Consider the following 72,089-nt stretch of genomic DNA (forward strand, 5'->3'; position numbering starts at 1 on the left):
AAATGAAACCTACCATAATATATGTAGGTCATATTGGTAGGTCATATCAATAGTCAAATCATGTTGATTTGCATCTCTTTAGTCATTTATATGAGATTGATTGTATGCCTATAAAGCATGACACTAATTCACAATATAGGCATGAGCATTCAAAATAAGCCCAATTTAAAGACAATTGTGAAATCAGATCCAAAAAGACTATTCTACCTACTGTTGAGGATTTGATATGATTTTACCGGCGAACATTATATATGTAAATGGTGTATCGTCAGAAGATGAGGCATGCATGTCTAATGAAATTTGTACTGATAGTCATTACCCTTGGATCACTATCAATAAAAGTTGAAAGAGTGTTTTGGATCTTTTTGACCGTATGAGTTTTTTACTCTCCTAAGTCTTTCTCTACAGATTTTCTGTAGCAAACTTCTTTCTCTTCATTCTCACAAAAGTTTTAGGCCACCCTTAGTAAAATTCACCTGCTAGTACGTAAGGTCGGGTGTGTGTGTGAATTTTGTCCTACATTGGACAAAACAAATGCTAATTCTTCTAAAACTAAGGAAATTATCTCAGTTTTAGCAAGGGAACAAATTGCTTTTGGGGATTTGTGCTCCTTCAATTCCAACACCTTCTTCCAGCTACAAAGCCTTAGATAATCACTCATTCCCCTCTTTATGCTACATTTTTATTATATTTTCATAACCTTGGAGATCATTACACAGTTTGCTAAGACAACCTTGAACGTATCCTTCACGTAATAATATTAAATAAATAAATAGAAAACCAACCCTTCTTGTTTTGAGATTGATGAAAATAATCACCATTTGCTTAGAAAGATTAATGGAGCACATGGGACAGCTTTGCGTATTCATGAATTCAGATTGTTTTACAGTAATGGCACGCTTTCCTTTATGCAGAGACTAAATTGATTACTAATAGTAATTTCTTTATTTATCAAATCATCAAAGTTTGAGGATTGTGTTCTCCATTAATCTCTGATATTTCAAACATAGAGAAATAATTATATTAAAAAGATAGTAATAGTAGTATTAATTGAATATGATAAACACTACAGAAAAATTGTCCATTATCAGCGGGTTTTTCCGACAGAAATTAAGTTTTCCGGCAGCTTTCTGGTGGATATTTTTCGCCGGTAATTAAAAGCTACATAGAAAACGAGAACCGTCTACTTATATCTAGACCAAAGGTAAATTAAACAACATTAATATTGACAGAAATTGTAGGAAAAAAAGGGATAACATAGATGTAAAATTTATGTAATGCTGAATATGAATGTGTGAAGAATGAGAATTTATGTGCGGGTATATACAAATATATCATAAATATCATTACAATTAGATATACTAGATCCATATGTTAAGACTCATGAGAATATTAAGTTTAGTTTCATAATCTATGATTAAAAAATTTATATACTGGCATGAAATAACTAGTTGGCTTGCAATATATGTCTAAACTCGTGCATTAAAATGATGATGATGACAAATTAGAGATGTGGGTGAGTCACACTATCAAGGTGATTGCGGGATTCATTAAGTAAATAATTTAAAAATTTCTTGGTTCATTTTAGTCAATTGATCCGCTACGTCTTTAAGTTTCTTTGATGTAACATAATCATTATGTTAGACCTTAGGGTTATTAGTGTGCAACAATCATTCTTCGAGTTATTTCATGTAGGGCTGTCAAAAGTGGGTTTCTGGTCGGGTTCGAGTCGAACCCGAATCTAACCAGACACTTTAACCCAATCTTGATTTTGCAAACGGGTCTATTTTCTGGAGCTGAAACTGTCCCACTTCTTTTATGTTTTACTACAATGTTTTTGTTTAATTTTTTTCTTAATTTTTTTTTTCAATCAATTTAAAATAAACCAAGTTTAATTCAGTTTTGACAACATGATTTATTATTTTTTTGAAATAACATTCACTTATTTCATAACAATCTTCTTAAACCCTTCTAAATCAATTAAAAATGGGTCAAACTAGGTTGATATTGGATTTCTGGGTCAACATAAACCCGGCCCGGTTTTACAAAAGGGTCGAATTAATCCCTAACCCGAACCTGACCCGATTCGGGTGCGGGTACTTGAACCCGAAATTTTCAGGTCAGCTTAGGATCGGATTTTCGTGTCGTGTCAAATATTGACACCCCTAATTTCATCATCTATCTCTTTACCTTAGACATTGATTTACACTCATCACACCCTTTTAAGACATTATATCAAATATTGTCCATGGAACAACACTCAGACTCATAGAGGAATTTGGCCAAGCTATAATATAAGGAAGAAAGGGAAGTGACTGTGGTTTTAGCTAGAGTTTCTCATAATTGATTTAGGTTTGCAATGAGCCCCATGCAATTGACCCCCAAAGAAATGGTGAATCAAACCGGGCCTAGAGAAAATAAAGAGTGCATGAGAATCTAGGATTTTAGTTAGACAAAGTTTGAGCCTAATACAAAATAATATCATACCATTTTCATAATTGATTATTGGTGAGGGTCAAGATCAACAGTACATAAAGATTACATGATAAAATTAAAAGAAATGTTCATGATTGAGCCAAGAACTATTCTCCAATAATGAGATTTAAAAAAAAAAAAACTAAAATAGCTTATAAATGTTTTTTAAAATATTTATATATTTTCATTAACAAGTTTTTTCAAAAATATATTTTTTGTAGATCAATTTATCTTCCTTCTAATACCACAATTAAATCTAGATCTATAGTTCATATTTGTTTCTCAAAGCATAAAAAAAAAAACTTAACTTAAAAGGAGATTTCCATATGATCACTTTACGAAGAACTTCCCCATATAAATATAGTAACAAAATCCTATAAGAATATTGTCCATTATTTATAGCACGTGCCCATGCACATGATAATAAAGTTTTCTTCAAAGAAACGTTATAAGTAATGGTGCATATATAAGATATATATCCTTCATGACTTTAACCTCAGTACTCCTAAAGATGTCTTGCATGAGCTGCTCATCTCCTCACATTCCATTTCTTCTCTTCTTTCTCCTCCTAATCTCCTTCACTCTCTTAGGAAACTCTCCCACTCAACACAGTTTAAGAAACTTCTTCTCCTCTTTCAATGCTTCCATTCCAAAGCTTGAAGGGCTCTCTATTTCCAATATCTCAACCAGCTTCTCCTTCTCCTCCTTCTTCAATACTTCAATCGCAAAGCATCAAAGACAACAAATGGCCGCCATTATTCCAAGCACCAGACCAGCAGAAATTGATAAAGAAGTGAGTCTCTTGTGACCTTTTTGTAACCTTTCTCCTTAATATTACATGTTTTAAATGGTAGTCATCAGAAGTGATCTTTTTTAGTTGAAGCTCAGCCAGCTCGAGAAGGGACTTGAGAGAGCTCGAGCTGCCATTCGCAAAGCAATCCTTCATCGCAACTACACTTCAAACAAAGACGAGGACTTCGTCCCTAGAGGTTCTGTCTATCGAAATGCCAACGCTTTTCACCAGTTGAGTAATTCACTCTTCTTCGAGGCGAGGAGGCACTACAGGAAAATTATCAATTACCGATGGCTTTTTCCGGCGGTCTATTAACCGCCGATATAAATCATGTAGGAAACAAATTGGGGCAGTGAATTTCCAGCAGTTTATTATTAAAAACCGCCGTGATAAGCAGCTGGTAATTCCGGGGTTATTTGACCGCCGGTAAACGTTGATTTTCCTGTAGTGAGGCACTAAAAGTGAACATGTTCGATCTCACCATCTTTTTCTCTTGTGCTGTTTAGGAGCTATATAGAGATGGAGAAGAGATTCAAGGTGTGGACTTATGAGGAAGGAGAGCCACCTATTGTTCATGGAGGCCCTGAAGCAGACATATACGCTATTGAAGGGCACTTCATAAGTGAAATGGAGGACAGAAGAAACCCATTCAGGGCTCGCCATCCAAGCGAAGCTCATGTCTTCCTTCTCCCCTTTAGTGTGGTGAATATTGTAGAGTATGTTTACAAGCCAGAAGCCAAGGATTATTGGGGTCCTCTCAAGAGATTAATAGCTGATTATATTAATGTGATCTCGGATAAGTATCCTTACTGGAATCGGAGTCATGGAGCTGATCATTTTATGGTTTCTTGTCATGATTGGGTAACTATATTATGTCTCTTTTATGTAATTTAACTTAGATTAATAGTATTTCTTTATGTCTGCTGGAAGTAACTTTCTTAATTACTGAAGAATGTATTGTTAATAGAAATTGCATGATAGAGTCTATTATTATGATATTTAGTTCCTGAGATGGAATTCTTTAGAAACAAAGTGATTTTTTTTTTTTTTTGAAAGAATGAGAGGAAATAGTAACTGAGATAACAGAATTATAGTATGGTAATCAGTTCTTCACTGCTATAATATTGCAGTATATGTTCAGAGTATGAGATATATATAAAATTCAGTTTTCTCAAGATAAATAAATAGTAAAAAGTTTGTACAATTTTTTTTAGATATTAGTTTCTTACTAAATATTTTTTTCTATTACATAATAATAATATAATAACCGTTTCAAATAGGATCATAAGGGGCTATTTGGCTTGAAATAAAAGGGCATAAAGTATTCAGAATATATGAATTTTGAACATATATTAGTGTTTGATTTGAATTAAGAAAATGTAGAGTAAAATTTTAATGTATTTAAAAATCATTAAATTTGGTCCATTCTCAACTACACTATAAATTCTCTGTCATTGATGTCACAAGTCGTCGCCACCGCCACCGTCGCCACCTACCTTCACTAGTCACAGCTTGCCACTAGCTAGCACCCATTACTGATCACTGCCGTCTACATTGACCCGTAAAAAAGCTGCAGCTATTGTCAGTCGTCATTGACCATCATCATTATTGAGCTTCATACAACATTTATTTTGTTTTAAGATAAACAACAAAAAATCATGCGATGTTTATTTTACACTCATCCAAACATTTTCAAATATTCAAAATTCAATACATTATTTTCATATCTCATTCCTTTTGCATCCAACAAAACAGCCTAACTCGCAAATGGCTATCTTTTAGGTTGCTTTTCTCTATATTTATTACTTATGGCTACTTCTTTGATCTCACAGGAATCTCTTCTGTATTAATATAATATTCATTTTGCCAAAAACAAAAAACCAATGGAATGAATCTTAGTATGAAAATTACAATATGTTATAATACTGATAAAATATTCTTCTCATTTGATTTTATTTTTCACACAATTTAATAAATTTTTATTGTTCATGCAAATAGCTTAAATTTTTTTCCTTGTAAAAAACAAGGCATTAGCTAATTGATTAAACAGATATACTTGGCCGAAACTTTGCTAGGCACCGCACCTATCGGTCGCGAACGCGGATCTGCACCGCAATTCCATACGCGCCATCTGCAACGCCAACACATCGGAAGGCTTCAAGCTCGGCAAGGACGTCACCCTGCCGGAAGTCCACCTCCCCGATGGCGGCCTCTCCTCGCCGGCGCGGGAGCAAACTTCCGTCGACAGCCGAAAGTTGCTCGCCTTCTTCGCCGGCGGAGCCCACGGCTACATAAGGGAGGCCCTTCTTCGGCACTGGAAGGATAAAGACTCCGACGTGGTCGTCTATGAGTACCTCCCCAAGGGGATCAACTACGGCCAGATGATGAGCAAAGCCAGGTTTTTTATCTCAATCAACTATGCAAAATTCAATTTTTAATAAAAAATAAGAACCGTATGAATGATTAAAAAAAAATCTGACAGGTTCTGCTTATGCCCAAGCGGATTTGAAGTGGCGAGTCCGAGAATCGTTGAGGCCATCTTCAATGGTTGTGTGCCGGTGATTATCTCCATTGACTACCCGCCGCCGTTCGCCGACGTGCTCGACTGGAGCAAATTCTCGATAGAGATACCGGTGGAGCGAATACCGGAGATTAAAGATATACTGGGGAACATATCAGCAAGAAGATATGGGGTTCTGCAGAGAAGAGTGGTGCAGGTGCAGCGCCATTTTGTGCTGAATAGGCCGGCTAAGAGATTTGATGTGTTTCATATGGTTTTGCATTCTATATGGCTGAGGAGGGTTAATTTGAGGCTTAATTATTGAGGTAATTAATCAAATATTAGCGGTTGATTATGTATGTGTTTGTATTCATAAATTTGTTGGAATGTATATGGATAAAATAGTTCTTTTAAAAAAACATAATTTCAATGTAAATTATGACTCCGTTTTGGACGGCTTTTTTATTAATTCATAAAGCAGCTTTTTAATACAAAATTAAAATTTTTGTACTAGAAAGTTGTTTTAAGGAGTAAAAAAGTCTTTGTTTAGAACGGCTTTCTTATTACTTCTTAATGCAATCTTTTAGTACAAAAAATAAAATTTATATGCTAAAAAACTGCTTTAAGAAATAATAAAAAAGCCAGTCTCAAATGAAGCCTAAATCATAAAAAAAAAAAAAAAACTTGTGTTTTTTAATATTTTGATGTGAATGGAAAACAATGTGGTTGCAGGCTTGCAGCACACTAATGAGGAGCAACTTTGATAATAAAATTAAGGAAGAAGACTATGAGTGTCAGCAATAATAAAAAGTTGATGTGAAAAACATTTTAACACATAAATTTCTTGAAAATAACGAGTTGAACTAAGTCAGATTTGTTTAAAATTTGACTCAATTTGATCAAGGCATGGTTGATTAACTTTGATATGAGTTTTTCATCCAACATGCATACTTAGGTTTCATTTGAAACGGCTTTCTAAAGCAGCTTTTTAGTGCAAAAATTTCTTGTTCGTTCAAAAATTTTTTTACTAAAAAATTATTTTAGAAAACAATAAGAAAGCCCTCCCAAACAAAACCTTACACTCATATTTGTATATAATAACATAAATTCATATATTATGGCCGGAGCCAGGGAGGGTATTGATGAAGGAGTTTGTATGGTTATACATTATTTGTTGTAGAAGAGGATAGGCAATTGATGAAGCAAACAAACAATAGAATTGTATCCACTCAAAGGAAGTGTAGTAGAAAAATGATGGGGACATTAGATCGTGGAAAGTTTATCAGTGATGTGGCCGCCGATCTAAGGCCACGATCGAGTCATTGTATTTTTGAATCATGTTATTTCATTATTTATGTATGAGTTATTTGCTTATTGTTATTTTTGTCTTTCCGTTTGTACCCCCTTGATGGGATGTGTCATGTATGAGCCCAAAGGGCAATTGAGTCTTTTAGTCTTTGAGTCCATTGTACTTGGCTATATATAGCCATTTGCTTATTGTTTCAAGTAATGAATATTTGCTTATTAAAATGTCCTCTTGCATGAGCCTTGAGAGCTTGAGTGTTCTAATTGAGAGAGCTTCCTAGGAGAGGAAGAAGATTAGCAGGATACCCACCAACCTAGATAAGTCGGAATCGTGGTTTTCTTCGTTTATCCTGTTTCTTTCCCATCCGTTGTTTCTTCTCTCGTTCCCCTCCAATATCCCCATAGCCACCGGATTACCACCACTCCAAAACCCTTCCCCTCCCCCCAAACCCCACGGCCAAACCCATGCCCAAGCCCCCATGCCGCCGGCCTCCATCTCCCTAGCCGCCGATCCAATCCCCTCTTCTCCCATCCAAGCTTGTTTCCTATTTTAGATTGAGTTGAATGTGAATAGATTTGAAATTCAAAATTAATCAATGAGAATTTCAAAATCTTTCATAATTTAATAAATCTATTTTAGGAAAGTTCTTTAATTAACTCAATTTGAATTTCAAATTCAAATTGAATTTAATTAAGTATTTAATTAAGTAGTTTCCTAATTCTCTTAGCCTATTAAATTCACCCAAATCTCCCCCAAATCCCTTCCCTTGCTCTTATTGCCGCCGGCCCCCTTTAGTGGAGTCAATTGGATTTCTTTCCTAATCCACTAAACTCCTCTTGGAAATATTTCTAAATCCTATTCTCCTTATTTGGCCGAAAATTCCAGCTCCTCTATTTTCTCAAATTATTTCCTAATCTAAAACTTAAATTAGGAAATCAATTCCTCTCCTCCCCCATTAACCCGCCGGTCCCTCTTCCCCTCCCCTTACCCGTCTCTTCTCTCTCTCCAATCCACTCTCTCCTAACTTGAGGCCTTAATTCTCTCCCTCCAATTCCCTTAAATCTATTCATAAAATTTGAAATTCCTCTTCAGATTTTGGGATCACAATCTGAAATTGTTTTCAGATTTTTGGGAAAGAGGTTTGGAGTTTGTTTTCTCTTCAAGTGCAAGAGAAACTTCTTTCTCTTTGCCACCAATCAAGAGGCCTTCCAAGTGCCAAGAAGATTTTACACTCAAGCATCCATGAATGACGGAGCCGGAGGCTGAATACGAAATAACTTGGGACGACGACGGTTTCACCGACATCCTACGATCAACTTTCTTCGATATCAATCCAAGGATCGACCACACCGTTGAAGACTACTTGGAGAGGATCCTAGACACCTTGGTGGAGGCTATCGACAAACACTTCGAAGGCATCGAGTGTAGGATCTCCATCTCTCCCTAGCCCTAGCGAAGGTTTCTCTTTCCCCTTGCGTCTTATTCCTTTTCGTCTAAACTCTCTTTGGTTGATTGCAGTCACGACGGACTCTTCCACATTGCTCTTGCTTAAGCTTAGTAATCGTAAGGTTTGAGTACACCTCGATGCATCCTAATTCTCATTGTTAGATTAGAGATTATCTTGAAAGCTATTACTTTACGTTGTATTGTTTTCTTATTTATCTTGAAGTTTTCAAAGCTCGCACCATGTGATTTAGCCTAAGTGGATAACTCCTACTTGTTTTGATTCATCGCTTTGAATTGCTAGTAATCTTGTTCTAGTACTATTCTAATCACGAGTTGTGCAATATCCTAATGAACTCATAATCATTTCATCTACGTAGTCCTGCATCAATAAGCCTTTAAAAAAATAATAACAAAAAAAAAAAAATCAAACTTGCTTGACTCAACTTCGTCTATAACATCTAAAAAATCAAACAATTAACTTTATAAATTTTAAATTAGTACACTTCGGTTCATAAGAAAAGCTGTATGATGGCCATGAAACATAATATGGATTTCAAAAAATCCATTAATGAGCGTAACTAAATCCTAGTTTCTCAAGTCCTGTATTCTGACAAATTACAAACAAAACTAACAACCAGAAAACAGATCTGGATTTCAATAATTTGGTAAAAATAATATAGATCATGTGGTCTACTCACTAGCATATGCACCACTTTCTGAATTTTTCCTTTTTTCTTGGAGATAGATGGAAACCAACAGATTATTCACCCCTGTTTCCCGAGCTGCATTTTTTTCTTGATTGCCCGATGACTATGAAAAACAAAAGTATCAATGATCCCAGCAACTGTAAAAACACCTGCATCACAAACCAAAAATTATTAGATTAGATCAATTAAACATGCTTTCAATCCATTATCACCAGGGATTCATTTGGGACAGTTTTCTTCCTGTTTCTTAAAGCGATTTTTTAGTATAAAATAAATTTTTATTAAAAACTTGCTTTAAGAAGCAGCAAAGAAGCCATCCCAAACAAAGCCTAGATTGAGCAAGAATACTTCTCATAGGAACCATAAAGGATACAAACAGAAATCACCAGAGTGAATAATCTGGCAAGGTGCTGAAGGTTCGAGGTTCCATATAAATGACTATCTTATCAGTGTTATTAAGATGTTTTTATCATCTGCCAAATCCTATATTAGATTCATTATTATGAATTTAGAATCTTAGATGATGCTTGATTTGGGTAATAGGGATATCTGGATGTCAGTACAAAATAAATGAAATGGCATATAAACATTGGAAGCTGCTAAATTAGGCCGTGAGCACAGTCCAAATCCATGGCCAACTGGCATGGATTTAAGAAAATTAATAAACTGCTCACTTCTAACTCTGGAATTTTTATTTGGAAGGAAAGTTCCATAATTTTGTTCAATCCACATCATTGTAGTTGATGTATATTTATCAAGCCAAGGCCTTCCTCAAAGGAAGGGCCTCATTTGTAATCGACTGCAAATAATAGTGGATTCATTCAAACGGGATCAGGCCCCGTGATTTTTTCCCTTTTCAAGATTTTCCTCGTAAAAATCTTGGTGTCTCCTATGAATGTTGCACCCTTTCTTATATATGTATGCGTGCTGGATCTTCGTACAAAGCTAAGACGTTAAACTTTATATTTCTCTACCGCCGCGAATATTCCAGGACGCAACATTAATCAAGGTGGTTTTCATTAAATATTTGCTTTTTAAGATGCCAACAAATAAAATAACTGTCATCTGCTAACACCATAAAATTACATAGCAATTTCAAGAAGGCCCTGAGGTATAAGGCATGTATTTATCTGATGCTAGTGATGCAAGTTTCTATACTTTAGCAATTTCAAGGAAAAAATACTATACGGCAAGTATGAATCAATGTAGTTGGAATGGTCAATTCACAAACCTCCAAGTACAGCACAAATGCTTGTTAAAAAGTGTAGGAGAGATTTGTTCTCTTCCGTAAAGATCACCTGCAATAAAAATGAAACAATTCAAGGATTTACAAGCTATTCGAAATGCTTGGGAACTGTTAATTGCATTACAAAATTCACTTGCCAGAAAGCTGCAATTCATTTTCTAACCTTGATTGGTGAGAATTCATAAATGAAGAATATTCCTGGAAGAGGCCTAGGATAAACATTCCCTTCTCTGAAGTGCTGTGTCACTGAGAACTGCCAGTACGATGAGAAAATTCAGGGTAGCTTGAAAAACTTCAATTATTGAAGATAATGTTCCAAGCCTTACCTGATTTGAATGAATCTTGTGTCCTCTTATGTCAGCATAGATTGTAGGAACAACCTAGAGAGAAAAAAGTGTACAAGTTACTAAAGAGGAAATTACACTCGTAAATATAGAAGTTAATGTTGTGCATTAATAGACAGGAAGTCAAGCAAATGAAATCGGTATAATGCAAGCTATAAATTGTTCCATAACTACAATGATTGATTTGAGATTTTTAAGCCCATATCATTTGCTTTCATGTAAATTCGAGAATTCAAATACATCCTAAAGTATATTAGTGTCAACGGAAACAACAAATCTTGTCAATAACAAAAACTAGCTTCACGGAATCCTATTAGGCCAGCCCTAGGGCCAGCTGAACTGGTCCAACTTGGACTGGTTCTTTGTTACAGGAGGAGGGGGCGGAGAGAGAGAGGCCGGTTGGAAAGATGGGGCCCACAACTTAATTAAACGTTGCTTTGGGAGATAAAATTTGAATTAGGGATTGATTAGGGATTTAGTATTTGTCCACTTTGTTTTAATTAGTTTCCTTGGGAAGATTAGAGTTTCATCTGGAATTGGAAGAGAGATTTGAGATCTAGAGTTTGTTCTTTTGGGCTCTAGGCTTTGCTAGAGATTTGGAGAGTTGTTTCTTCCTCTCGAATTGAAGAAACGTGTATCTTGTATTGTTTTTCTTGTTTGTGAATTGAATAGAATTTTCCCCAAAAAAAAAAAAAGAATAGAACAAGTTTCCTCGTGTTTCCTCTCCAATTTTCTGAAATTTCTGCATCATGATTGCTGATTTCTCTCTGAAATCAGCAGATTTCTCGCTGTTTTCACCAATTATTGTTAGGTTTACTTGCGAACTCAAGTATTTCCTATCAAATCCCTTCCCTGCTAGCACTTTAGCTGGGTTAGAGTACCTTGCCGCTGCAGCCTTGTTTGCATTCTTTGGATACTGCCGCTGAATTGGAAGGTGCTTCATTTCTTTGTTCAGCGGCTTGATGATTCACATGCTTCTACTGTGCTAACTGTTTCCTTTTTCAGTTGCATCCTGCTCTGTTTCCTCATATTTTTTCTACTTTTTGCTATTGCAGTACCGTAGCAGACACCGGATTTTCCTTCTTCACGAAATCTAGATTTGGTTATTCTAGCAGGTACACTAGTGGGTTCAAAAATTGTTGTTTGAACATTGTTGCTGAAAAACAAATCTGCTGGTTTTGCTAAAATCTGAGAATGTAAAATCAGGAATTGCTGTTTTTACCATAAGTTGATATAAAGAATAATATTTATAATTCAAAGAATATAGGGGCCTGTTGCATGAAATATTTAAATATTGTTCATAAGGTGAATATTGTGTGTTTGAATGTTATGCAAGATTTATACATTTTGCAGCAAAACATCCTGTACATTTACGCTATTTTGTTATCATTAGTTGTTTCATTAAAAATCATAGGATATAGATTAAAAATAGATTAACCTACAATTTATCAGAAACAATCTATAAGTCTTTATCTAGATCTTTAAATATTAAGAAATATCGAAACCTTTTTATTACAACTAGCTTATATGCAATTAAAATCCCTAAAGAGAAACATTATCTTCTCATTTGAAGCCTATCGAGCATACACCAATACAAGAATCATGTATAATCATGTTTGATCTTGTCAAAGAAATTATGGTTCATGAATACTCCTTCGAGGATAGATTAGAAGCACAAGATCATTTGTAGTCAACACTATCAACCTACATCAAATGTTGTTGAAACTTAATCTTCATCTACATTACAATCTATTCATGACTTGAACAAGAGCCAAAATTGAGTTTAAAATTGAAAATGAGCAAGAGTTGCAATCCAAATTTGAGTGTAAACCACTATTAAAACTGATTTTGAAACTAAAACTGAACTTATGACAACATTTAAATCTACTCTATAATTAGAATATAAATATAATATTGATTATGAACTTGGACATGTAATATAAATTGAATATAGTCTTGAATATAAACAAAAAATTATAAGTGAAGTTGAATTTATTCATGAATGTCAAAGGAATCAAATAAAGTATGTTATAGTTGATGAAGAAATTCAACAAATTAATTTAAATTCTGATGAATTTTTTAACAAAGCTATTTCTATAAATTAAACTGAATTTGATTTTATTTTTTTTCTTAACTTCTTGATTCTCTATTTCTATGAATTAAACTGAAATTTATTTTATTTTTTTCTTGGCTTCTTGATTCCAAAACTCATAAAGAGAACATTCTGAAGAAAACTATTTTACATAAATACTTCAGAGAATTTATAACAATGATTACCTTGAAAAAACAATGAAATTCAAATATTCATTTATTTGGTCCACTATAGAAGAGCATTGTCCCTCACAAATGATTTTTATGGAACTTGGATTAATTTTCTTTGAAGAAATTGTTCATCCATAAAGATATAGTATCTTTATATGATTTGTCAACATACGTTTTTCTTTGTAATCTCATCTTCTAGAAATTGATTAATTAAAGATCTTTATTAGTATCCCCTAAGACATTATTATACTACAACTTTCTTACTTCATAACATGATAAAATCATTTGCATAATTTACCTAATTCGATTGATTAACATGAAATTTGTAATTAGGACAATTATAAGTTTATTATTGATGTAAATAAAAAAAATATATGAAATTCAAACCAAGTGATAAGAAAATGGTATAACTGATCCTAAAATATTTCCTATTGAAAGTTTTAAGAAATTAATTGCAAGAAAGATGAGGCCATATACAATTAAAGAATGCATTGGGACAATGCTTATAAATTGAAAATTCAACGAAGCTCGGGTATTAGTCCAGTCTTCAATATATCTGATTTGATTTTATTTCATGAACCTGTTATGCCTTGTATTCTTCCCACTTTTCATCAACTAGTGAATTCACATCCAACACTTTACTAGGTAGTTCTACTTATCTTGCTCCTAAAACTACTTTGAAAAATCAAATTGTGCGCCCTATTGATAGTTGATATTAGAACTTGTTTATATATAGTGATAGCAAACCTACGTTACAAGAAATATAAAACTCATGCCCAAATTAGCATGATGAATAAAAATGCTTAGTTTGCCTAAGTTGAAAATTTACAGGCCAGACAGATCGATTTGGAAGCCCTTCTCTATTGACAATATAACTAGGCTCAATGCTTTGATTTTCATTGATTTGGGAGATGCTTCATGTTAAATTCAGAGAATTAGAAGGGGAAAGGGTTGATTTTATTGCACAAAATTATCCCTATATAAATAGATCTATATAAAATATCTAAATAAAAAAATAAATAATTAGAAAATCATGCATAATTTCCCCAATAAAATCATTCCTAAATCAACCACCCAAATATGGAAGGAGATTGGCGTAATCCAAGTGAGCAAATACCCATCCAGGCCATGGGATCAAGTGTCAAGGGACAGCTGGGATTTAACAAAGATCAGCGTGATCCATGTGAGCTTCCCACGGATTTCCATCCTGGTTGTGGGATCAAGTGTCAAGGGACAGATAGAATTTAACACCCCCTTCAAGCTGGGGAATACAAATATGTAATTCCCAGCTTGGTAATTAGTTCCAGGAAGGTGGAGTTATCAAGTCCCTTAGTAAGAAATGTCTGCAAGATGATCTTTTGATAAGACATGATAAATACATATAAAACCACTATCTAATTTCTCCTTTATGAAATGTCTGTCCACTTCTATGTACTTGGTTATTATGTCATGTCAAACTAGATTGTGCGCTATGCCGATTGCTGATTTGTTGTCAGTGTAGCTTCATGGTTTATTCTCACTTGATCCTTAGGTCTTCTAGAATCATCTTGATCCATAGTAGCTCACATATTTCCAAGGTCATAGCTTTATACTATGTTTCTGCACTAGGCATTGCCACCACATTTTATTTCTTGCTCCTCCATGTAATAAGGTTTCCTCCAAGGAATGTGTAGTATCCTGAGGTAGGTTGTCTATCTACTAGTGATCGTGCATAATCTGCATCAGTATATGCTTCTGAGGTTATTACATAGTCTCTTCTAAAGAGAACCCCTTTATTTCGATTCCATTTAAGGTAGTGTGGCATTCTGTCTATAACTTGCATTTTAGTTTGCTTTGGAATTTGTATGAACTAGCTGACCATGCTTACAACAAAGTTTATATCTGGTCTGGTGTGAGAAATGTAGATCAATTTCCCCACAAGTCTCTGGTAAGCTCCCTTATCTACATTTGGATCTTCTTTAGCTTCTTCACCCAATTTGAGATTTGATTATATTAGTATTGGTGCCAATTTAAAAGCTAGTTTACCTATTTCTTTAAGAAGATTATTACTATATTTATGTTGAGAAATGAAGATGCCTCTGTTGGAGTGGGCCATTTAAATTCCAAGGAAATATTTTAATTTACCAAGTTCTTTGATCTCAAATTCCTTGGAAAGACGTTTTCTTAGAATCACTTTCTCATTTTCATCATTTCCAGTCAGGATGATATCATCCACATAAAATAATAAAACTATGACTCCCCCTGAGTTTGAGTGCCTGAAGAATAATGTATGGTCCTCTTGGATTTGCCGATATCCATTGAGTAGTGTAACTTATGAGAATCTTTCAAACCAAGCTCTATGTGACTGTTTTAACCCATATAGAGCCTTTTTTAACCTACACACTTTATCACCTCTAGATTTTTTCTTGAATCCTGGTTGAATCTCCATAAATATTTCATCCTTCAAGTTCCAGTATAGAAATGCATTTTTGACATCCAACTATTCAAGATGCCAGTTATAATTAGCTGCTAGTGAGAGTAAGATCCTCACAGTGTTCATCTTGTCCATATGTGCAAAAACAATTTTGGTAGCCAATGTCGAACGTCTAAGTGTACCATTTCACTACCAATCTTACCTTATGTCTTTCCAGTGTACCATCAGCTTTATATTTCACGGAGAACACCCATTTATAGCCGACTAGTCGTCTTCCTACTGGTATGTCGATGATCTCCCAAGTATTGTTCTTCTTCAGGGCCTGCATTTCATCTTTCATGGCACTTTTATAATTTTCATGAGATAACGCCTCAAAAATATTATTAGGAATATGAATATCATTTACTATGACCAAAAATTTTTGTGTGAAGGTGAGAAGTTATGGAATGATACAAAGTTGGTTATGGGATACACAGGAGATTTTTTGGGTGAACTTGTGTTAACCTCAATTTCAAGAGACGATTCAAATTCTTGGATCTGCTCTGGAGTATAATTTGGAGTTGTACGTCTGGAATATACTATTTCAAACTTCATGTCATCATTCTACTTTGTCCTCATTCTACTTTGCTTTGATTTCAGGTTTACAATGATTAGTTTGAGGTGGAGCTCGAAAGTCAAGAGGGGCAAGCACACTTTCCTCATCTTCCTCATTTTCAATCTCCCCATAAAGATGAGGATTGGTGAAATAGGATTTTTGTCAAAAGTATCGTCAACAAATATAAAGGTTTTCTTGGTAGAGGTGTGATAACACTTATAACTTATCTAGGTGGATGAATATTCAACAAAGATACATTTAAGTGCTCTTGGATCTAATTTTTCTCTATTTTAACTGTGAATGTGAACATAGGCAGTGCATCCAAATATTCTGGGTGTGAGGTTGTTATGGGTTCGAAATTCAGTATAAAAAGAGGATAGAATATTCATTGATATTTTTAGCCCCAAGGTTGTTGAAAGTAATCGGTTTATGAGATATGTGGAGGTCAGAAGGGCTTCTCCCCAATAGGATTTGGGTATATTGTGGTGGAATAGAAATGCATGGGTGGAGGCAAGAAGGTGGCCATTTTTTTCTTTCTACAACTTCGTTTTGTTGTGAGGCATGAATGCAAGAAGACTCATGAATAATACATTCCTTTTAAAAGTAGGAGGATAGGATTTGATTAAAGTAATCTTTAATATTGTCAAAATGAAATTTTCTTATTTTTACCTCTGATACCATGTTAAATTCAGAGAATTGGAGAGGGAAAAGGCTTGATTTTATTGCACAAAGTTATCTCTATTTATAGATCTATAAAAGATATCTTAATAAAGAAACAAATAATTACATAATCATGCATAATTTTCCTAATATAATCCTTCCTAAATCAACCACCCAAATATGGAAGGAGATCGACGTGATCCAAGTGAGCCTCCCATGGATTCCCATCCTAGTCGTGGGATCAAGTGTCAAGAAACTGTTGAGATTTAACAAAGATCAGCGTGATCCAGGTGAGCCTCCTATGGATTCCCATCCTGGTTGTGGGATCAAATGTCAAGGGACAGCTGGGATTTAACACTTCACATTATTTTGTTTGACTATCTAGTGAAATGTTTTTCCAGTTCTATCTATTGCCTTGCCTCCTGCTATTTGTTTCCTTATATGTTTGACTTTCTATTGTATAAGTGATATAGAAAACTCTGGATCATCCTTTTTTTGCTAAATTCCAAGTTGGTCCTATAGCAATATTGCGGATGTTTTGGACACGATTGTTGAATCTAAAATTTGTTGATTTTGCTAGAATTAAGATTGTGAAGTCATGATTTGTTTCTTTTATCTTGATTCTAAGATTTTTAAGAATTTATCAATTATAGGCCTAGTTTTGATTATAAATAGAACTCAAGACAAGAAAAATTCAATCAATTGTTAAATAAACTTCAATAAAATTCTTCGAGTGCCATGTAAGTCTTGATAACAGACATTAAGAGAAACTTCTTATTATGCTGGCATGAGACTAAGATCTTCTTTGGACTTATATCCTTTTTATTATCTATGTGCATTATGATTGATTTTTCATGTGTGATTGGAATTTAGTTAAGTGGCTACAATTTAAATTTCCTTTTTTTGTGGTGTGAATTCTAATCATTATGTGACTTTATTTCATTCTTATATTTCTTGCTTTTTAAAGTTTAGGCAATCTTTAAATTATCAATAGAAATGAAACAAATATATTATCATATTTGCATCAAAATTAACAAAGATGTGCCTAAACTAAGAATTGGTGGACTGCAAATTTTGACTTTATGCCTTCAAATTTATATTAAGAAAATTCTAGACCTTGAGATATCCTATATCACCCGCTAATTCAAGAAATTAATATGGAGGAAATGATACATTATGCCTACACTAATTCCACACCAAAAATCTTTTAAACTTAAATAGCACGGTTTGACTTTTTAGAATTTTAAGTGAAAAGAATCGAGTCAACTACTCACCTTAATGAAATACTGATAGATTCCTGAGTAACTTGGTTGTATCCACCCTGTGCTGAAAATTGTTATCCATATTAAGTGTTAGTAAGAACTGATCATTAGAAATAAAAAAAGTTTATATTTGCCCAAAAATAAAGTAAATATGAATAATAACCAACGAAGCTCACCCATCAAGTGGGTTTATCACCCCAGGGAATTCTTTACCAAAAGAGAGTTTGTTAATCTTGTGGCTTACCTAGAAAGAAAATGAGGACAAACTTAGGTCGATCGCAGAAGAATACTCCTGAAGCTATACAAAAGAATCCTCATACCTAACTAACAAAGGCCGGCCCATGCTACTTACGTTATATTCAGCCTGAAAGGAAAATAGATCAAGGAAAGGAAAGCTTAAATGATGGAAACTTTTCCCGGGAGCAAAATGTATATTTCCAGCAACTTTCTTGACATCTAAAAATCCATGGATGTTACATCCTTCACCTTGTTCTTCCTGAATTTTCTGGAAAATGCCCTCTCTTTTGCACTGCAGTAATTAGGAAAGACAAAACTATATTTGACTAAACAAGGCATTGAAATATATAACTCCTCAAACTAAATAAATAATTTAAGGACTTCATCTTTCATCGCTACATCAAAGCATTAAATTCACACATAATTTAGCTGAAACATGCACACAAAAAAATTGTTGCAAGTTCATGAGCTTGTGCCTCACTCTAAAAAAAGTTGCCTTCAAAGTTCAAAAACACGAGACCCTAAAGTAAGTGTGAATTGATGTAACCTGATCAATCAAATCCATATTTGTAATACCCCATCCCTTGTTTCTGTATGCTTCTCGAACCTCTTCACACGTGTTACAGCAATGATCATCAGACTGATAGAGTACATTTTCAAAGTTAGACATTGTTAAGCAACCCTAGATTTTGCTATCAATTAGAAAGCACAGGAAAAAAAACAAGTAACAAATGCAGTCAAGCAAGCATGCATAAATTTTAAATAAGGCATCCAACAGAAAGGCATACCCCTTCGGCACCATAACAAGAACCGCAGTATTTCTCATTCTTATCAAGCCTTCCACCATGCTTCTGCAAGGGCCTTTCAATCTATACAACAAACAAGCATACCAAGAGTAAAAGCTTCGTGGCAGTTTTAAAAGTGATAATGAGCAAAAGATGCTAAAGAGAAAAGAAATGAAACAAGCATAAAAATTTCAAAACTAAGGAAAAAATAGATCTCGTGCACTACAAAGGACCCAAAAAAAGGTACGTTTAATCAAATCTAAATAAAATATGCTTAACATGCTTCAAGTTCTGAATTAATACAGAAGGATTTGACATTCATAAAAAGGAATGCCCAAGTTGGCAATATATGGGTCAAGCCAAAAAAAATTCCCTATCTTGGTGTTCTTATAATGTTCTTCTCTTTTATTTGCTATTTTTACGTCCAAGGCGCATAACTTGCATATTGCATTTCAACCAAAATCAATATATTACACAAAGATTCAACTATCTGTGTATGCCTATGTTACCATTTTCCTTCAACAAAAGCAAAAATCAAGAAGGATTATGATCAACAATCTCCTAAAACTAAAAATAATTTATTAATTTAGATGGGGATAGTATTAGTAGAATTCAAGTTGGATGGTTGAAGTCAATTCAGCTTGCTGAAATCAACTTCGTTGAGCTTGTTGAAATCAACTTCAACAACTAGCATCAAAACGCTAGGCAACAATTTTGACAACCAGCAGCATTCATGAGGATCTATAAAGTTGAAACTTATTGATGCACTTGACTTGACTTTGAGAAATGACATTAAGGGATAAGAATCAGGTAAAGGATCTTCTTTTGTTGCTCTGAATTTTGAAAGAAGTGTAGAAGTTCAAGGAAAGAACAATGGGGATAAATCCAAATCTGACAAGAGTCAATTAAAGATTGCTATTATGCTTTGGAGGATGTGGCGAGACTAGCCACGTCAAAATTCTGGCTATAGATGAATAGTGGCAGAGTTTAAATTGGATGGATGAATTTATGGATCTCAAAAGTGAAGAAATCTATAATTTCTATGAATGCGGATAGTCATATAAAGTTCTACTAACTAGACTAAATTCACTCCAGTTTGCATAAAAAAAATTATGCCTCACTATTCTATAGGAGATTTTGAGAGAGCTCATCATGCTTATGATGAACCCTTGAGAATTGCAAGATTTGGTGATGCCCAAATTAAGACTGCAAATGAAGAATATGTGGAATCTTCTCAATGTGCATTACATTCTTGGCTTGAAGAGGAACCTGTTCTTGATTGGTCCTGGGTAAAAAAGGTTTTATCTTGACCTCCTGTATTGATGGTTAGAAGGTGATCAAGGGTGATATAGTGATAGCACGTGGAAATAAAGATGGCACCTAGTACATGACATCAAGCTTTGAAATAGTGAGAGCAACTACGACCTTAAATGTTGTTAATTGTGAAGGAGTAAAGAAAGATAAATTTTATTCCAAAGTGGGAGATTATAGAAGGGCATTGCTAGACAAATGATGTTTAAGGATCAAAGAGAAGCATAGCAGCATAGTAAAGGTTATGGTAAATGACTATGATAGGTTTGCCGGTGATAGATTTGGAAACTACAATGCCACCATAAACCCCAAACAAACACTGATTGAATGGGATGCCACACAGGAGACTCCTTCAAGACGATGCACTAAACCAAGTAGAAGACTATTAGATGGAGCTGAATTTCACTTCAAAATCTGTACCGAAGTTCTTATAGATGAACATCTAAACATTTTCAAATTTGTTGAATCTTCAATCGGCATTGTTTTGGATTTTGTTTGCCAAAATCATGCCTTTAATCTCACTTGATTTGTTACCAATCCACAACCTTAAAGAGTACATGTAAAAATAAACCAAGTCCTTGGGATCACATCAAATTGTATGCTGGAAGGAGCTTTCTTTCAGGTAGACAGCATAAGTCAGTGTCTGGCTTTCCTTGTGTCAAGCCCTCATATTTAGAGACAAACAACAAGGATAAGTGAAGGCATTAAAGACTTGCAGTTGGCCAATGAGATATAAGAGCATAGACAATTCAAAGACAAAGAAGCGTTTCCCCATGTCTATAAGGTGAGAAATTTCTCAAATAAATATAGCAAGAGCCTTGACAAAGAACCATTTCCCCATGTTTTGAGGCTTTGAGCCATGTTGAAATATACAACAACATCAAACCTTTTTCCCACTACGTGGAGTCGGCTACAAGAATCATTTTTCTCCATTGTGTCATGTTAAGAGTCAAATTTTCATTTAAATCTAATAAAGAAAGGTCATTTCTAAGATTTTCTAACCAAGTCCTTTTAGGTCTACCTCCACCTTTCTTAACATAGGCCAAATCTAATACATCCACTCTCCTAACAGAGTCATCAAAAGGCCGCCGTTTTACATGACTAAACCATCTAAGGCGACTCTCTCTAATCTTATTTGTCACTAGAGCTACTCCAACCTTTCACGAATATGTTCATTTCTTATCATGTCTCTAAGAGTAAATCCACTCATCCACCTGAGCATACTCATCACAGTAACACTTAATATTATACTTCTCTTTTAATGGCCAACATTCTATGCCATAAAGCATTGTAGGTCTCACCACCATCTTATAAAATTTCCCTTAAGTTTGAGTGGTACTTTTCTATCACACAACCAAGATTTTAAAAGGTGAAATCGGGAATCGAGGCGCTTTTTCTAAGCGAGGCGAGGCGTAAGCCTCGAGGCGGATCGAGGCGTAAGCCTCAAAACGATTAAAATAAATTAATTTAAAATTTTAAATAATAACAAAAATAACAATTATTTGTACTACCAATAATAAAATAACATGAATACAAAATAAAACCAGTCTGCGGAGGTCCAAGGGGCGCTGCCCCTGGCGGGGTTCGACCTGTAATTCAGTCACGGGGTCAAGGGGCAGCGCCTGCGGCCCCGGAAAAAATTATATTATAAGAGTAAGTTTAAAATTCGGTTTGTTATATATGCTCACTTACCGCAGCGTACGGCTATGTACCACTCAGTACCGAGCCCAGTATCCGCTCAGTACCGAGCCTCAATACCGCTCAGTACCCGATGCAAGACGTAATTCTACATGTTTAATTTATATTATTAGGCTAATTATATTATAAATTTATATATACTATTATTAAATAAGTAAATGAAATTAATTCATGCACTATTTTTATATTATTATTTATTAATTAACTTGTGTTAATTATTATATATTTTAAATTATATTAACTAAATTAATAATATAATACTTAGCTGGCGTCTACGTTTGCCTTTCATCTTCTCTTTTTCGTCCTTGCTGTTCAGCTTCGTTGCTTCACAGGAGGTGTAGAGACTGGCACGCGTCGCTTCTTTTGGGCTCCTTCGTGCTGTTCAACTTGCTCCTTCGACGACTTTCCCTTTCCTGTCGGATCGTAAGCTATAACATTTTGATCGGAAGAAACAACGGGAGCTCGCTGACTGTGAAGGTAACTTTCTCGCTTTCGAGGCGCTGCCTCGATGCGCCTCGACGCCTCACGCGGTGAGGCGTACGCCTCCATGGAAAAAGGCGTAAGCCTCGTCCGAACGTTCGAGGCTTAAGCCTCAGTTCGCCCGACCTCCGCCTCGATTCGAGGCGCGCCTCGAGGCTTCCGCCTCGAACGCCTTTTTAATCGCTGCACACAACAAACCCGAAGTATTCCTCCACTTCAACCATCCAACTTGAATTCTACTAACAATATCCCCATCCATATTTAAATATAAGAGAAAAAACTTATTACTAAGATAAAAGTGAGAATACTATTAGAGCGTCAAATATTTTTTTTTATTATTTATCTCTACATAAGTGGAAATATACTTTTCTATGCAGTCGTGGATATAGGTAAATATTGTTGAAACACGTTTTTCTTTAAATATTTTTTTCCCATTATAGTTCATGTTATTGCTCTCACTCATACGGCCATTTGACCATGTATGGAATGCTATTGCAACCCACCCACATAACTTACTAAACTTTAAAAAAGTCCTTCCAATTTGGAATTACTGATTTTATTGCATATACAGTCTTCATTTATTGCATATACAGTCTTCATGATCACAAGACCATCTGCTTGAAAAAAAAAACTATAAATCCAGCAGCATAAAACAATTATATCTACTCACCCAAACAGAGACTCATAAAAATAAAGTCAAAATGGCCCATCAAAAGCTACTACTTTAAAGAAAGTGAACCAAGCTTAAACGTAAAACGAACATAATAGCAACAAATTTACACAGTTTTCCTCAAACTCGAACTCATCCAAAGATGGCTCCAACAAATAAGCAATCCATTATGATCGCAAATATTTAAACTGCACTAACTAATGAGTTTCAGCTACACAATTTTTGCAAGCACTTTAGCAATGAGTACTCACGTTGCTTAACAAAAGTAAATAATATAAAATTTTGACCCACTAAGAAAGAAATAGGTTAAAAGAGTGAACATTGAGGAAAATGCTGCCAACCTGTGGTGCACCAATATCACCTTTTCTTGAATCAATGACTTTCCCAAGATGATCTAATCTTTTCTTTACAATGTCATGCCTCTGTATGGAAATTGCAATTAGCATCAATATAAAGGAAATGGAAGGAAATATTATAAGAAAACACAAGAATGGTATCCATGGGCATACAATATCGAAGTGACGCTCACCACTGATATCCATAGCATCAACACTCAGAAGGGAGCAAGCAAGGGATGGAAATGTAACATCAAACTGCACACAAACAAGAGTATAATAACATCAAATCAAACGCCGCAGTTGTGAATGAAGAGTATGTAGTTAACATGGAGGATAACAAACAGTTAATTTAGTAATTTTAAAGCAAACCACTAAGGCTTCATTTAGGATGGCTTTCTTGCTGCTTCTTAAAGCAGCTTTCTAGTTCAAAAATTAAAATTTTTGTACTAGAAAGCTGCTTTAAGAAGCAACAAGAAAGCCATCCCAAACGAAACCTAAATGTGCGCTTTTAATGTTATTGTAGATGTACCATACCTCAATATTCAAACAAACTGCATCATATTAGAGAAGATAGTGATGAAACATATCAATTCTACAGTAAGTTCTTTCTTCAAGAGTATGAAGACTAACAGCAATATCAAGCTATTCTATCCATTAAATTGTTGGATTTTAAAATGCATTTACCCAGTGGTGGAGCTCATTGGATTTTAAAGATCACATCCAGAATCATTCAAAATGCATAACCGAAATGTTTGTTATCTGCGTAATTTAAAAGCTGCAGTAGGAGCTAGCACATACATAACTTCTAAATTAAATATCAAGGGCAAACCAAAGAATGAAATGCAGCATAGGTATCATTTATCAACTCAGAAACAAACTTGAACCAACTAAGCTAAAATAACAAGCAAATTTCCCGAGAACTGACATTGACACGCAGTCTTTCTCCTCTTGAGGTATCTACAATTAGCTTAGTCTCGGTGCCTGAATAAATATATAGCCCTGCAACATGTAGAAAAAAGCGAAGCATGATTATTAAATGTTATTAGAACCCTAGCAACATGGATAACTGTGACTAATATTCATCTGGGAAGAACAAAAAAGTGATTCAAACTACTTAAAGTGAATGACATTTTTTTTAATAGCCTGAAAGACATTAATTTCATGAACCAACATAAATGTGCCCAACCTGCTGATCTTAAAGGAAAGTCTGCATTCACCTCACACATGGGAAGGGCAAGGCTATAGGCTATAGCGCCTATCACAGCTCCCAAGTGGGTGAGGTGAGCACATTTTCTTGATACTCGAGACAAATGCTATTAATTAAATATGTTTTATAATGAAATTTGGCATGAGATGATGTGAAAAGAGTATCAAGAATTGATAAAACAAGCATGTTCCCCTTGAAATAAGTTGCTAATGTAACTGCAAGAACCAAAGTTCGAAAGTAGTAAATATTAAGAATGAAGCTGATGACTTAAAAAGAATAAAGGAAGGTGTAGAGGGCTACAATCCAATGATAGAGAAGACAGTACGCATGTAAGAAAGATGCATACATAGTAAAGAATAGACTACCCCAAGGATATAAACACTACAAACTAAAGAATTTTGCCTGAATTTATTTCGATTAGTATGATTTTCAAACTTGGAATGAAATAGAAATAGAAACTTCATTATTTATCCCAACTTAATTTGATGTAATGACTATCATTTTATACTCTTAAAATAGATTACTCATAATTAAGATAAAGCTATGTACAATATAAATATTCTTTTTAATGCCCACTCACTGAGGCAAGCACCAATAGCAGCACTTAAGGCATTGGGTGTTGGGAAACAATACCATATTTCGTTATGAAGTAAATTAGTTGAATCCATAAAGGATTGATTAAACCATTTTTTTAAGATTCATCAATAACCCGTAAAAATCCACTTAATATTTGATGCAATCAAAAATTTGGGAGAGGGACCCAAATTTTTTATTACAAAAAACAAAGTCTTTCTAGAGAATAAAAGATTACAATAACTCGCAAAAATTAGACTAATTAGACAAATAAACTAAAACATCACTTTCATATTATAAAAGGGCTTACAAAACCCTTACAAACCTTGACGACTTACAAACGACTCAAACGACACTTTCAAGACAAACACCTAAAGTTGCATTTCTTGTTTGAGAAGAAGGATACAGGTGGAATGATTACTATGGAGAGAAGAAAGAGATTAGGAGACGAGACGAAGGTTGGAAAGAGCCCGCAGGATTCCCATAGGAGGAGGGGAAGAAGATTGGAAAGAGCCCGCAGGATTTCCAAAACCAAAAACCTCTCAGGTTTCTCTCCAAAAATAACTCACATCATTCTCTTTTCTTTTCATAACAACATCTCCAATTTATAGGCAAAGAAGAGGAATGCCAAAAGCCACATCATAATTGTTTACAAGCTCCCAAGCATTTTAGATCATAGGATTCCCAAAAGTCCCTTTGGAAATCAGCCCAGGAGATCACGGAAATCAGCCCTTCATTAATCAGAACAGGAACCAAGGAGGCCACTTCACGGACAACAAACAGCCCACCAAAATCAAAGCATCACAATTACGGGAAAAACATTCCAAAGGCTGGCTGAATTCCCAAAGGAAAAGTCAGCAATTTTCCCATTGAATTCAGCCACCAAGCCATGGCCAACATCTCACGGAACCAAGGCAGCAAACAGGCGGAAGTTCCCAAGCAGTACAGCCACGGGAAAAGCCTCCCAATTTCGGAAAAACAGCCCAATTAAAACCAGAACAGGAATCAAAGGGGTATTTCAAGGAACCAAGGAGACTTAATTTCGGAAATAGGCCATGCATAGAAATATCAGCCAACAGTAATGTCTAGCATTAAAAACATTAACTTCCCTCATAAATTCAAAGCATAGAATCCAGCCCCCAATTAATACAAGCCACGGTTTTCCAAGAGACAAGAAAAAAAAAGGGGAAGGGGAAGGGACAAGGAAATGAGAAGAAAAAAAAAGGGAAAGAAGAAAAATCATTTTAAGAGATAATGAGCTAATTTTTAGTTCAATAAATGAACTAAAAATCAGCTCATAATGAGCTAATTTTTTACTAGGCATTAATGAGCTAGAGGAGTCAAAAATCAAATTTGATTTGACCCCCCCCCTTGCCTACATCAATATTGTGAAGAGAAGATCCACCTTCAACTAATCATGTTCTTTCAAGATTAATTCTGTGACCTTTTAAAAAGAAAAACAATTTAATAAAAGACCATCACTATCATTTTAGAGCTTCTTCAAAGTGATAAAGCTGATCCTCATACATAATGAACGCTTTCTTCTTTCTTTTTTAGTGAATTGATATCTTTAGAACCCTCTTAATGCTTGAATGTTTGTATCATTCAGTCTTGGTAGGATAACTTGTTGATGTAGTCTTTCTAATCGTGCAATGGCATATGCTGATAAAGTAGCAGAATCAATGTCATCAACTGTGGAATAAATGTCAAAAATAATTATTAAAATACATGCGATTTAGCTAACTTCAGCAACAAGGCAACATCAATTTTGATAATGATCCAATCTTGAGTCATCAAGGGAAAAATTCTATAAGATGGTGGTTAGGCCTACAATACTTTATGGTGCAAAATGTTGGCCGTTAAAAGAGAAGCATAATATTAAGTTAAATGTTGCAGAGATGAGGATGCTCAGGTGGATGAGTGGCTTTACTCTTAAAGACATGATACGAAATGAGCATATTCGTGAAAAGGTTGGAGTAGCTCTAGTAGAAGATAAGATTAGAAAGAGTCGCCTTAGATGGTTTGGTCACATAAAACATCAGCCTTTTGATAACCCAGTTAGAAAAGTAGATGTATTAGAGTTGAATTATTAAGATTAGAGATAGTCGCCTTATGATAACCCAGTTTTTCCACACCAGAAAAGCAATGATCATGACTCGTGTTCCAGACAAAATGCCCCAAAGGATGACATTACCACCAAGTGATTAATGGTAAAGCTTCCCAAAATGAGCTTCAAATGAGGATCCTATTTCGAGATATTGACAATCATAAGCGAATCAATTTTCAGAAAGATTAAGTTTTCACGGGATTCACCGGGAATGCAATAACTACAAAGAATGATAAAGAAATAACCTTCATAATAATGCGATCATTAAAAATCCAACCCACTCCATTTGATCGCAAACACATCACTGAAAAAGTATAAGAAATATAAATAGAATCTCGTTTGAACTTGCTATCAATCGACATCTGTCATTTTTTTTTCTTTTTTCCCCTTTCTTTTCTTATGGAGAAAGCTTTAGAAAAATTCCTAGTTTTCAAAATGCAAAATAGCGAAAGAAAAAAAAAAGGAAGAATTTGTTGTAAGGAAAAAGAATCAACTTACGGATCTCGGAGATGAAGAGCAGAAGAATGGCGATGGAAGAAACGATGGTGATCAGCCCTCCCGAGAGCGTTCGATTGTAGAAATCCTCGTTTACTTTAGGGTAGGCGTCCAGATTCTTCAGTTTGTTAAGGATCTCCATGCCTAGGGTCTGAAATCGAAGCTGCGTCTCCGTCTCGCAGTTCCAACTTGCAGCTTCTCCGTCTCGCAGTTCCAACTTTAACAAGCACAATCCAAATAGGATTAAATTCCATTAATTTCTGATGAATTATTTAGTAGAAGATTTAAATTTTTTAATTCATATAAAATACTAATAATTAATGAAATTAAAATATATATTTTCATTTATGGCGATCTTAAGATTAAATAAATATTAAAATATAATAGAACAATTTTAATGTGATCATTAAACCACATATAATATCCTTTTTTTAGTTAATATTTTTTATCCATTAATTTTAATTATTAAAGATAATTTAATTTTTAATAATATGTCTATATTTAATGTATATAATTGATTATTACTAATATTAATTAATAGTGTTGATTGAAATTTATGATTGTCATCCAACTAATCCGAATTAAAATATTGAAAGAAATAATATTTAGAAATAAAAAACCTAATAATTAGCAAAAAAATCAGCACTGCATCAAACACAAACTTTTCTAAACAATGATTTCAACCACCGTCGTCTGATGACAATCTTTTGATCCCTGTCGCTTCGGATACATCGCTCACTGACTATGATCATATCGCCCAAACGAACATATCAACACTGATTCTTCCAACACCCACCATATAATGCACTCTATATGATATATATTTGATACATCAAGTCAAGGCCTTCTTCCTAAGGAAAGGCCTCATTTGTAATTGATTACAAACACTAGTGGATTCATTCAAACTGGATTAGGCCCCATGATTTTTCTCCTTTTTAGGTGTTTCAACGTAAAAATTGTGTCCCCTCATAAATGCTATAATCATACTCTCTAATTTATTTGTGTGATGGATCCTTGTACAAAGTTAATACGTTAAATTAAATCACTCTCCACAGTCACAAATATTTCATAACGCAACAAATAGATAGGACATAATAGTCGCTCGTCATAAAAAAGCTTCTTCCCTTTCTTCAACAACTTCTACTCTTCCCCCTACCTATTGCAAAACACGTTGAACGTTTTTTCCTCATCATAGTGATATCAAATTAGATCGGCCTCTTCTTCATTGCCTCAATTTTTACTAGATATATATTTCAAAATATCAAAGAATAAACTAAGTAACGAGAGTTCCCAGGCGCGAAGATAACTTTTATTTTTCGAACAATTATTATATCCTCTAACCGGACGTAGAGCTACGTTCGGCCGTCAATAACATGTCGCCACGTGCTCTTACTCTTTACCGCGCGGCCCAACGACTTGACCCGGATCGGAACCCGGGAATGCTATGTTCGCGTATTACGAGGTATTACTCGGTATTTGACCTGAACCGGAACCCGGGAATGTTATGTTCGTGTATTGCGAGGTATTACTCGGTATTGGTCGGTATTGCTAGATATTGCTTGGCAATAACGAGAAATACCGCTCTGTGAAGACCAATACCGAGCAATACCGAGTTGTACCGAGTTTTTCTATAACTCTGTATTTGATCGGTATTGGTTATTGCAGAGCAAAATCGACCAATACCTAGCAATACCGAGCAATACCTAGCAAAATCGACCAATACATAGCAATACCGACCAATACCTAGCAATCCTGGGTCCGCTCCGGGTTGGGTTGTAAGGGCGCGCAGTAAATAGTGAGAACGCGTGGCGCGATTCTACTGGCGGCCGAACGTACAACTACGTCCTGTGACCGGACCAAATAAAAGTTCATATTTTTCTCCCTTAGCACGCTCTTTTTGGCTAAATCCCAAAGATCCCCCAAACTCTTGAAATTAGTAAATACATGATTTAATCAAAATGGAGGAGAAGCGGGATTTATGCCACGTGGCATTTAATTTCAACAATAAGATTATTTGGAAGGATTTATATCAATTTTGTTTGGGATTACTTTCTTAATGATTCTTAAAATAATTTTTTAGTACAAAAATTTTAATTTTTATACTACAAAGTTACTTTAAGAAATAATAAGAAAACTGTCCCAAACGAAGCTTAAGACTTTATTTGAAACTACTTTTTAAAACCAATTTTTATTATAAAAATTTTTGAACTAAAAAGCTACTTCATAAAATAGTAAGAAAGTTACCCCAAATGAAGTCTAAGATTTCGTTTGAAACGGCTTTTTTACTGCTTCTTAAAACGACTTTCTAGCACACAAAAAAAACCGTTTTAAGAAACATTAAAAAAAAAAGTCCCAAACGAAACCCAAATTCAGTATAAATCCACTAACAAAAAGCCCCCTAACATATTTACAAGCGATGATATTGCCTAAGGGCATCTCCAACGGAGAACTCCATTTTTCACGCCAAAATACCATAAAACGCAAAAATGGCGCGGTGCTGCTCCAATCGAACGCCATTTTTTTGCTTCTGCGCGAAGGTAACGATCCTTCTCCTTTGGCGCGTTTTTCCAGTTGAGAGAGGAAAATAGCGTGGGTGAACAGTGCAACGCCAATATTGGCGTTGCACTGTCACGCCACTGTTCACCCGCAAGCAAATGACAGACGTTTTGGCATTCGGCTGGAGTGACCGAACGACGCCAAACACTCATTTGGCGTTCGGTTGGAGATGGTCTAAATCAGCTGGAGATGGTCTAAATCAGCAATTTGCAGTTTGCCTATGTCATATTTTCCCAGCCTTGTGCCCGGAAGATCATTACTGCTAACTCAAGGGCTGTTTGGCTATAACGAGTTGAACTAAGGTACGATTCAGTAAATTCTATAAGCTTTAAGAGGATTAAATTTTCAAAATTATTTTGCACTGTAATTATTGAATTTTGTTTAAATAGGACATTTGACCCAATTTGCTCCCCTTCTAAAATATTTATTTTTCTAAAAGTAAAATCTTAAGGGTATTTTTTTTTCAATGGCAATATATGTTAAGATTAATAGCATAAAATATTTAATTAGTCTTCATTAAAGCTTGATTATGACTTAACTTTAATAACAAAACTAATAGATATGCTCGCTCATGTACAGAGTATGTAGCTCGGCTCTTATTTACTTACAGCTGAAGATATACAACATGAGATATGAGCTATAATGGCAGCTGCTCATTGCCATAATCTTTCTGGGTAACTGAGAAGATGCAGAAGTAATGAGGAAGAAAGAAGTAGATGGCGAGGAATACCAGCACTCCAAGATCTGCCTCTTCACCAACGGCTGGCTGTGGAGGGGTTCGCAGGTATATCTGAATCATGCACCAAACGCAGTAAAAGCTTGCTATCGCCATTATTAATCTCAATGATTTGTTTGCATTTGTTATAATGGATTCTCCATGCTTCACTCTGCAGAGAAATATACGAAGAAAGTGATAGTCAACGACTGGTTTAGTAGAGTGGAGCTTGAAGAACTTGAAGTAGAGTGATTTGATGTAATAATGGAGTGGAAGAAGCTATGCTATCTTTCTTCAGTTATTCTAATCTTTCTAAAAAAAAAAAGTTATTCTAATCTTTCTAAGCAAAACCTGAAGTGATCAAAAGCAAGGGAAAAGAAAATGAATAAGCTGAGTTCTCTAGGCTAGCTTACAGTAACCAGTGGTTTTACTATATTACAAGTGTTTGAAGCTTGTTCAGTGACTGCACTAACGCAGTCATAAGTTGGAGAAATTTTTCTGTGTGGAGACCGGACGGCAAGAATCGTCCGGATTTTTACTACTTCTTTGCTGCGCTTTTGCAAATACTCATCAAAATGACAACAAATATGCATTCATAATTGCACTTTTGCTGCCATTTTGCTGAGTATTTACAAAAAAGCAGGAAAATTTTAGTAAATATTCAATTAATAGGATATTTGTTGCGCTTTAGCTGCCATTTTCCTACTCTTTTATAAATATTCAGCAAAAGTGCAATTATGAATGCATATTTGTTGCTCTTTTGTTGAGTATTTATAAAAGCGCAGCAAAAGAACATCTAAAGCATAGCAAATCCATATGGTTCTCGCCGTCTGGTCTCCGTACAGAATAATTTTGTATTCTAGTTAAAGATAAATATGCAAAACGCATGATATAAATAAACATTGAGCAGCAAGCATAGGAAAGTACAGATTTTGCTGATTGGTCGATCACCATAGATTCTTTAATAATATTATCATTATCATCACTATCGTTAGTCTTATCTCAACTATTATTAGTGACGTAATAATCCTCATTCTCCATTTGATATTTGAGTGTTGCAAAGGCGCAAAACATACTATGTGCAAATTATTTGCACAATGTTTATCAAGTTACATTAAATCTGCCTTTTTTTCATTATAATCCTTTATCATTAACTTTATCTACCTATCTTATTAATGCATCATCCTCTATCTCAAACTATCAAAGTTTACTTTTCATTTTCCTACCTCTAAAAGATATTTCACCCAATGTCCCTCCAATATAAATGTTTCTCAAAACTAAAATGCTGAACTTTTTCAAAATCTATAAATGGCTTCTTTACTATCCTAAACTCGAATTTATACAATATTGTTAGCCCAATTGTAATTTTAGAAAATCTACCTTCATAACTCAATGATATCCTGTTATGCATATACTACTGAATCACTACTTTATTTAAACATTCCACTCCTAATTATAGAACTTAGATCACATCTATAAACCCTAAATTATTTTAAAAATAGATCCAACATACTTAAGCCTATTACATGCATGCATCACCCCGTAATTAGCAATATCAAACTAATAGAATTATATATCATATAGTCTATATTTGTTTCACTAATCTTAAGCCTTTATCTTTTAAACTTTTTCTCCATCGTCCTAACTTTCAACTTATTTCAACAAAGATCCAAACAATTATGGCAATGTCATAAGCAAAAAGTATACATCAAAGTATCTCACTTTGAATACTCTACATGAGCATTTTTATGACCAATTTCAAAAAGTGTGAACATAATGTTGCTTATTGATGGTAAACCTACCCTGATTTGAAACTTCTTTGCTACTCTACAAGTACATTGAATACTAGTTAATGCTCCATTTATACTTTTGACAAACATCTTTTTTCTTTCATGCACATAATTTCTGAAAATTTGAAAAAATATATATATATATATATTTTATTTGATATTTTTATTTTTCATTAATTATTATATCATAAAAAATAATTTCATAATAAATCTTCCTTCCACAAAATCATATTGATTCTCCAATATCAATGCTTGTTTTCTTAAGTTGGTTTATTACTCTCTTCTACAACTTTATTGTTGGACTCTTTTCTCTTATAATTACCATTATCCTAAACACCCACTTTGTTCAAGGCATCAACAAAATTGTTCTTCAATTATATGGCATCTTCATTAGTTCAAAATTTTATTTTAAAAAATTATTAGCCAAATTATTCCAATACAACCCATGACTCCAAATATCAAAATGCATCTCGTATGGAATCTAAGATTTTCCTTGATACATCTTCTTTTGAGTCGACTCCATTTACACTTTTTAGATCAATCAATAATCTAACTCACTACTCTTTTCATTATGCTCTTCCAAAAGATCTCTAATTTCACAATTTCTCAAAGTGGCATTTCTCGCTTTCTTTAATGTCTACACTTCCAACAAAATTTTACTGTTATCATCAATATCATTAGTCCTATTCTAACTATTTGGAATTGGCTTTATGAATCCTTATTTTTCATTCTTACCAGCTTAGTGCTACCAAGGGCATGACACATATTCTTTGCAATTTACCTTGAACAAGTTCTACCCATTTTAACTATATTTTATTATTGCCACTCTTATGCAACCCAACTCAATCCAAGTCTTTAATTCACATTAACTATTTTATATATCTTGCATTTTACCTTCCTAACTATATAGTCTACAAAACAATCATCAAATGTTATAGCTTTTGATGCACTCCTAACCTTTTAACACATAAAAAAGCTTCCTTAATCATTTTGTCTCAACAGTATTTGATTTTTGTCACATCTTAAAAGAACATTTCTTCCTTCTAATTATATTTTATACCTCCTAACTTTACAAAAAAATCTCCTTACGTTGATATACTTTTAGAATCTCTTGAAACTTCAACAACAATCATATTAATAGACTTGCCCATCTTTCTCTCATCAAATTTAGCCCAACAATAACACTACAACTTAGCACTCTTCACACCTCTTTTGAAAAATTAATAATTCTTACCTTTCACCTTCCATACTAGGACAATTATTCAATTTGATCATTTTACTTTTTATACTTCTAAATATATATTGATAACTACTACTCTATGTTGTATGATCAAACTTTCTCTAAGAACCACCTTATTATCTTTAAAAAGCATTTTTCTTTCCTTCCTAGTAACATAAATTCATTTGTGATTTTATTGCTCTACTTGAATAAATAGTCAATTGTTCTGCTCATTTCTTAAGGTGTTAGCTATTGATAATTCGTATGCTAATAAGAATGCAAGTTTAGCCCCATAATATTTTTATCTCCTATTCCAAAACCACCATGAATCCACTAACAACCTGTTATATGATAACAACAACTTAAATTGCCTCTAATAATTATCAGCTTTTTCTCAAATATTTAAAATAGCTTCTCCATCACTTTCCAAAATTGATTTTATAAATTATTTTCTAATTCAACTTAAGAAACACAAGCACTAAGCATTTTAACAATACATTTATCAATAATTAACTTAATAGAAATCACCATATCTCTAAACCTACTACACTTTTATTTTCAAACTCTTTATCTAACAAAATCTGTAACTCACTCCTATCATTAGCCCTCCCAACATACGATAGGTTATATCATTCCCCAAGGTCCATGAATTTTTCTCATTTTAATTTTGTTTCTTGCAAACAAGTGACATTAATTCTTCTTTGAATCATAGTATCTGCAATTCTCTTGCCTTCCAACAAAGTTGCTATCTTTCTTATATAAAATTTAATTTTAATTTTAGACTTTTTCAACTCTTGCCCACTTTTCATCACAACTAGATTAAGGCTTCATTTGGAACGGCTTTCTTTATGCTTCTTAAAACAACTTTTTAGTATAAAAATTAAAATTTTTGTACTAGAAAGCTGTTTTAAAAATCAGAAAGAAAGCCGTCCCAAATGAAGCCTAAGTTACAACACACCAATTAATGGGTGGCATTCAAGCCAACTTATGCCTATTTTTATCACAATGATCAAGTTAGGTCATGATATGTGTCACTTACAAGTGACATCCTAATAAAACTTTTCAACTTAACACTGAAACTTGTTTAGGTAAGGGTATGTCGCTTCCGTTGAACACCCTCGCACAAGTAATACTAAAAAATTGGATTCATTTAATAAGTTTTGATTGAAGTTTTATGATTGTTTGTCATTTTAACATCAACTATCCATCTTTCTAATTTAGACTTAGGACCGACAATAGAGATTTTTTCTTCTCTAATATTATGAAAAAAATATTTTCTATGAAAAAAAAAAAGATTTTTTAGGTTGAGTAATATGCCTAAATTCTTAAAGCTATGAAATGGCGAACAAATGCCTCCTAAAATCAAGGAATCCGTTCACTTTCAAGATGAAGGATAGAGTATGCATTTGATAATTGAAGCTCCTGAAGTTTTTTACTTTACCAAAGAGAATTTCATGAATAGCAGTTCAAAGTATTCAACACTCCAAATTAGCCAGACATCCACCACAACTAAGACCTCCAGGTGGACCAAATTATATCAAAGCATTCCCTATTTTAAATCCTCCGAATATTTTTATCCTAAGTTTTCTATCAACAAGCATAATACTAAAATAATATAATTTTTAAGAAATATAAATAAAGCGTTGATAATGTTACCTATTGATATAAACAAATCCCACAATCAAACAAGTGCACAAGAATCCTATTATGATAACAGAATCTGGATTAATGGGAGCCCGGCCTTGCCACCAACCGGTACTCAATATCCATGTATACATTGAAGAATGACCATTTTCCTGCAAAGTGAGATACATCGTCAATAAAACAAAAAGAAAATAGCAACTAAACTAAAGGTAATATAAAAATGATGATGTTGATAACTGTAAATTGCGAAACATTCTATGAATATTTCTTTTGAACGTTTTAATGGCATAACGTTCCTATCATACAGTGCTTTATCCAAGAAGTTGTATCCAAACAAGAAGCATATAACCATTCCAAATTTCACAAATCTCTCATTCTGAAAATAGAGAAAACGTCGTGAATAGAAAGCATAACAAATAGTTTATTCCATCCATGCAACATTAAGGTTTCGATTGGGACGGCTTTTTTCATGCTTCTCAGAGCAGCTTTTTAGTACAAAAAATAAAATTTGTATACTAAAAAGTTATTTTGAGAAGCAATAAGAACGCCGTCTCAAACAAAACCTAAGATGCTATGTTGAGACTTATCTGAGACTTTTAGATTGTCATTGATATAATTACCTAGACTTCTAGAGCCCGCATAAGAAATCCAGTCAAACATACTTAATTCCAACATGTTGTTATTCCAACATGTTAGAACAACTAACATTCAGATTAGATAATCTCACATATATTTGTTTCTATCGAGTAAAGTCTAGCTTTTGGAGTTTTTATTCTCATTTTTACAATTAGGCTGAGCATGTTAAATTTGTGCAAACACGAGTAGCCATGCTCCCTCATCCTTGTTGTGGTGATTCAAATGCTTTTTAGTTGGCGTTATCTGAGTAGAAGTCTCCATATCTACTACTTGAGGCATCCTAGAGATCCTTAAGCTTGTGCCACCCCCTTCTCCACAATGTCTGCCACCTAAAAAAAGAGATTTCATAGTGGGAGAGATTGACTTTTTTTTTTTAAATGTTCGAAGATATGCTTAGGATAATGCTGTCTTTTTTATTAAGTTTAGTGGGCTCTTCCTATATATATAGGGGTGCCATTAGCATAAAGATGATAAGTATGACAGAGATGATACTTTAGTTCCTGAAGCTCTCCCAATCTCTCTTCTCTTATACTTTAAATTATAAGATCTTTCATGGTAAAGGCAACAACTTGAATGATGCCCACTTAGGGTGATGGTGGAAGGGTTATTTGAATGGTAATGAAACTAGTGTTTAGGATGTGCACGTATTTAGGGCTGAAACTTCTATGCTATCAAAGGGCAATTTTTTCCAGAAAAATAATTGGGAAGAACTCCGAATCAAAGGTTTGGGAAGCAAGGAAACTAATGATAGTGTTTTCATGGATTTTGGATATGTTGTAAAAAAGTTATGATAATTTTAATTCGGTTGCTTACAACACAAAATTATCTCTCTACGTTTGGATTTTGTCAATGATATTTTAGGATTATTAGCGAGTTAAACCATTCGAATATTATGAGGAATGTGGAAAAATATTTGAGAGAGTTCTGAAGAAGATTGATATATTTTAGGATTGTTAAAAGCTAGGATCGATGTTATATAGAGGAGATGAAAATTGTATTGGGAAAAAAGAGAAATAAGTGTGAGAAAAGATAACTAGGACTCAACAAAACCTAAGGGAGCCACCAAGCTTCGCCGTAAAATAGAACAGTCACCAAAAGTCTTTTCACATAAATTTAGTGCAAGCAAAATTAGTTTTTTATTTAATGAATCAAGAAGTACAAAGCAATATCCTATTTATAGGCTTTTTTAAAACCTAGACAACTTTTGAAAGCTTTAGAAGCCAATAAAATAATATTACGTGAATTGATGACTTGTCATAATATAAAAAAATAATAAAATAAATGAAAACAAATCTAAAACTTTCAAATACATGAAAAATTGATTTAGCCAAATAAGACAATACACTCAATAATTGATTAATAAATAAGAATTATTCTATTTTTAGCTACAAATAAGTACGAGTATGCAAAAAAATAGTAGCATAGAGAAGAAACAAAGAGTTTAAGTGATTCAGTCTTATGACCTACATTCACTGTAAAAGGATTGAGTAAGTTTGTTAATAACTTATGAATGACTACAAAATAACAAATATACAAGGGTTTCAATAGTTGTTTCTATTTTATTGATGTAATTTGATTTGAATTTATAATAATGAAATCTTAGTTTCTTTCTATTATATACTCTAATATGTTTACTTTGATATGAAAATAGTTGTTTCTATTTTATTGTTTCCTTGCTCGGGTGCAATGTTAAATAGGCAAGGTTCTCACATCATAGATGGATATGGGCAAAGAAGCTACTCCATGAAATTAAAATTAAGATAGAAACTTGGAATATAGGTTACCTTACAGGCAAATTAATTGAATTAATATATATTATGATTCATAGAAAGATAAATATTTTATGCATTCAAAAAACTAAATAGGTTGAAGACAAGATCAAGAAAATTGATAGTTTAGGATTTAAATTATGGTATTCTGGCAGGAGTCGTACTAGAAATAGTGTATTTGTGATTATAGATAAGAGTTTGAAATAATGTTGTAAAAATTAACGAAATTGGAGATAGAATTATAGCTTTAAAGATTGTTATTGATGCTAAGATTATTAATATTATAAGTGTTTATATTCCTCAAATAGATTTGTATATATGTTCAAAATTAAAATTTTATAACGACTTAGAAGAATTAATAAAAAAAAAAACTCTTGAAGAAAGAATTTTTATTAGAGGAGATTTAAATAGACATGTTGGTAAATAAATAGATGATTTTAAAGGTATTCATGGTGGCTATGAATTTGAAGTGACTAATTAAAATGGTAAGATCATATTAAATTTTTTTTATCTTACAATTTTGTAATTGTTAATATTTTATTTAAGAAAAGCGATGGACATCTCATCACTTATAAGAGTGGATATAGTAAAACTCGAATTGATTATTTTCTTATAAGAAAATAGATTATTTATATTGCAAAGATTGTAAAATTATTCTGAATGAAATTGTATGTACTCAACATTGCTTATTAGTTTTGAACTTTAAGATGAAGAGATATAAATAAAAAAAAAACTAAAGTATTATTCTAGGATTAGATGTGGGCATTTAAAGAATATTAGTAAAACTATTTTTGAGGGTAAGATTCTAGGAGGAAGCTAATATTGCATGAGAAAAAATAGCTAATTATATTAAGAATGTTGTAAAGGATGTGTTTGGAATATCAAAGGAAAAAGTTCCTAATAGTAAAAATAGTTTGTGGTACAATCAAAATGTGCAAAAAAGTACTAAAAATAAAAAGATTTTTTATAAAAATTAATTTAAATGTAAAAATTCTTATAATTGAAAAAAATATAAAGAGGCTTGTAAGAAGTCTAAAAAAGTAATATGCGATGCAAAGATCTTAATTTTTAATGATATAGATGCTAAGCAGGACGAAAGCTATATGTATAAGTTAGTCAAATAACGAGATATGAGTTATAAGGACTTAATGCAAGTGAAGAGCATTAAGGATGAAGATCAAAAAGTGTTTTTATTAGAAGAGGACATTCAACAAAGGTGGATGAGATATTTTGCTAAACTTTTCAGTGAATATTGTGAGAATACGAATGACTTTAGTGACGTAAACGCCTAAAATGAAAATAAAGATTTTTATTTTAATCGGCATATTAGTAAAACCGAGTTAGAGAGGCTTTAAAATAAACGAATTGAAGTGTGAAAAAGATATTGGACCTGATGATAATTCCAATAGAGGTGTGGAAATGCATAGAAGAAGAAGGAATTTGTTGGCTTACTAAACTTTTTAATATTATTTTGAGGCTAAAAAGATGTCATATGAGTGGAGAATGAGTGTGTTGATTCCTATTTTAAGAATAAAGGTGAAGCACAAGATTGTGAGAATTATAAATGAATTAAGTTAATGTGTCATACTTCAAAAATATGGGAGAGTTATGGAGCATAAGTTACAGCGTGATACTAATTTTTCTCAAAATCAATTTGGAATAATGACAAGTAGGTCTACTATGGGAGAGCTATACATTTATTGAGAGGTTTGCTGGAGAAGTATATAGCGAATAAGGAGGATCTACATATGATATTTATTGATTTAGAGCAAGCATATGATAAAGTTCCAAGAGTTCTAGAAAATAAAGGGGTTAATAATGCTTATATTCAAGTCGTTAAGTATATGTATGTATGAGTTATTACTTGTGCTGAAACACAAGGTGGTTTGACCAAGTATTTTCCCATTTTAGTTGGATTACATCAAGAATTAGCCTTAAGCCCATATCTTTTTGCTTTAGTCATGGATGTTCTCAAAAGAAATTTGCAAGAGGTTGTACCCTCGTGTATGCTTTTTGATGATGATATTCTTCTTGTTGATAAGACTAGAGACGGAGTTGAAGATAAACTTGAATTATGGAGGTCAAGCTTAGAGTCTAAAGGTTTTCATTTGAGTAGATCTAAAATTGAATATACGGAGTATAATTTTAGTAGTAATAAATCTAGTGGGGGATTGTGACTTTGGGCGATTAAGTAATTAATAAGAGTACACGCTTTAGATATCTTAGGTCTATTGTTCAGAGTGATGGTGAAATAGATGAGGATATTATTAGTAGAATTCAAGTTGGATTGTTGAAGAGGAGGAATACACTGGGCATATTGTGTGATAGAAAAGTCCTCAAATTTCAGCAAAAATTCTATAAGATGGTGGAAAGACCTGCAATGCTTTATGGTGCATAATATTGGTCATTAAAAAGAAGCATAATATTAAGTGTTGCGGAGATGAGGATGCTCAGGTAGATGAGTGGCTTTACTCTTAGAGACAGGATACAAAATGAGCATATATGTGAAAAGGTTGGAGTAGCTATAGTGGAAGATAAGATTAGAGAGAGTTTCCTTAGATGGTTTGGTCACATAAAACAACGGTCTTCCGATGACCCGATTAGAAAAGTAAATGTATTAAATTTGGCTTATGTTAAGAAAGATAGAGGTAGACTTAAAAAGACAGAGTTAGAAAATATTTGAAATGACATTTCTTTATTATATTTAATGAGAATTTGACTCTTAACAAATGGATAAAAAGATTCTAAAGGCTTAACGTTGCTATTGTTATTGTTGTATTAATTTTTCCTTTGGTGGGTGCAAAATATGTTTTTTTATACCTTAATCATGTATTGTGTTGCCAGAGTGCATCACTTTCTAGACCACGGTTATGACACTCTTAGACATTGAGGATCAACCTATCGCTCACTACTGCTGCAGCAAGGATACTAGAAACGTGGAGCTCTGCAAAGCTGATAAAGGCGAATCAGAGAGGAAAGCTGCTTTAGGAATTGAAGAAATTTTACAAATAGTAACTGAAACAACTTTGAGAATTGCAAATTGCTGCAAAGGCTTCCTCCTGGTTCCAAAGAGATTGCACGAAGAGAGGTGATAGAGCATAAGATGGCGAGGCAAAGTAAGGATCCACCGAAGTAATTAAGGATCACGACCAGGTTCAAAATATTATTTGCTGAACTAAGGGGTTGAAAGCTCCAACAAGTTCTCAAAATCCCAATCAACCCGGGCTTTTGTCCTATCCAACGGTAACAACATTAATTTTCCACTCCATCCGAAAGGCGACCCCCTCAACTCCTCGCGCATGTTTTAACAAGTCAAGAGCATATCGTCAGATTGGAAATGAAACAATTAAACAACCAAATCATCATACAAAACTATCAACTCGTCCATATTACTCACCTCGAACAGATGATCAAGGAAAAAATGTGACAAAGAACCCGCAGCCACAAGGCAGAAGCACTGTTTCCTACTCAAAGCAACCTAAAAAAACCAATAAAGACCCCCATTTTAGAAAACCAAACAACCCAAATCCTAAAAACAAGAAAAGAGTACCAAACTTACCCCTGAAACTGTATCAACCAAACCCTTGTTTAGAAGGACGCGGGAGAGCCAAGCATATAACAACGAAAGTGGGAATCCAAGAACCAGGATGTAATAGAAAGGGTGATGAACAAATTCCATGGCCAAGCCGCCAAGGCGGCGGCCGGCGGTTCCGGCAGGAAAAAAGGAAGCCAGCCATTCGGCAAAGGAACCGAGATCTGGGCCGAGGAAGGCGTTCAAAGCGTAGAAGAGGCAGTGCTGAGGAGTGAAACGGCCATGGCTTAAGCGCATGAGGCCAGTTCCGGCGCCGAGCGCGTACATCATGTGTGGTCCAGGGCCCGGCATCTTCACCGGCGAGCTGGTAGGATCTTGTTGCAGGAGAACTGGAGTCAAGTTTCCTGGCTTCTCCTAAAAAAAGAGTCAATTTTGCTGGTAGTTGAAAGCCAGGAGGAATATCTGGGCCAGAAAGAAAGACAAAAAATAAATATTCTCCCAATATCTAGGCCTAAAATCATATTATTTGTATTTATATGTATAAATAAATCAGTTAAGAATTAACTTCTCAACTTAAAAAAAAAAATTAAAAAAAAAAAACTTCTCAACTTTTTTTGGGGCAAGGTGCATGCTATAACGGTAAGTGGGCAATTGGAGGAATGTTAAAATAATTAAAAATGTTATTCAAAATGCAATGAAATTATTCATAAGGGCATAATTTTTTATAAAGATGAAAATAAATTTATTATAAAAAATATTTTTAATGGATATTATAAATATTACAAATATTTTATATAGCTCTCATATATTAATAAAACTTGTTGCAAAAAATAACTTCTTATTAAATTTTTTTTAATAATAAGAAAGCAACAAAAAAAAAAAAACAATAGTCAAATAGAAATATGATTGCAATATGAAAAACCAAACAGCTGGAAAGATGACTCAAACAAATCTTAAGCTGTTGAGATGTGAATCCTTCGCAATTATTGTCTTAATTAGCTATTGTAGTTTATTCATCTAATTCATTTTAATTTTTTGAAGTTATTTAAATTTAGATAAATAGATTAAATTTATTTGTCCAAAATGATTCAAATGGTTGGGATACAATAATTGTAACCCTACGGGAAATATTTAAAGAAAAGGTATATATGGCCGGAAAGAATCATATATATATCATACTTTTTTCTCATCCCAAAAATAAATGAAATCAAATCAAACCCTCAATCAAAGATAAATATTGAAGGGTTATCTTGTCACGATAGGAGAAATTATGATTAGTAAGAAAATTTTTATTCATGTATTTAACAATCACCTATTTTAAGATAAATTTGTTGACATGTACTAAATGAAAACATACTATTATCAATGGATGATAGTTGGAAATATATTTCTCATCAAAAAATTTTGTTTGTAGGAAATAAAAATGAGTTGATCAAACGCGTGCAAAAAACTCATTTTCATGATTCCCCTCTCCCTTGCCTCTCCTATGAGCCTAGAGCACACGTTCATACCTCTTCACAAATACCACCGTCACCATCCAACACAATAAGACATACAAATAGAACATGTCGTATCGTGCTAACTTATGACAGGCCGACCCAACATCTATGTTTTGAGGGGTTTTCAAATTTCATTTTAATTTTAAATTACACAAACCACAGAGTTTCTAATTAACTTCAGTGAGCATAATAAAAACAAGCTCTTCTACAAATTTCTTTTCATTCAACATCAAAAATGCATTTGCAACAAAATCTATAGTTCATAGTATATATATGGTTGTCCACTAAAACAAAGGAAACAAACAAATAGCCATCATTGTACACAAATTAAGAAAATAGTCAATAGACTTAGCATATCAGAACTTGGGATCACAACTATTCAACCGACTCCTACCCTTTTTTAGAACCTGAATCAAAATGCAAAATATGTGTGAGCCAACGCAGCTCAGCAAGTCACACTCACCAATCTAATTTTTTTATAATGTACTCATTATGTTAATTAAATGTAAAGACAGTTCATTAGAAATTTATTGTACTAAACATAATATAATTTAAATATAATTGAAGTAAATTAAATTGTGCACTAAAGTAAATAAGCAAGTAGTTCATATATTAAAACATAAAGTAACATGTTTTCTTAAGCCTTTATACCTCCCATCAAAATTTTATATTATAATTTGGGCCTTTATAACTCCTTATGCTATCATATTAGTAAACAAATCCTTATAACTCTCAATGCTTAGCATATAGCCCGATGCCTCAAGTGACACCTACCTTGACCTCAACACCCAATAGGAAAAATTTCATATTTTCAAACCATGCACACAGATCCTTGAGACTCAATCTCAAATACATGCAAGAGATGTAAACACAAAAATTTAGTGAGGTACTTTTAACAAACCAATCCAATACTGGTAATTAAAATGTGCACATATTCGATAGGAATTACAACCACTCACCAACAATGTGCATCACCTCATCACTGACATTTATCATTGCCTTATTTGCTCCCAAATCTCATCATAGCTTCTCCTTTGACCCCTCAACAAAGCTGAGACATAATTTTCTAGGCAAATTATTGCATCCGGTCACCGGACGCGAAAAATAAGTTCGGACATCCAATAAAAAATTGCCGCGTCACCTGCGCTTTTTGACTTGTGCTTTAGTTGCGCTTTACCTGCGCTTTAGTTGCGCTTTTGACTTGCGCTTTAGTTGCGCTTTACCTGCACTTAATTTAAAATAATATTTTATTAATATCTGGACCTATACCTATCTCGACGTCCGGTGACCTGATGCAATAATTTGCCTACTTTTCTATGCCTATATCTTACCTTGAGCAGCCATTACCAGGCTGGTCATTGATCTAAGCCATACCCACCTTCAAATTTTATTGTGCATAGCCATATGAAAAGGTGTTTAGGCTTTTTTTTTTCTTAATTATTATTTTTATGTGAGTGTGAGAAAGAGAGAGCTTATTTGATAAAATATTATAGGATTCTTATGAATTTACTTGATGCCTGACTTTTATGAAGGACTTCCGGCGGTAAAATTATTTTGTGAGGATACAGATGCCGTTCGGAGGCGAATCAGAACGTGTCACGTCACTTTTTTGCTATGTACCGGGTAACGTGGCGCGTTCTGATTCGCTTCCGGATGGTTCGATGGGCGAGGTGTATGAAGGGAGGAGAAGCGCACAATAGTTTAATGTAGGTAGTATTCTATACTATTCATTTAAAATGCTAGATAAATATGTTATATCTCTAAAGGGTAAATTCCTGTAACATCTTTTTATTCTTATAACCCTTTTGAGTTTTATATAGTAATATTAAATTCAAGTTTATTAATTAATCTATCTATAGTAATCCTTCAAGCTTACACTAAAACAACACTTCTAAATTAATTCTTCAATTTTATCAAAGTAATCAGCCACTTTTATTCTCTTTTTATGGTTTTAAATTAATTTAATCAATTTCTCATTATATTATTTACATATATAATTATATTTAAGCATTTTTTTATTTAATTGAAATAATTATAGTTTGTTTATCAGCATCTTCAATATCTACTTTAATTTTCTTCCAAAAATATTTTAGTATTGTAGGTTTCAAAATCTTTCATAGGCTGATCTTACAATTAATTTTATTGTCAATATTCTATAAACATCATAAATAAATAAGCTTATATCAAAGAGATGTATATTTGATGCATGATTTGTGATGTGGTGGTGGATTTTTCTTGCAAAATTGATAAGTGATATTTAAAATTATGTCTAATATTGATCTTAAAATAAAAAATAAATATAAAAATAAGTGATTAATAGAAATAAACGAAAGATAATATAAGATAGATAGATAGATAGATAGATATGACATATAAAGATGGAAGGTTGAAAATACCAAATTAAAGCTGGATGTCCTACCTTGCTCTTCATAATTATACTTATGATTTCATTTTTATGATAATACATTAAAATTATTGATAAATAAAATTGAAATTATATTGATATAACTTGTATTGATACTGATACAATATATTATTGCATATTGATATACCATATTGATTGATAGTCCTTTTTATCAATACTTTTTTTTTATAGTTTGTTAGATCTATTTTAACTTCACTAATTATATTGATTTTATTTTTAATTTTAGAGATATGCAATGAAAATTTCTGATGCATAAAAAAAAACATGAAATTTCCTATGACTTCTTCATTTCACTTTTGGTAATTAGTTAATTTCTTTCCAATGTGGCTCTCCTAAACAGTATCCTAGTAGTGTGTTTAGTTTGTTTACTACTTGGTGTAGGCGCTACATTTATTCAAAAATAGTATCCAAAGAGTCTGCATATGATTTTTTTTTCTTTATAACACAGCAAATTATTACCTCTAAGGATTAGGGATGTCAAAATCGGGTCACAGATTGGATTTGGGTTCAACCTGAAACTAATCCAACATTGTTCGGGTTAACATGAACCCAACCCATTTTTGCAAACGGGTCAGTTTTTCAGACCCAAACTCGATCCTCTTTGGGCTTGAGTCAACTCGAACCTGACCCACATAGTTCGCTTCTTGCACGTTATTCCCTTCCAGTCAAAATCAGAAGTTACAACATTTTGATCGGAAGAAACGATGGGAGTTCGCTTGTTGTGAAGGTAACTTTCTCCCTTTCAGATGCTTCTTCGTAGCTATTCGAATTCGCTCCTTGGACGACGTTCCCTTCCAGTTAGATCAGAAGGTACAATTTTTTGATTTGAAGCAACGACCGGAGGAGCCGAGTGGTTTCAAATCTGTTCAACTTCGCTGTGTGGACGATATTCCCTTCATGTTGGATCATAAGTTACATGTTTACAACATTTTGATCGGAAGCAATGACGGGAGTTCGCTCGCTCCTTGGACGACGCGGTGCAGTGTCACGTTGTCTCCGCCGTTGGTAATGCCCACTTCGTACCTGTTCGACTTTGCTCCTTGGCCGACGTTCCATTCCAGTTGGATCAAAAGTTACAACATTTTGATCCCTTGTTCTCTAAATCGCTGCTGGCTGGATTCTAGGTTAAAACTGAGTTTTCGAGTCAATCCGAATCCGATATAAAATTCAAAATGGATCGAAAATCAGGACCCGAACCTAAAATTTTCGTATCAAATTCTAGTCAAATTTTTAGATAAGATCACACGGACCGGCTATTTGAATTGGTATAAACGTCCCCACCCCTAATTTATTCTTCAAAATTCAACATTGAATAGAAAAAAAATCATAAACGCAGCAAACGCAATAAAAATCCAACCTTGGTGAGGAAAGATTGAAGCACAGGAGTGCAGGGGAAAGGGAAAGAGGGGGGTGATGGAGGGAGGGATTGAGGAGGAGGCGCCGACCGGGCGCGTAACGGGGTCGGAGTCGAGATGGGTGGACGGAAGCGAGGTGGATTCCGATTCGACGCAATGGTCGTTCAGAGGAGAGGACTGGAGTGCAGGGCCTGTGGGGTTTGGGGAAGAGTCGAGTTCAAGGAGGAGGTTGTGGAAGAAGCCTAAGCGTGTCGACTCGCTTGATGTCGACGCCATGGTTATCGCTGGGTCACATGAGCATCACAAGAAGGTAAAATGATTGTGGATGAAGACTGCTTTCTTGTGTTCTGGTTCTCATGGTCTTGTTGTTAATCACTTACTACTATGAATTGCTAAGATTATTGATAGGTCGTGTTCGATCATGGTTAGATGATGCTATGTTGTGGTTTTGTAATATATCGCTGTGCGATTAAATGAGGTGAGGATGCAGTTTACTGCGGTACTAAAGTGGCACTCTTCTGGACCTAAATATTAGAGAACTCACTAGTGGAAGATGTTTGCTTTAGATAAGCACTTCTTTTTTGGCTGTGAATATGGGTTGATGCGAGTTCTAAATGGAAAGTATCTGGTTTTTGGTTCTAAGTAAAACTATGAACAATAAGCTTGTTTGATGTTCTGGTTGGCTTTTGTTGGTAATTCATCATGGGAAAGTTGGACTACAGATTACTCTTCTGATAGGTTGGTTGAAGCAGAAAGAAAATAAAGCTATGGCAAATTATTCGTGTGGTTTTTCTAACTCGGCCTATTCTTTGTAGGGTAAGGGGCTATACCAGTGAAAAATAATCAAAATCAAGAGTGATTAAGCTTTCTAAAAATCATTCCCTGATGTACAATAGTGATTCTAAGAGATTCAGATTAAAAAAAAAGGGAAATTGGTTGCATGAGTTGGCGAAAGCTATTCTAAACTAGTTGCTATCTTATGCTGTGAAATCCAAATTCCTTTAAATCCCAACTAACATGCACCCAAACTGGAAGTTTGGTGTGAAGGAAGATCTTAGTGAATTAAAGGCCATCTAGAATTCCATGTTTTCAATCATGCAAAACTCTCTGACCCACTTGGCATACAACGGTCAGGCAAAGTCCCGCCTTTCTTTCAAGTTTGATCGGCATTGGTGCTCTTTGATCTTTGATGCTTTTAGGCAATGGGGCCTAAAGGCGACCACCTTTTAGGAATCTTAATATATATAAAAGAATGTCTTAAGGGTTGTTGGGGCTTTTTGGATGGCTAAAAAAGTAATACTTTGGAGTTGTTTGGATTAATGTAAAGAAAAATGTAGGTTAATGATTTTTTTGTTTGTTTAAAATAATGAATGTAGTGTAAAGTTCAAAAATGGTGGTGACCGACAAGGGAGGTGGTGGCGGGTGGCGACGTCGGCTTGCGGTGGTGGAGGCTGGCGGCGGTGGTGGCTGGCTGGCGACAGGTAGTAGCAGTGGCAGGTGGTGGTAGCGGCTGGTGGTGGTGGCCAACATTGGGGGTTTGACGGTGGTGGTGGCATGCCTGGTGGCGGCATCAGTTGGTGGTGGTCGGCGGGTAAAGGCAGTGGTGGGTGGTGGTCAAGCGAGCTTGCTTGTGGTGTAAACGGTTTTCACTCAAAATTGGGCGAGTTTGGTTTACTTCAAAAATGAACTAAAATGGTTTACATTACATTTACTTTAATTTACTTTTCTCCGCTTTGTATTCTAACTAAACACCAAAATTTTCAAAACCCATGCATTTAGAATACTTTACACCACTTTTTATTCCAACCACACAACCCCTAATATATCATATAGCGAATATCCGTTAATATCTGTCTGTTACAACATCTTTAATCTAAAAAAGTCATTAACAAAATGATGAATCTTTGAAGATTAGGCTTATTGGTTAGACTGACTAATAATATATGAATATTTGAATAATATGCATCTAGCACACTAATATAATTTTCTTTACATCTATGATGCACCGACACTTCTCCTCAAAGAGGCGTGCAGTGTCCGACACCGTATCCGACACGACACTTGTCCAACACTTTGTTAGACCGGTCCAAGGAGGACCGGTCCAGCCGGCCCAGCCCCTTGGGCTGGTTAGCACTAGATTTGCTTAGGGATTTGAGTAAACCAATGCACTCGATGAATAACTCTAACTTGGCTCGATTAACATGCGTTCAAGTTAATTATTAAATAAATTTAAATGCTTTTTAAAAATTTGAAGTCAAATGCTAATTGAACTAAGCTTGAACTTTGTCTAACTCGCTTATTTATATTCATAAACTAGCTTGTTTGTTGTTGAAAAAGTAGCATATTAAAGGCCGATGTTGTCTGGTACATTATTTAATTAAATTTTAGTTAAATAAAATTTATTTAAGTACTTATTTAATAATTGTTTGTTATAATTTAATATTATTAATGTCGCAGGATTGATTATTAATCACATATTTTTACTGATATCTGTTTATTTAACTTATCTTAATTGTATAAATATCATAATTATGTTAATTTATTCAAATATATATTTTCATTTTTTATTTCTTAATGTTTTTTTAAAGTTAAAGTAAAATTTGATATCAATAAGATTTAATTTCTAGACATTAATAATAAATTATGGTATTTTTAATCAATTAAATTTGATGTAAACCATTATTATTAATTGTTATTAGTGAATCTGTGTATTGCTTCTTATCCAAGTAAGTATTTATATTTAATTTTGAGCTCTCTATTTTTCTTCAAATTAATTAATCCATTATTAGTGAATCTACATGTTGATTTAATGCATTTTTTTCTGATTTATCTATTTCAATAAATAAGTTTGATGATATTTATTTATGCTATATGATTACTAAAAAGCTATGATGCACCGACACTTCTCCTCAAAGAGGTGTGCAGTGTCCAACACCGTGTCCAACACCGTGTCCAACACGACACTCCTCCGACACGTGTCGGACACACCGAAAACATGTCCGATTAAAAAATATTAAATACAAATTGGACATGCGTATCTTTAATATTTCATGATTTTTTTAAATATAATTTATTGCATTTTGTGGGATTTAAACTAAACTTCTTATTTCCTATCAACAATACCAAATCAGCATCCGCACTTAATACCCAATCATCGAATATTCTCATTTTCTTTTCTTTTTGGCAGTGAAGGTATTTTTATTTCCTCTCTCGGTGACTGATAAACGGCACGACGCTTGACTCTCGACATCCTAATACTAATCATTTGAAGCACAAATTCTAGTTAAATGACTTATTATTTTCAAATTATTTTTAAAATTATACTTATTTAATTTTTATACACTATTTTTTAAATATAAAAACTATAATATTGTGTTCATCCCGTGTCCATGTCCTATATTTTTAATAACTGATGTTTCCTGTGTTCGTGTCGTGTCGTATCTGTGTTGCCGTGTCTGTGTCTTTGCATCATAGCTTTACATGTAATCCCATGATTACTAGAAAAAAAAGTTAAAACAATCAAATATGTGTGTTATTCATCTTTATAAAAATGATAAAAAATGAATGAAAATGCGTCATAATGATATCAAAGGCACGGGGACTAAGTTTTTCATCCATTTTCACAGTAATGAAGCCAACAAAATTCAGACATATGAATATGCTCAACTGATATCTACCACAATCAAGGCAATGATGACATGTATTGAATAATAACTATTCAAGGAATGCCATGCGATTTGTAATATATTATGCACAAATGTTCAAAGGAATGCCCCTAAAGGGGGAGGTTTTGTTTATGCATCTAATTGAGATCAAATGATCTTGCATATTATTGAAACCATGTATTAGTTTTAATGAAATTAAAGATAATGAATGATTTTGATTTAAGATTTTGAAGGTAATTACTTTGAAAATTCATGTATGCAGAAGTACAAGATCTAATGAAAGCTATAACAAGATTGGTCTACTATATTGATCATATGCTATCTTGCATCTAGGGGTGTAAACGAGTCGAGTCGAGTTTAAGCCCTTATCGAGCTCGGCTTGTCAGTTGGAAAGCGAGCTCGAGCTCGCCTCATTATAAAAGAGCTCGAGCCTGCTCGCGATCCATGGACGGGAATTTTAAAAATTAGGCGGGATTATTAAAACTTAAGCTGGATTTTAAAACTTAGTTAAAATTTAGAAAAAAAGATGAAATGTTTAACATTTAAATAAAACTTATGTAATTTTTATTAATTTTTTTAATATTTAAATTTAATAATTAAAATAAATTTATTTAAAAAATATTAATATTTATTCAAGCCGGCTCACGAGCCGAGCAGGCTGGAGCTCGAACTCGAGCTCGTTTACTAAACAAGTTCGACTCGTGAGATCGATAAGCTCGGCTTGTGAGCCCATTAACGAGTCGAGCTCGAGTCGGCTCAGCTCACTTACACCCCTACTTGCATCCAAACTCTTCTTGTAGTTTACTAAGGGGCTGTCAAAGATGCTAATGGAACCACATGTAGTATCACTTGACCTAAAGTTAGATGGAACATAGATATCATTTTGTCTTCATGATTGCAAGATGAGACTTCTAAATTTTTTGTAGGATGTGCATTGGAAAATTAATTCCTTCCGAAATTAGTTGTGCTTTCTCTAGTTCCATCTCCGTCTTTCATCATATATGTGCTTAGTCAATAAATACTATTTCTTTTAGGACATTAGAATTTTCACTTGGCATCGAGTCCAATAACAACATCTTACCTTCTTCATTTTTGACATGAACAAATTGTTTCTGTCAAGTTCTTGATTAGACAAGTTGGTGTGCTGCTTCCCATTTTAATTTAGTCCAATTGCAATTTCTTAACTTTCTCTCTCTTTTCTCTTTTTCCTACATGAATTTCATGTTAGACAGATTTATATGCCATTTCTTTCTTCACAATTCTTCTATCCTTCAACTAGACACTCTTTTTTTATTTCAATTCATGTCAGGATCCTTCAACATGGAGCACAATTGCAATGGCATTCCAAACTCTTGGAGTAGTGTATGGCGACATGGGCACAAGTCCTTTGTATGTATTCAGTGCTGTTTTTAGCAAGGTTGCCTTACAATCGGAAGTAGATGTGTTGGGAGCGTTGTCATTAGTTATCTACACAATTGCGCTCATTCCTTTTGCAAAATATATTTTTGTAGTGCTAAAGGCTAATGATAATGGTGAAGGTATGAACTATTAAGAGAGAAAGAATTTTCATGAACTATATTTTATCATTTGGCTTTCTGCTAGTGTTAAAAATATATTATATTCATTCATTTTCACTTATATTAAAAATGAACTTCTCTTGTTAGCGCGAATTCATTTTGTTTTTTTCCTCCTTGACTTGAAATATTTACTTAAGTGGAACTTAAAAAGTATATGTGCAGGTGGTACTTTTGCATTATATTCACTCATATGTAGATATGCGAAAGTTAGTCAACTTCCAAATCAGCAGCGTGCCGATGAAGATATCTCTAGTTTTCGGCTCAAATTGCCTACGCTTGAGTTGGAAAGAGCTTTACGAATAAAAGGTTTTTTGGAGAAAAATTCTTTTTTTAAAACCGTTCTTCTTCTGCTGGTTCTCATGGGTACTTCTATGATTATTGGTGATGGTATTCTTACACCATCCATGTCAGGTAGTCTGCCCTTCCTAAACATCGCCATTATTAGCATTTTCTGCCATCCATTTCTATTTTAATGTTGTTATCATCTTGGTTCAATTCCCTTGCAGTATTGTCTGCAGTTAGTGGTCTGCATGGTGCTGTTGCTGGCTTTAATACAGGTTTCTACTTTAATGCAGGATATAGGTTTCGTTTGGGACGGATTTCTTGTTGCTTCTTAAAGCAGCTTTCTAGTACAAAAAATTTAATTATTGAACTAGAAAGATGCTTTAAGAAGCATCAAGAAAGTCATCCAAAACGAAGCCATAGTGTAACTTTCACTGCTTTATCGTTGGGAATTTACTGCAAATTTTAGATAATTTATTTGCTATTTATGCTTGTGCAGATGCTGTAGTACTTCTGTCCATTATCATCCTTGCAGGGTTGTTCAGCATACAAAGGTTTGGAAGTGGCAAAGTCGGTTTTCTATTTGCTCCTGCTCTAGCACTTTGGTTCTTTGGTATTGGATCAATTGGGTTGTACAACTTTATTACCTATGATATTTCTGTTCTGAGAGCTTTGAATCCAGCTTATATATATTTCTTCTTTAAGAGAAATAACTTAAAGGCATGGTCTTCTCTTGGGGGTGTTGTCTTATGCATCACAGGTTCTATGCTTTGAAAATTTACTTCTTAATTTGTATACTTTTACTTTAGATTGAGATTTTCAGTTGTGTCTTTGATTTAGCTCTTTCTTTTTTGGCTTTCGCTTCGATTTCTTCAGTTAGAGTGGGGATATAGGATCATTTTGTATTATGTCACTTGTTAAAGCTTGATTTACATATTTAAGAGGAATTTATGTTTAATTCTTTGTGGTAATGGACTGATTCTATTCAAGTTGTTTCCTGAATGTCCATTAGCTATTTTAGCTGCTCTTCATGTCTTTTTTATTTAGCCCTGATTAATTTTTTTTAATGGCATAGTTTTACTCATTTAAGAGTCGAGACAAATGAAATTAATGAACAAATAATCTAAAATTGGTTATGGCATGAACCGGGTTTGATTTCCATGCTTCTTTCTGTAATACATTTGACATTACCTGTTTTTTTATGAGGATTATGATAATGATTATAATGTAACTGAGGTCTTGAATCTGTGTTACTTGTATCACTTTCAAAACCTTTTTGAACTTAGCATGTTGACTTGCCTCATTATTCTTTCTAGGCTACATAAAGTCCGAGGCTACATCTACAGTCAAAATATTCTTATATAGCCCCACTATTCATTTTTGAACTGGGATGAGTGTCAATCTATTGACATTGTGTGATAGCTCCTTGAAAGAGGATATGCGATTCTGCTTGTGCGAAAACTCAAAATCATTGATAAGTTTACAGCCATTCATTTACAACTTTGAGAAGAATATTATGGGTTTGTGGTCATACAGAGGATCTTGAAGCAGCTTAGTGACGAACATAGCCATCCTTCTGGAGAAAAAGTTTTTCATTTTAGTCATTAGAACCCCCTTCGTTCATGTGATGTCACTATTTCAGGATTGATACATTAAAGTTAAGATTCACTTTGTGCTATTGGTAATTATTAAATTCATTGGAGCTGGAATTTGAAAAATTATAGATTATTCCTTAATGATCTACTTGAACCTTTGTATACAACAACAGCAATATTAAATTTTTTTCTCCATTCTGTCCTATTAAGAGTCAATTCTCTTTTAAATATAATACTTGGACCTTTGTATGTTAAATTAAATTTGTAACAAATTTTTGGACCCGTTATCATTTATCTTACAACTTAAAATATGAGTGATGCATTATATCCTCCATGAAGTTGTGAGCATTCAGTCAGAATTGTGTTGATTTTCCCTTTCATTTTCTATTAAATGTTCGGCTTTGGCTATGTGATGTCAATGTTCTTGTAAAGTATTAGTATATTTCTGTAAGGTTTATCTCAATTATTTCCCCACTAAAAAATGTAGGAGCTGAAGCAATGTTTGCAGATCTTGGTCATTTCTCTGTAAAATCTATACAGGTCAAATCCTTCATCTATATATTATTCTATCTGCTACGCTTCTGCGGCTACTCCAAGAAAAAAATAGCTCACGTTTAACATCATATGCTTGTTTCTTTGCAGATTGCATTCACGTTTGTAGTGCTCCCTGCCTTTTCTTAGCTTACTTTGGCCAAGCTCATATCTAATGAAAAATCCTAAGTCAACCAAAAGAATCTTCTATGATTCTGTTCCAGGTGCGTCACTCTATTGTAATTAGAAAAGCGAATGTCTTACTTTTCAAGTTTTAGGAAAGTTCTACTTTTCAGATTTGCTGCATTATTACTTAATTCTTGGAAATTTAATTAAATTTGTAAGATTATTTCGTTAATCTGTGCCTGACCTGGCTCTTAACACGCTTGATTGTTGACTTGGTTGAGCAGAGCCTCTTTTCTGGCCCATTTTTGTCATAGCTACTCTTGTTTCCATGATTGCCAGTCAAGCCATGATATCTGCTACATTTTCCTGTATTAAGCAGTCTATGGCTCTTGGTGCTTCCACGCGATGAAGATTATACACACCTCTAAGAGATTTATGGGTCAGATATACATTCCCAATATCAACCTGGTTCTTAATGATCATGGCATACTCATTGTTGCCACTTTCAGAAGCACGACCGACATTGCGAATGCATATGGTAAAGTACCTTTAGATTCTGCTGCTCAATATATGGAATTGAGCTGGTTTAACTGCTCTAACCTGTTTGATACTATTTCTTAAGGATTTAGGGTGTTTTGTGTCCATTACTTTCTCAATGGCCTCTTTTTAAATTGTCACAATATTTGCTTGTCCTTAATTAGTATGTTTCTATATGAATAGAGGGAAAGTCAGTCTAGTATTGGCCTCAAAATATCGGATCGTGGCTCCATTGTGCTGATTTTGAGTCATGCAACACCTTAGAAAATGGAAATCTTATTTGAAAATGCTTCTTTAACAACACAAGACAAATCTTAATTTGAATGCTTTTAAGAACATAATTATCAATAATATAACTTGATAAAAAATTAACGGCTCTTAATATCCATTACTAAGCTACTTCTCTTTAAACTTTTTGAAATATGATCCTTTCATATTAGTATGGTTGAGAAAGCTCTTGTGACTTTGAAGAACAGGCAGTTGCCTTACATTTCAAGCAGCATATTGGCTTAGAGAAGGCTTTGGCAGTAGTCTGTATGCAATAGCTCTACAGTGCTCGGGTTGGTAACTTAGTTGATAATGGGAACTGATCCTAAGCCCAAGATGAGTTGCAAACCAAAGTGCCTTAAATATGTGGAAATTTCGATTTTCTCCGTCCGTTAAATTCATAGAACTGGTCAAATACTCCTTTGCTTTTGTGACCATGAACTTTCTGTAGCAAAGCACCCTTATTACAGTGTCTTTGCTACCTACAATTCCAAACCAACCATATTAAGTGAACAAGTTTAACCTTCTTAATTGATAACGTGCGATTACTGACCACTCCAATGGTTAATCCTTAAAGCAAAGTTCATAACAAGCAAAATTATGTTCCAATTTATGGCCTTGCCCGGCCGTCCAATGTGCGATGGACTATCAATATGGGCTCCAGACATGGCTTGAAAGTTGATTGGAATTATAAATCGGATCATTATTTTTTGGTTTGATAATCTGCCTATTGGTTTGATCGAATTTACTTCCATAATTCAATCTTTGAGGAAATTCATGTGTTTTATCAAGGCTGACTATCTAAGCATCACTCTGTAGGCATCGCCGAGGTTCTGGTAATGATGGTGAGTACTGCCTGCGCTGACACTTGTAATGCTACTCATATGGAAAACCAACATATTTCTTGCCCTGAGCTTTCCTGCCATATTTGGAACTATAGAGCTTATCTACTTATCTGCAGTTTCAACGAAGGTACAGGAAGTGGTGGCTTCCACTTGCATTTGCCCTCATTTTTCCTCGCTGGTATGTACATCTGAACTATGGAAGTTGCTGAAGTACTTGCTAGCGAGGTTAGGGAGAAAATCTCCATGGATTTCATCCACTGAACTTGGTTCTTCTCTAGGAACTTGCCTAGAGTTCCAGGAATTGGACTTGTTATAATGAACTGGTACAGGGCATCCCTTCTATGTTTGGCCAACTCCTCATCACCCTCCCGGCCGTTCACTCTGTAATCGTGTTTGTCTGCATCAAGTATGTTCCTGTTCCAGTTGTTCCTGTAAGCGAAAGATTTCTTTTTCGGCGAGTTTGCGGGAAAGACTTTTCACATGTTTCGCGTGTGCTCGGTACGGATACAAAGATGTAAGGAAGGAAGATCACCACATTTTCGAGCAGCTTGATAGAAAGCCTTGAGAAAGTTTTTGAGAAGGGAAGCTCGAGAACTTGCTCTTGAAATGAGTTCAGACGAAACAGATTTTGATAGGCGATTGTTGTTTCAGGGGACTCAGCAATTCAAAGCTATGTCTCTGAGCTCCACATTCCATTAATTTCTCATAGTAGTGTGGATGGAGCTAAGGTTTCCAGGATAGAAGATGGTTGTTCGTTGCTTCCATCTAGTTCATTACCCTCTACTGAAGATCCACATTTTGGAATATTGAGTCTTTCAGAACTAAGAGAAGCCAATGGAATCAGGTTTCACATATCTGCTTGCTCAGGCCGATGTGAGAGCAAGAAAGGATTCTTGGTTCACAAAGAGCTTGTGATCAACTACTTCTATTCATTCCTGAGAAGAAATTGTAGAGCTGGTCCTGCAAATATGAGTGTGCCCAATATGAATATTATTTCGTGTCGGCATGACCTATATGGTTTGATGTAAGTTTTAATCTATTGTCGTTCACCTCATATTGCCAAAATGCCGTATTTGTTGTAGTTATATAGTTGTAGAAATGAATTAATTGTTTAGAAAGTCTCAAATGTAATCTAAGTTGCTTTATTTGAAAGTATTAGGTGCGGAAGTGCGCGATGCCGTTGGAACGTAGAAAAAAGCGAGAGACATGTCGGTAATTTTTTTCTCTTCTTGTCACAGGTGTGTAAGAGAGAGAGAAATATTAAGTGTCTTTATGTGAATTGGAGTACTAGACGAAAGTTTATGTCTGGATTTCCACATAATTTAATTTCTCGCTTTATTTTTAGCCTTTCAACTTACGGATTTTACCATTTGCATTTAGGCTTCGGTTTGGGACAGGCCGCTTTTTCTGGCCTTCTTTAAAGCAGCCTTTCCAGTACATAGGATTTTAATTCTGTGTACTAGAAATGCCGCTTATCTCTCTGTCGGTCAAATTTTCCTAAGTGAGACTTCCCATTATTGTGAATGAAAACCTTACAACCAAAGACATGAAGGTGGGAAAGATTGGGTGTCCTACCATTAAGAATCTCATAGGGTGTCTTATCTAGTTTGGCTCTAACATTCACCCTATTCAACACATAACAAGCTGTGTTAACTGCTTCAGCCTAAAAGTATTTTGGAAGTGAATACTCAGCAAGCATGGATGAAGCGGCTTCCACTAAGGTCCGGTTCTTTCTTTCAGCTACCCCGCTCTGCTGAGGGGTCCTAGGAGCTGAGAAGTTGTTGCTAATCTCCTTGCCCTGACAAAAATTACCAAATATCTCATTTTCAAACTCTCCCCCATGGTCATTATGAATGGTCAAGATCTCACAACCTTGCTTTTTCTGAATCCAAGTGAAAAAGACTCTAAGCTCATTAAATGACTCATTTTTGTGTGAAAGAAATCTAATGCAAGAAAACCTCGAGTATTCATCGACAATAACAAAACCATATACTTTCCCTCCCAAGCTAGCAGTGCTAACGGGTCCAAACAAATCCATGTGAAAAACTTCTAAAGGTCTATAGGTGCTAGTGTCCTTAATGGAGTGAAAAGTGGAGTGGATTTGCTTTCTTAATTGGCATACATTATAAAGGTGGTCTTTTGAAAACTTAAGCTTGGGGACACTTCTAACTAGGTCTTTTTGGGTCACTTTCCTAAGGGTTTTCATACTGGCATGACATAATCTCCTGTGCCACAGCCATGAATAATCAATAGCAATTTTTAAGCAAAATGAAGTAGCACATTCAATGTTATTTAAATCAAGCATGTTAACATTTTTGATCCACTTTCACAGCAAAATAGTGTTTTTATTTAAGCTCATGAAGCCCTTATCGCAAAGCTGACTGATGCTGAGCAAGTTGTGTTTCAGTCCATCTACAAAAAAAATATTTTCAATTAGAAGATTCTTGGAATTACCAATTATACCTGCTCCTACCACCGTCATGGTGGTGTTGTCTCCAAGAGTCACCTTGCCTCCTGTCCTGGTCTCCAACACTATAAATTGATTTGCATCGCCAGTCATATGTTGAGAGCATCCACTGTCCAGGTACCACATGCTCTCATGAGGCCTTTTGTGAGAGCTTGCCCACAAAATTATCAAATGTCAGATTTAGGAACCCAAACATGTTTGGGTTCCTTCTTATGGAAAGTAGAATGCAATGCATGCTTTGGATCATGTAACTTGGGTCTCCAAACCCAATGTGAGCTATGGTGAACGGTGCAAGTGTGTGCTATGTGTCCTATCATGCCACATGAGAAACATCTAATTCCAGGAAAGGGATGCACTAATCTACTCCTATGGTGATGCTTTTTATGCGATGCATGAAATGAAGACTTTTTAATTTTAAAGGTTTTGGATTTTCTATTTTTTTATATTCTTTTTCTAACTCAGAATGGGACAATTTTAAAGAATCATGAGAATCAGATAACTCAGCATGCTTTTTGTTTAATGCATCAAACTCATCAAGTAAAGCCATGTGATTTGAATCAATTGTTGAATGATCTTTGAGAAGAATTTCATGCTCTTTTTGTAAATTAAAAAATTCTAATTTCAGGCTAGCATGAGTTTGCTTAAGTTTCCTATATGATACATGTATTTTTTCAGAAACTTCAAGGAGTTGCGCATAGGTTAGTTGACATGCCTCTTCTTGGTCACTTTGACCAAGATTATTGTCCGTCATTAAGCACAAGTTTGTTGTCTCCTCCTCAGGTTCAGTTTCAGAGGAATCTGATGCAGAATCCGCTCAGAATGCCTTTTGGAATTTATTCTTGCTCTTGTCTTTTTAAAAGTTTGGTTTCTCCTCACCCTTCTCCTTACTTGGGAGGAAAACGATGGCACTTGATGCAGAATCCGCCCAGAATGCCTTCCTGCATTCAAAGCAAATTATTTCATTAGAATTTTTAAAATTTTTGCTGCCCTTACCTTTATTCCATTTTTTAGGATTCTTGTGCTTCTTCCTTAGAAAGCTCTTAAATTGCCTTGTGACTAAAGCAACATCATCACTTTTAGACCTAGAAGAGTTAGTGTCTGAATCGTTTGCCTTAAGTGCCACCGTTTTCTCTTTCTTCCTTTCTCATGTATCAAAATTTCTTTGGTTCACCCATTGCTCGTAAGCAATGAGTGAACCAAGTAAGTTATCGATCGAATAAGTATTCAAATCTTTATATTCAGATATTGCAGTAATTTTTGCATCAAAAGAGGAAGGCAAACATCTTAAAATTTTATTTACTTTTTCATAATTAGAAAGTTCTCTTTCTTATGCATACAATGAAGTAACAATCTGAGTAAACCTTGTATATATTTCAGAAATCGATTCATAAGATTTCATATGAAAAAGTTTGTAATCATGCAAGAGAATATTTAAATGGGATTGCTTGACTTCATTAGTACCTTCATAGACAATACACAATTTATCCCAAATTTCTTTTCCAGAATTGCAAGTGGAAACACGCATGTAATCATCCGATTTCAAAGCATAGAAAAAATAGTTCAAATATTTTGCATTTAGTTGTGCTAAATACCTATCATCTAGAGTCCATTCAATAAAAGGAAATGGAACAGTAACGCCATTCAATTTTCCAGTTGGAGGTGTATAACCATCTTTAACAAGCATTCACATGCGATAATCAATTGATTGTAAAAATGTAGACATGCAAGTTTTCCAAAAATCAAAAGGGATATTATCAAATAAAGGTGGTCGGATAATAGAATACCCTTCCGCAGTATTACAATTTCCATTGTTAGCCATGCATCAAAATTCAAAAAGTTTTCAAACTTAGTTTTTATGAATCCTGCTCTGATACCACATAAAAGTTTGTTAAGGATGTTAAGCCCTTAAGAACTAGCCCGAGGCTAACTAAGAGAGGGAGGGGGGGGGTGAATTGGTATTTTAAAAATTTTCCTTTATGTAAAGCACTACAAAACATAAAACCAATTCACCACAGAAATCAAAGTGCAAAAATAAATAAACGTGGAAACAAAAGAAAGATCACACTTGATTTATAGTGGTTCACTCAATCCTTGACCTACGTCCACTCCTCGGAGGCACCCTCCAAGTACTGCACTAACTAAGTGTCTCTCATTTAGCTCCCACAGCTAGGCGGAGAAACCTTTACAATAGACTCCTTTTCACCAACCCCGGTGTGGCAGAGAACCGACTCCTTTTGCTTTCTCCTGAAGCAGGCAGAGAACCCAGACATTTGCTGAAGTAGACCTCCCAAGAACATCCCAAGGATGAAGGATGAAGAACGGAGAAAACGACTTGGAACCTTGCTTGGAGCAACCTTTCCTCTCACAAAATCTCCCTCACAAGTTCTTCTCTCTCTCTCCCTCTCCCAAGGCTCTCTTAAGTCAAGACAACAGCTCTCAAGGTCTTTTTGCATGAGAAAATTTGTGTCCTTTAAATAGAATTTTAAGAATCGACATTATCATCCAGGGCGATAGGAATATTATCCTGGTCGATCAGTACAAAATAAGCTCAATCAGCCACGACGAATCAAGATGATCAAAAGAAAATTGGTTATATTGTCTCGGTAGATACAATATCATCCTAGATGATAAGTTCAAATTTGAGTACAATCATTCTGAACATTGCCTTGAATAGAATCTGGCCGATGTGAATCATCCAGTCCATCGTCCTGGTCGATTCTACGATCAGCCCGGCCGATGTGATCATATCAATCAGCCTTAATTGCTTTCCATATTTGTCAGATTAATTTAGGGATAATTGTGCTGTATCATCGAGGCCAATATGGATATCATCCTGGCATATAATTTAAAATAAAGAATACCTAAATTAAAAATGGCGGCCGATTCTTTCTGATTTGAGCCTATCTCCCTAGCCGATACACGTATCGTCTAGGATGATTTGCTTAATGACGGCTGCTTAATAAGGATGCCCTAATTAAATTTTCTATTTTTAGTTGAATCATCCTGGCCAATGTACTAAAAATAGAAAAATTCAGAAAACCTCTCAAGTGTGTGTGTGCAGGGTTACTTAGCATCAGGAACCACTTTTACAATTAACTCACTAAAGGAAAAAATACAGTCTTGACTCAACCTAAATCTACCTGATCTTGAGCTGGCTTGAGCTGCATTCGATCTTGTGGTCCTGAAAAGTTAGTAGGCAAAACAGTCGTAGGAAATTATGAATGTTTTCTATCATCAAAAGTCAAATCCATAAACTCAAATTTGCAACACAATCCTTTCATAGGGACCAGTAATAGCATTAAAATCCCCACCAACAAGCCAAGGCAAGTTACAAATATTGTAAAAATCAATAAGTTGCTCCCAAAGCAATTTTTTATTATAAAGAGATGAAGCAACATACACAAAAGAAGCACAATAAATAAAATTAAGAGCCTCAACTTTACAATGTAAAACTTGAGTAAAGTCACCAATAACATCAATTTTAACAGAATCTTTCCAAAAAACCCAAAATCTTGTTAACTACATTAGAAATATCATGATTAAAACCCAAAAAAATGAGAAGTACTAACCAACCTAGAAGAAGAAATAAGGGGCTCAAGCAAAACAAGTATTGAAAAATTATGCACACAAAATAAGTTCTTAACACGAATTGTAGAAGACGGACACCCAATGCCCCCTCACATTCCAAATTATAATATTAAACATAAAGAATGAAACTAATCAGAAGTATATGATCGAGTGTTCCTAGGCGGTTGAAGAGCAATGTGCTTAGGTTTCCTTCCTCTTTTTCTATGCACCTTACTAAAACTAAAGTCATTATCATCTCTAGCAAAACATTTAGCAGTAATATGCATATCCTCAGCATCATTTAAAGTATCATTACTATAGTAGGAAGTTGAGATATTCTTACTACCACTTGGGTGTTCCCTTGGAGAGGTCAATTGAGGACATTCATCCTCCATAAACATACCATAAAATTCTATAGAATTGCGGTTCCTCTCAGCAATAACTTCATTGCATTTTGGATGAGAAGGAGCAATTTCCAAAGTAACAAATTCTCCTTCCTCTAAAGAGATATCTTTGCAAGCCACTTGAATAGCAAAAACTTCCGGTTCATTTAAAGGATTAGTAGATGCAGAAAAAGGCAAATTACCACTAGAAATAATATTATTTTGATTAAAGTGTATGAAAGAATAGTTTCAGCATTAGTAACATTAGGATCTCCAATATTAGTCAAGACATTGTCCATATTTCTTTCACTAGCCATAATAGGAGCAACATAAGAATTAGTAATAGTAATTAGATCTGCATTCATAGAAACATCATTAGTATTAGAAATAAGAGGGTCCTCCTCTATAGTTACCATCGGATCATCTATAGGCTTGATAGGAATAGAAGTATTAACCTCTATATTAGTTTGAATAGGATTAGAGACAACCTGAGCAACCACTCCCTCATTATGTTTCAATGATTCCTTTTTTTTTACGGAAATGAGGGTGCTTCCGAAAACATTCACTCATGCCATGACCGTACATCTTGCAAAAGGAGAAAAAAATAGGTAAATTTTCAAACTCAATTTTTTGTAAATACCCCTTAACTTCTGACCTAATCCACATCTCACTAGGGTGATTTTTAGAGACATCAAGTTCAACTAACACCCGAGCAACCGATGGCCTAGACACAGAAGTCATAGCTTGATCAGTTTGTAATGGTCTCCCAAAAATAGATGTTATACCAAAAAGGATTCGCTTATTAAAGAAATGAAGTCTCAAATTCAAAAAGAAATCCAGATGGGAGAAATAGGAGATTCCTCCCTAACATTTAAATTTGGAGTCCATTTAAGCAGCCGCATTTGACAAGCTTGAATATAATAAGATCTCCTAGAAACATTACGACTATAATCCATATCATTATTTAGTTGTATATTAATATGCTATTGATTAAGTAATCCAATATGAAAAGATCTGATAAGTTTGAGATTTAAATTTTTTTTTTGAATAACATCAAGGTTAGGTCATCTCAATACAAATTTACCAACAAGAGTTAAAGCAAAAGGTGCTGCTAATTGATCAACAACCGAATCCTCAAATAAAGAGCCAGACATCCCTTAAAGGAAGACTGCACAAACTTTATTTTCAGAGATGAGGACGATGAACCCGCTAAGACATCTTTGAAGGAATGCAACTTCCCTTCAACAGGAGCAAAAGATGATGGGATCAACGGGATCAATGACAAAGGGAACGTCATCGCCCATCATAAAAGAAATGAAACTTCAAACCGAAGGAATCCATAAAATAAAACAAATAAAGGCAAAGAAATCGATAAAAAAAATCCTAGAGAAGAGCCACGAGAAGATTAAACCAGCGTTTGCGATGATGCCCAAGGAAAATTGCCCCAAAATCACCTCCAAACCCAGAGAAACGTTAGAGCATGAATCGGTGAATTTGGTGGAGTTTGATGTTGCTTTCAAAGTGTATTTAGTTCTAGAGATTGGATTAGGGTTTAAGGTTTAGTGTAATAGTAATAACTTTTTCTCATTTTTGGCTGTATAATTTCACAAAAAGGTTAAAAACAGATAATTATGGTGTTCTTGTTATTTTTTTGACCTTTTATGGCTGGAGAGGAATAAAAATAAGTGCAATGACATGAGTATGAGTTCTAATAGGATTATCACTTATTTATTAAAAAAAGGATTATCACTTTCTTAAAATCTAAAATTTAGCAATTTTTATAGCTAAGGTCCTAATGCCTAAGCATTTTAGAGGAATAACTTTAGCTTGGCCTTCTTTTTTCAACATTTCATGTCATAATTATGATAGAATCATTACTCCCAAATTTGTGAGGTGGATCAAGCCTCATAAAGAAGAGTTTAAACTCAACATTGGTGGCTATATTAATAATGTTGATGTTAGATGTGGTAGCTTAATAGGGACCATCATGGTGAGTCTATGTATGGTTTTTCTTCTAATATTTTTTGTGGTAGTATTAAGTTCTTTATTTAAGGGGAACATAAGGGGAACTTGTTATGTCATTAAAAGAATATTTTGAATATTTGGATTAAAACTAACTCCAAGCTACTTGTTTCCTATGTTAGCTCTAGAAAAGGTCATAATACCAACATTTTTTATTTTTTCAACAAAACACTAGTAATTTTTATTATATTTAATTATAGAATCACAGATATTTTGAGGGAAGGTAATATTTGTGATGATTAGTTTACTTACAAAGTTTCTAAGATTTCTAATATGATTTGTCTTAATAAACATTATTGCCTTGGTATTATTAAATGCATGATCTGGCTTGATACTTTAGGTATTCCTTATATGAGAATGTAATCTTGCTGATGTATTTGGGTTGATACTTTAGGTATTTGGGTTTTTGGTTGGGCCCTGCTATATTTATTTTTTAATAATATCCAAATCCTAGGTATTTATTTTTCATTTGTGTCTTGCTTCTACTGATCTAGGATTTTCTACAAACTTGGTTTGTTATTTTGAGTGTGATCCTGCTTTTGTATAAAAAGGCTTGATTATCTTCTAAAGGCGTGGTGTTGCATTTGTTGGTTTATATGTTGATCCTTTTAGTGATATTTTTGATCTTTTAATGGTTGTTACATTATTCAAGTTTTTTTGTATCCTGTAGTATGGTTTGTCATTATTATTTTCATGTTTTTTGGAGCTATAATTTTGGTGTGTGAGTGCCCCATGTAGTTCTCTTCTATTTAGTTTTTGTTTTAGTCTTCCTATTTGTGTTTTTTATTTGTAAGGCTCTTGATTCTATAATGGTATTTACTTTTTTACTTTACCTTATGATGGTTGAGGATCTACATTTGTCTGCTGACTAGTATTTCCTTTGATAGTCATTATTTGTTTTGGATGTGATGCGAGTGGTTTCTTCATCTGATTTGTTAGCCTCCTAATAAACGTTTCTTTCATTGTTGCATTTAGATTAGTGGCTCAATTCTTTTGTAAAGAGTTAGATATGGGGTATTTCTCTTTTACAAATAATTGGCATCCTCCTTCCTCTCTTAGTTGTCTCTTTAGGTTTGTTTACCTTCTCATTTGTCAACTTTGTTGCTATATGTTTTGTTATTTTCGAAGATGTAATTTTTTTCATGAATGGTTCATGTTTAATTGAGTTAAGGAACTATTTATGCACATTTTCAATTTTTTGTGTTTGGCCCCTTGCATGCCTTTTTTGTTTATTTCTTGTAGCTAGTTAGGGATCATTAACTCTTTAGGTTTTATTTTTCTTTTTGAATGTAGTTCTTTGAGCATTTAGCTAGTTTCTACCATTAAGGATTTTGGAACAGCTTCCTTGAGATGAAATAAAATTTAAATTTCCCCCAAAAAGGTAGGTTAGAGCTCTAAAATTCACATATAAGCTACTCATACAACACTTAAGAGCTCTCTCTCTCTCTCTCTCCCTCATTCCATCTCTCTCTCTTTCAACCACAATGAGATTGTTTTTCAACAAGTGCTCCAATAAAATGAAGTGGAGGAGTCTCATATATATAATTAGCAATCCAATGCCAATACAAGAAGTGATCAGGATATCTATACAAGAAAGTGTGGCAGTGTGTTTACAGCCCCTGGTGCTCATTTCACTGCCAATGGTAACCAAAACAATGTTTAGATAAGAGTGGTGAGCAATGAACATGATGGGCTAATGAGATTGTTTACTGATTGAGAGATGTTTTATGAGGTGGCTGTAACCAAGAAATTTTTTTTTATGAAATATTTAGTTTTATTTGAAGGAATGATAAAGTATTTATAATACATTTTTTTTTTGTCAAATTTATACTATTGTATAGTGTGGCTTGTGATTCTTCCCTTAAGCGATGTTCATCTTTATAAAAAAATAAATTTATTTTGTTAATCTAATTTTGTGCCTCAAATTCCATACTTACCTTCAAATTTCATTATTCTACCTCAAGTGAAGAGTTTTGAATCCATTTCTTCCTTCAGCTTAGGGTGAGGAGTTTTTAAAGTGTCAATAAATGGACCTTCATTGCCCTCTTCTCCTGTCAAACCTAAGGTCACGATGGGAGCTCATGCTTTGAGTGAAAAGAGTTTTGGATGTGTCTCTACCAAAGCGTCTTCGCCAATAACTCCTATCTGATCGTAATGCATGACGGAAGTTCACTATGAAGGTAATGATCTTAGGATAGTTTACAATTTTGATGTTTAGGAGGATTATTGATTATGTCCCTTAAATTCATAAATCCTAGAAGAGAAATTATCCTTAAGGACATTGATTAGGGTTCATTTAGATGTCACAGTCCATATCTACTTATTCATCTTCCTTTAATGGAAGTCTTCAAGTAGGATATTCAAAAGATGGACATGATCAAAGTAGAATAGTAGGAATCAAAGGCAAAATATATAAAAAAAAACTAAGAAACAATCCTACTTTTATTTTAAAAGTATATCTCTAGACTTTCAAAATAAGGGAGAAATGTAAGACATATTAAAGTTCATCTAACTAGAAATGATAAAGTGAATATTCATATTAATATATGTTACAAAGCTTTAGCTGATCAGTTATTTAAATTAGAGAACTTTTTTTTTGTTCCTCAAACAAATCCACACATTCTAAATCCAAGCAACCTAATTGAACTTAAATCTTCAACCAAATATTCAGATTTAATGTTCACTTGTCTTTCAAAAAAATATTATTGTCAATACATTTCAGATGTGTGACTGAGAAGGTAATGAATCATATTGAATTATGTCCCAAAAAAGAAAAAAAAAAAGCATATTGAATTCCTTCTATAAATTTCTTAGCTTTCCGCCTATTTGTATATAAGCTTTTTTTACAATAATTAGTGATGGAGTGCTTTAGCTGAACAAGTTAGTGTTCTAGCCATACCCAAAGCTTAAGTTTACTCTAAAAAGAAATGTGTGAATTTTATAAAGTAAATCATTTAGTTACTTTTTTGTACTTAAATTTTTCAATTTATCTTGTTTGTAATTTGAATTTAGCTTGATATCTACTATTTTTTGCTTGTGGGTATTAGAGATTCACCATCATCAAATGGGGCAAAGGAAAGGCACTGGAATTCTTGTTGGAGTCTCTTTGTATCTAATTTTATTTCCTTAAAGACACATCACAACAAGTCATTTTCCTATTTTTGTCACTTAGTCATCCATTTATCATATGTCATATGCATTCAAGTAATTATTTGTTGATCTTCTTATTTATTGCGAGCCAACTAATATTCTTCAACTTTGGAATGATTTTCATAAGGATTTATATGATGATTATCAAACGAATAATGAGTGTTCCTTTAAGACGAATGCATGTTATAAATATTATTAGATAATTATGTATTTCTTGAAGGAATGGGCAAGTGCAAAGATTATTTTTATTTATCAATTTTTTCACATGTGCAACATGATAGACTTTTTTTTTCTTTTTAGGGAAATATTAATTTTAATTCATTCAAAAAAATGGATACATAGTCCTTAAAGAGATCACAAACTCTCTAAATTCTCAAGAAACTATAAACAAAATTGAAGTAAAACCTAATGAGTTAAAAATCTAAGGCTAATTATAAGAAATAAAATAAATGGAAGGCAAGGAGCCAGAACCCAAAAACATCACTAGGAGAAACAAAAATCTTTATCACAAACCATCAAAAAGGCTAATCAGGCACATTTTGCTAAAATTCAAGAAAAAAACAACAACCAAAAGATCATTGAACTAGATTAAATGGATACTTGTGACAAAACCACCATAATCAGCAAAATCAAAGACCAAAGAAGAACGTAGCACAAGGGTTTATCAAATATGCAATAAAAGAATCATCCAAAATCCTATGACCATACAAAATGCTGAATAATTATAATCAGGAACTCCAATAATATTACAAATGAAGTAGAAGAGAGCTAGGATAAGAAATAAAAAAAAAACACCCAATCAATAACATGATAAGATGAAATAACACTAAAATGCATCAGTAATAATAAACAAGCTAAAATCCATCAAGCCAAACATAAAGGGTTATCAATAACCCCACCATAATAAACGATAAGCCCAAGATCTAGTTGATCCAAGGAAAGCCAAATAATCAAATTTCAGATAGAAAACTAACAAAATAATTTTAAAAAAATATTAGTGGAAGAAATAATAAATATACTAACAATGGGCACCAGCATGAAGAGAAATTCAAATAGTAAACCATACAAAAACTCATAGAATCATAGGTGGAAGAAATTACTAATGAACCATGATATAAGAAATTGTAGAAGATGATAAAACTAAATGCCTAAGTGAAATGTTCTATCAAAAGAAAATTAAAGGCATAAAAATAGAACATATGTAGTAACCTAAAAAGAAAAGTAGGAAGAAACTAGAAACTACTTAAAAATAGATACCCTCTAACATTTGGAATGCCCAAAGCATAAAGATTTATTTTACTATTAAGAACTCTATTATAGGTGCTCATATTAAACAAAATAATATCAAAATTACTGGAACCTTCCTTTGCCAACCAATCAGCACAAGCATTGCCTTCTTTTAAGATATGTGTAATTTTGTATTTAAATTTATGAAGCATGTGTTGATCACATTTTTGGATGAGATCATGAGGACCAATCCAAATATAACTTTTGTTATCTAAGGGCTGATAATTTTATACCTGTCATTCATATATGTCTCATCCAAATTCTAGCCCAAATACCTGATCAATTCCACATCCAAATCCCTGCTCAATCCTCAATTCCAAATCCTAAGTCAACCATAAATTAAACATCAATCATACTTTGATCAATCCCAATCATCCACTTAATTATGATTGGTATCACAACTTAAATTCAGCCAATGAAGTCCAAAATCCATATCATACAAAAAATTCCTAATTCCAAATAAAACCATAAGTCCTGAAGCCTTTTATGAGCGAGTTTTCTATTACCTTGACCTAAGATTCAAGATCTTTAAATTTTATATTGATCATACATGTCTCTAGATTCAACTCTCCAAATTTGAGCTCATTTTAAGGCCACTAACCCCATAAACCAAATCTATTTCCAAAGATTACAAAACATTCAAATATTTATGCCCTGTGCTATTGGACTAGTCTCTTTGTTAATTTTGACCCTCAGGCCTATCCTAGGACCCTTCATCATGATGATAACATTTGTTAAGGTATTTTGATTAGTAAATTACATTTTGCAAGATTAAGTTTGACGCAGAGTTATGTAGGGCTCAAAATGAGCAAAATGTCTTATAAGGGGATTTTTGGACTTTTGGCCAAAACTCAACATTGGTCAGTCTCTTCAATCCTTGAAACTCTTCCAATGAATCACAAATATCATTTGAGATTCATAGGACCTAAAATTAAGTTTTGGTTTAACTTAGTTAACCAAGTTAACTAGGGTTGACCAAAAGGTCCCTTAATTGTCCAAATAGCATTTTGAACCAAATTACCTCACTTGTGCATGGGATCACCTCGAATGGTCACAAGTGATCAATCCAAACTTGTTTAGCTCAATTATTGACCTTTGGTTACCTTGGTTAACCAAGTCAACCTAGGTTGACCAAATCAACCATAACTTTATACTAGTTATATCAAGCATTACATCAAACTTAAATCCACCCAAACTCTTTTAAACATCTGTCCCAGTAGTTTTGACCTAATTGGACTTATTTACCCAGTTAATATTTGACTTGGTCAACTAAGTCAAAGTTTTGTCAAACATGTCTGGTTTGGGGTCAAATTCTCTCAATTGATAAAATCAACCTCTCCAAACTTTCAACTCCACTCTAATTTATGATTCAAATGCATACAAACTATCAATGGGCCAACCCTTGGTGGGTTTGACCAAGTCACTCCTTTGAATATGGTCAAAATTACTTGTTTATGATCAAACCCCCTTGACTTGTTTTTTCTGTCCATGGCCAATTAAGCTTCCTCCAAACCACAAATCCTTTTTATCTCATGCCTTAGGAACCCCAACCATGGGTGAAAAAATATCAATTGACTTTGACCAAGTCAACTCAAAATTCTTCATCAAACTTCCTTTTTACCCCCTCATTTATCTTTGCAAAGACTCTAACCCTTTGATTGACTTGGTTGACTAGTCAAAACAAATAAAAAAGATACTTAAACCTTTCTTGAATATTAAACCCCCTTCCCAAACTCTTACCAAATTATTTTAATGCTTTGAAATCCCCTCAACCAACAACCTATAGTCCTTCCTTGCCAACTCAACCTCCTTTGACCAGTTGAATGGCCAAAGAAGTCAACCAACTCTAGAACCTATTCAAATGGTCAAACTAACATGCTAACTCATCCTCCCATAATTTTTTTTGCTGGGATAATCTTAAACCCCAAAGCTATCTTAAGAACTCCTTAATCGAGCACAAAGGTTGGCTTAGCCCAAAGTGGTAACAGGTGGTCCTTCTCATGCCCAAGCCACCCAATGGGAGTTGAGCTCCACATAAGCTTTTTGTTTCTTCCTTCTAACTGCCTAGGACACATGTCCCTCAGCAGAGTAAGGATTTGATTAACCCCAACCTTTCGAATTCAAACACTAGACTTCAAAACTCAAAGTGAGCTCATTTTTATTGATGCCAACTAATCTTAGCCTCCAAGCTTTCCTAGAGCTTATTCTTAGTTTGTTCAAGCTTCTAATAGCTCTTTTTTACATCTTCCAAGTCTAAATCCACCAAAAATGGGCCATCGATGATGAGCTTTATTATCATGTTTCCTCCTAGTCCATCCATGGTGTGAAGCTCAAGATCCAAAGCTTTTTGAATCACAAATTTTCTTAGAGATTTGTTTGAGGATAGTCTAAAAGCTCAAAAAATTAAGAAAATCCAAAATCTATTGACTAGATTGAGGTATATTTCAAACTGTAGCTCAAACACCATGGTTAAAATAACTTTTTCTAAACCAGCTTGTAACTCAAACACTTATGTTCCCATAGATGCTCTTCTTGGTTTGAAGCCCTAGATAAATTTTTAATTGAATAGGTTGACTATTGTGCAAAATTGAAATGTTTTTTAGTCTTTTTAAGGTTTACAGTTAATACTTACATATGTACATTTTTTTGGACTATTGATTAGATGATCAACTATCCTTATTAGGTCGTTCCATCGCTTAATCAACGTGCCGGATCGACTTCATAGTTCAGTCTTTCAT

General features: G+C 34.0%; 4 protein-coding genes across 4 annotated transcripts; 2 read left to right on the forward strand and 2 right to left on the reverse strand.

The window, feature by feature from the left end:
• The first annotated feature begins 3,773 nt into the window (after window positions 1–3,773).
• LOC110093377 (probable glycosyltransferase At5g20260) lies at window positions 3,774–6,166 on the forward strand. The gene is made up of 3 exons (XM_020818247.2): window positions 3,774–4,129; window positions 5,344–5,666; window positions 5,751–6,166. Exons 1-3 carry the CDS (start codon window positions 3,788–3,790, stop codon window positions 6,091–6,093), a joined length of 1,008 nt encoding a protein of 335 aa, XP_020673906.1. The 5' UTR covers window positions 3,774–3,787; the 3' UTR covers window positions 6,094–6,166.
• Window positions 6,167–8,972: 2,806 nt separating this feature from the next.
• Window positions 8,973–28,156, reverse strand: LOC110093361 (endoplasmic reticulum-Golgi intermediate compartment protein 3-like). The gene is made up of 13 exons (XM_028693908.1): window positions 27,914–28,156; window positions 24,454–24,527; window positions 23,700–23,783; window positions 23,532–23,612; window positions 19,035–19,115; window positions 18,794–18,886; window positions 18,362–18,538; window positions 18,186–18,253; window positions 18,022–18,073; window positions 10,800–10,853; window positions 10,637–10,726; window positions 10,459–10,525; window positions 8,973–9,376 (listed from the first exon to the last, which is right to left on the reverse strand). Exons 1-13 carry the CDS (start codon window positions 28,050–28,052, stop codon window positions 9,285–9,287), a joined length of 1,152 nt encoding a protein of 383 aa, XP_028549741.1. The 5' UTR covers window positions 28,053–28,156; the 3' UTR covers window positions 8,973–9,284.
• Window positions 28,157–30,982: 2,826 nt separating this feature from the next.
• LOC110093362 lies at window positions 30,983–42,251 on the reverse strand. The gene is made up of 4 exons (XM_020818218.2): window positions 41,799–42,251; window positions 41,637–41,717; window positions 35,847–35,986; window positions 30,983–31,353 (listed from the first exon to the last, which is right to left on the reverse strand). Exons 1-4 carry the CDS (start codon window positions 42,120–42,122, stop codon window positions 31,104–31,106), a joined length of 795 nt encoding a protein of 264 aa, XP_020673877.1. The 5' UTR covers window positions 42,123–42,251; the 3' UTR covers window positions 30,983–31,103.
• Window positions 42,252–47,017: 4,766 nt separating this feature from the next.
• Window positions 47,018–57,498, forward strand: LOC110093360 (potassium transporter 23). Its single transcript, XM_028693909.1, is given in 21 exon segments — window positions 47,018–47,360; window positions 52,025–52,253; window positions 52,455–52,703; window positions 52,799–52,849; window positions 53,074–53,334; window positions 54,657–54,709; window positions 54,812–54,830; window positions 54,833–54,865; window positions 54,868–54,924; window positions 55,111–55,215; window positions 55,218–55,364; window positions 56,450–56,487; window positions 56,489–56,609; window positions 56,612–56,782; window positions 56,785–56,954; window positions 56,957–57,023; window positions 57,026–57,111; window positions 57,114–57,311; window positions 57,313–57,373; window positions 57,376–57,470; window positions 57,472–57,498. Coding segments are annotated over 21 exon segments (2,490 nt in total). The 5' UTR covers window positions 47,018–47,108.
• Window positions 57,499–72,089: the final 14,591 nt, after the last annotated feature.

This window comes from Dendrobium catenatum, unplaced genomic scaffold, assembly GCF_001605985.2.
Source record: "Dendrobium catenatum unplaced genomic scaffold, ASM160598v2 fragScaff_scaffold_384, whole genome shotgun sequence".
NCBI classification, from domain to species: domain Eukaryota; kingdom Viridiplantae; phylum Streptophyta; class Magnoliopsida; order Asparagales; family Orchidaceae; genus Dendrobium; species Dendrobium catenatum.

Excerpts from the sequence above, each read along its gene's own strand:
- LOC110093362 (XM_020818218.2), bottom strand. The coding sequence starts at position 42,122 with ATGCCGGGCCCTGGACCACACATGATGTACGCGCTCGGCGCCGGAACT. Across the intron at positions 41,718-41,798 it reads TGGTTGATACAGTTTCAGGG|GTTGCTTTGAGTAGGAAACA; the intron begins GTAAGTTTGGTA and ends TGGTTTTTTTAG. Across the intron at positions 31,354-35,846 it reads GGATTTGTTTATATCAATAG|AGTGAAGCATGGAGAATCCA; the intron begins GTAACATTATCA and ends ATTTCTCTGCAG.
- LOC110093377 (XM_020818247.2), top strand. The coding sequence starts at position 3,788 with ATGGAGAAGAGATTCAAGGTGTGGACTTATGAGGAAGGAGAGCCACCT. Across the intron at positions 4,130-5,343 it reads TGGTTTCTTGTCATGATTGG|GCACCGCACCTATCGGTCGC; the intron begins GTAACTATATTA and ends AAACTTTGCTAG. Across the intron at positions 5,667-5,750 it reads CAGATGATGAGCAAAGCCAG|GTTCTGCTTATGCCCAAGCG; the intron begins GTTTTTTATCTC and ends AAAATCTGACAG.
- LOC110093361 (XM_028693908.1), bottom strand. The coding sequence starts at position 28,052 with ATGGAGATCCTTAACAAACTGAAGAATCTGGACGCCTACCCTAAAGTA. Across the intron at positions 23,784-24,453 it reads GAGAAAGACTGCGTGTCAAT|TTTGATGTTACATTTCCATC; the intron begins GTCAGTTCTCGG and ends GTTTGTGTGCAG. Across the intron at positions 9,377-10,458 it reads CATTTGTGCTGTACTTGGAG|GTGTTTTTACAGTTGCTGGG; the intron begins GTTTGTGAATTG and ends TTTGTGATGCAG.